At 43.0% G+C, this 72,089-nt stretch overlaps 3 protein-coding genes across 6 annotated transcripts in view; 2 read left to right on the forward strand and 1 right to left on the reverse strand.

The window, feature by feature from the left end:
- The first annotated feature begins 237 nt into the window (after positions 1-237).
- Positions 238-39,174, forward strand: usp54b (ubiquitin specific peptidase 54b). 3 transcript variants are annotated; one of them, XR_009911929.1, is made up of 20 exons: positions 238-826; positions 8,462-8,554; positions 14,913-15,047; positions 17,129-17,242; positions 17,404-17,486; positions 19,443-19,548; positions 22,746-22,892; positions 24,851-25,000; positions 25,298-25,490; positions 25,709-25,891; positions 26,258-26,477; positions 26,918-27,304; positions 27,570-27,697; positions 27,792-27,944; positions 31,142-31,289; positions 33,222-34,054; positions 34,439-34,566; positions 34,668-34,799; positions 35,019-35,158; positions 36,823-39,174. XR_009911929.1 is itself a non-coding variant. In XM_062378819.1 (19 exons), the coding sequence occupies exons 1-19, from the start codon at positions 671-673 to the stop codon at positions 36,907-36,909; spliced, it is 3,576 nt and encodes a 1,191-aa protein (XP_062234803.1). In that variant the 5' UTR covers positions 238-670; the 3' UTR covers positions 36,910-39,174. The 3 variants fall into 3 exon arrangements, 2 of the variants coding, with proteins under 2 accessions (XP_062234803.1, XP_062234804.1); XM_062378819.1 differs by lacking the exon at positions 35,019-35,158; XM_062378820.1 differs by lacking the exons at positions 238-826; positions 35,019-35,158 and adding an exon at positions 1,926-2,052.
- Positions 39,175-58,943: 19,769 nt separating this feature from the next.
- Positions 58,944-62,039, reverse strand: LOC133931483 (GTPase IMAP family member 8-like). 2 transcript variants are annotated; one of them, XM_062378372.1, is made up of 5 exons: positions 61,930-62,039; positions 61,156-61,839; positions 60,050-60,763; positions 59,574-59,774; positions 58,944-59,485 (listed from the first exon to the last, which is right to left on the reverse strand). In XM_062378372.1, the coding sequence occupies exons 1-5, from the start codon at positions 61,952-61,954 to the stop codon at positions 59,280-59,282; spliced, it is 1,830 nt and encodes a 609-aa protein (XP_062234356.1). In that variant the 5' UTR covers positions 61,955-62,039; the 3' UTR covers positions 58,944-59,279. The 2 variants fall into 2 exon arrangements, with proteins under 2 accessions (XP_062234356.1, XP_062234355.1); XM_062378371.1 differs by having other exon boundaries at positions 60,029-60,763.
- A 6,672-nt stretch (positions 62,040-68,711) lies between these two features.
- LOC133975708 (melanopsin-A-like) overlaps positions 68,712-72,089 on the forward strand; it is a 19,782-nt gene continuing 16,404 nt past the window's right edge. Inside the window, exon 1 of the mRNA XM_062413673.1 lies at positions 68,712-68,856. Coding sequence (XP_062269657.1) covers positions 68,734-68,856 — 123 coding nt within the window. The 5' untranslated portion in view covers positions 68,712-68,733. The remainder of the gene's footprint in view (positions 68,857-72,089) is intronic.

Here is a 72,089-nt window from a genome sequence, read left to right on the forward strand (position 1 = left end):
GATGCCATCCAACGTTTGCTTAGCTTGTGTCTCCGATATTTAGTTTCAGTGAGTTTTTACTGGGATCTAATGATGTGCTGAGGTCAGCTCCTATCCAAAACAAATAGACCCAAAGATGGTAAAAACCCTGACTAAAGCTTATTCACGTTAAAATTGATGATGTGTGGTGTTAATCTGTTAAAGGTACAGATGAGTGCTAACAGTTTGGTGTTTGTGTCTTACAGGCAAAGTAAACGAGAAGAAAGTACTGAAGGAGTCTCCACATGGGAGCACCAGCGCTGCCTCATCAACGTCTATCCGACAGCACCGGCCAAAGGACGCCTTGGACACGCTCTCATGTCCTCAGACACGAACCGCTAAATCCAAGGAGCTAAAAAAAGAAAAAAAGAAAAGCCGACTGCTGGCGCCAGCAAGTGGACAGACTTTAAAGTGAAAACACGGCTGGAGAGGGGGAGGGGTGTATGGGTGCCAAATCCCCGGTCAAGACACACCACATCTCCTTGATCTACCGCCGCCACCTCCTTCCTCTTCCTCCCTCCATTTCCTTGTCCTCCGCTTGTCTCTCATTCTCCCTCGTTCTCTCTCATGGGAGTGACATAGAGGCCGGCGCTTGGTCTGCTGCCCCGCCCCTTCCCCGCCTCAGCGTGGAAACGGGGGCGTCCAGGTAGGGATGTCGTGGAAGAGGAACTATTTTGCGTCGGGCGGCGGAGCAGCAGGTGCGGCGCAGGGGCTGGTGACCCCGAGAACCATGACCTCTATTGCACCCAGCAAAGGCCTGAGCAACGAACCGGGACAGAACAGCTGCTTCCTCAACAGCGCTCTGCAGGTCAGTCGGATAAACACTCGCACACAAATTCAGGGCAGTCGGAAAGTATTTGGAGAGTGACATGTTTTTCATGGACACATTTAGAACCATGTAGTGATCTTGACAAGCCAAGTCGGCGACTTGACCTCAATCCACAGGCTGATGATTCGACAAAACCAGTTGAAGAAAAGTGTGACAGTGGTCCAAAGTCTCCAAATCCGTGTGGTATTTATTATAAGTGATTTTTGTTTACTAATAAGCGACAAATCCACTGTATTTGGAAGCTTTGGGGACACATGGGTATCAGTGCACACATGCTGAAGATCAGGCCAATGCCAAAAGTGGTTGATAGATATCAATATAGTTGATTTTACGTCATTATAACATCCAGATACACACTATTCCCCAAAACACACAGTTCCTGGGCTGATGATCTGGTCTTGGTGTAAATATAATTATACAAAAGATTCAACTGATCTTAATTGTTTTCTTTATTAATCCACTGTGCCGGAGTAATGAGCCAATACAATATGGTTTGCACGATTAGCTGAAACAATAGCCACTACTTTCTTATAAGGAATACATTGTGCTATCTTCACTATATGCACAATGCTAACACACATTTTTGCACTCGCAGTTCTCCTCCCCTCCCACTGCAGTATTTGAATGCGACAGGGATGAGATTAGCACCATATTAACGGGTGTTTTTTGTGTTTCGGTGGGTTTTGGCACCGCTGCCGGTTTGACTTCAGTGTAGACATCCAAGTCTGTGTGTGGAGATGCTTACACTGCGCCGCTGCTGCTGCATCTCCTCTCTGCACACACACACACACACACACACACACACACACACGCGCACACACACACACACGCACACACACACACACTCTCTCTCTTCACTCCTCTCAAGACTTCCAGCTGGCACACACACACACACACACACGCACACGCACACACACACACACACACACACACACACACACACACATGCCTCTTGACTACTGGCTTGAAAAAGAGAGAGCGAGAGAGAGGAGAGAAGAGAGAGAGGTTGGAGTAAGCTGGAGAGGGAGGAAGGTGATGGGGCAGAAGCTTAGGGGGTGTTGAAGAGAGCAGATGAGAGGAAGAAAAGTTGCCATAGGAGGAGAAGAGAAGAAAGAGGGATGAGGAGTATACAGTATGAAAAAGCTGATGAGAGGACTGAAAGAGCTACTGCTCGGAGAAAGAGTGGAATTAAAGAGGCAAATAAGGTAAGAAGGGGAAATGTGTATTTGTTGTGAAAGCAGGAGATAGAGAGGAAGACAGGGAGAGAAAGAGGGTGGGGACGGAGAGAAGGAGGGAGAGACATGAAAAGACAAAGTGAAGGACATGAAGTTTATTTGTGAAATGAAGAATGTTTGAGAAAAGGAGAGAAAAGTGGGCCAATTCAAGGACATACACATGTAGGCACACACCAAGAAGACAGGACAAAGAGGAATGAGAAGGAACCGAGAGAATGTTAAAGTACTGAGATGCTTTTGTGGCTGTTTCACAGTGGGTTTCTCTTAGTGCGTGAATTTGCATGTGTTCATGTGTGCTTCTATTATCGAGATAATAAGTTAGAGGTCAAAGTTCATGTTTAGGACAGACTCTTTCTAATAGCAGTAGGGCTGCAACTGAAGATGATTCATTTTCTTGATTAATTTCTTCGTTTGGTCTGAAATTTGGTCTATAAATGTATAATACTAAAAAGTGCAAAATGGAAATTAAGACATTACATTTGCAATGACACAAAAAGGATAAATTCCTCACCTTGGTGGAGCGGAAAACTTTCTGATGAATAATTGATTATCAAAACTGCCTTAAAACTTGTTTCTTCACTGTAACGATTAATGCTCTGAAACTGCATCGCACTAAAATTAAGTGAAATACACTGTCCTGCTTCCTCGCCCCGGAGGGCCCCTCTGAGCAAGGCACTTAACCCCCCGCTGCTGCAGTGGAGCTGCTGGGTGGCGCCAACGTCAGCAGCAGTTGTTGGGTGTAATTTAATGTGAGGAAAGGAAGGTGCAGCGAGCTAAAGTGTTTATACGTGCTCAGCAAGTTTTTTACCGTAAACGCAGGTCAAAATAAAAAGGAGTTACAGAATCCGCTGGCTTCGATGAAACACAAACACATGTACTCAGTCATCAGGCAGCAGCGGCCGCATGTGTCTCTGTGTGTGTGTGTGTGTGTGTGTGGCAAAGAACATAAAGTCAGAGTTTGGTCCCTCTGACTGATACATTACTATATGAAATAAATACTGCCGCATGAGTGTGTAGGCCTGCGCTACTGTTGAGTAACAGACCCCCTGTAACTGAATCTGTTGGTTTAACCTGGGCAAATGTTTATGCTATGCCATGTAGTCAATTATGCAAAGTTACATTTCTAAAACTAGACTATTTTACAAACCTACCTGTAATACATATACAAACCTAAATAAATATTCAGTATGATCCATTCAGTGCGTATGAACTACAACACAAACTGTTAAGTGTTAACTTGGATACTAAGTGCAATAACACCCAAAAATATTCATGATACAGTATTTTCCTGTGTTCAACTGTGGCTCTGCAGCAGAGTGTGGCTGGGGCTGCAGTTTTTTAGTCCGAACCCGACCGAGCTCTAGAGCAAACTAAACTAAGCCTGTGCTTGAAACCATACGAGCCAGATGTTCTCTGCGATTACTGGCACGAGCTTTTAAAAAACGAACAGCAATGTGATCAAACCAACATTTTGCCCAAATATAATTTCCCATTTTTTGTCTTAACCTGGCCACAGCCATACATACACTGAGTCACCCACCAAGATTGACATGTTCTTGCCAAATATCCTTTGTTTGTAATTTTGCCAGTGGGATCCTCTGCATAAACCGCTTCTTCAGACAACCATATATTTGAAAGAATACAGGATCTTTTGCTGGTGGAACCGCGGTGCAGTGGTTAACACTAGTGTTGATTCACAGCGAGTAGGTTTTGGGTGGGAACATGAATGCTGGCCAGGGCCAGTCTATGTGTAGTTTGCATATTCCCCTTGTGTCTGCATGGTGTTTCCTCTGAGTATTCTGGATTCCTCCCACACTCCGAACTCTGAAGATATACTCCTTAGGATAACTGGAGATTCTATCGACGGTAGATATGAATGTCAGTTTAATTGAATGCTTGTTGTATATTGACGCTCTATAGGGACCTGTCCAGGTTGTGTACCCATCCAGTGGCAGCTGGGATTTGCTCCAGTGACCCCTCAAAGGATAAACCGTATAGATAAGCTGCAATGCAGGATTTTGCAGGGAGCAGGCCATGAAACCTGCAGAGCTCCACATCATCCTAGGATGTTTGTTTTACTCAAAAGTAAAACTCAACAATAGATCAAGGAGTTCAAAGTAAACTTGAGTGCGCTTTACAAATACTCAAGGCTTGATGAAAGAATCAGGAGTATGTATGAAGGTCGGTGTGGAGGTCAGGGAACGCTGAGCTTCATCATTTTCAAGGGTGGCAAATATGAAGGCTATTTTTACCAAGGCTATCTGAGATGTCACAGTAGAAAAAGGCGTGCTGGCTCACTGTCACACTCCTGGCTAACGGGGACACTTGAATACAACACAGCCATCATTATTGTAATCATAAACAACGGTGACAAGTGAAATTGTCTGTTATGAAGAGGGTCTGTTGACTGACAGATCACTAAGGCCAGAAGTGCACAAACAGCTTCATCTGATACTCACCACTCACAGGGACAGAGATGCCACAGTGTTGTGTGGTATCAGAGGAGTAGAACAGTAGGAGTTGTGGGCTTCAAGGTTAGAAACCAACCAAAAGTCACATCAGTCATGTAGAGCAGATCATGACTGAGAGTGAGAGCTTGTAGGATTAAATAGATCCGATGCCTTTAACGTCTACATTAATAGAAATGTTGTCTTGTCAGAATGTGACAAGGGTTCATATAAGAGTCGTTGGACGATGATCAGTTGAAACACATACCCTCCGTGATCAGCCACAAAACAACAAGTCATCGTTACTGTCTGTGTCTCTAATTCTCTAATGTTTGTATGATTAAAGCATGAAATATTTTGTCTCCTCAGATTAATCTCTATTTACAATTTTGTTGCTTTAGTGGTGCAGTGATGCATATTTAAGTAGTAAATAACTGCTTTATTCAAGTAGAAAACTTATCTTAGCCTTCAGTGCACTATTAAGTCATAAATTAAAATCTAGTCAATGTTAAGCAAGTATAAGGACCAGCATTTATTTATTGAATTTTTTTACAATTTCAGATCATTAAAAGATTAAACCGAACTTTATATATACGGTAAAAATGTTATAATGTGTGCATTTGGAAAAAACAAAACAAACAAATATGCTTATTATACTGTATTTGAGTTAAACCTTTCCTGCTCAGGAAGTCTTATTAAGATCAAGATCTGAGTTTTTTTCAAGAATTTTTTTTATTATTCTGCAGTTGATGATATGTAAGTTTGGCTCTGTGGGCCTTCATCCACCTCACCTTAGGTCTCTTGATGATATTCAGGAGACCCATGATTATGTTGTTTCCTCTCATACACAGGAAGTAACTGAGAAAGTTAGCCTTATATCGTTATTTCACTTCGTACTGCACCAAATACTCAACAAGGTCTTCTGAGTTCAGCTGTTCTGCAGCACTTATTCGTTTCTGACTCAGGGAAAATCGGTAAAACAGTAAAATCACCCAAAACGACTGTGTCGCTCTTAACTTTCTCTTCAACCTTATCACTAATCATGGGCTGTTTTACCGGATGTAATTCTGATAACTAATGTACGATTTTGACTAACATTTGATCCTCCTCCGAAACTGTGTGGCCTTCCCCTGGGGGAGGAAACCTACTCCTACACAAAACAACTTAAAAACAAGACCACTCAGTCACTCTGATCAGTAACGCTTTTGATGGAAAAATAACACCATCTCTTACAAATTTAAAACTGAATTCATAATCAATATATCCTTACTGCACTTTTATATGGTCTGTGTGAGCAGTGGTTCTTGGTAGCTAAGTCTCAGTGTTTAATGACTTCATGGCTCTTCTCTACTTTTACCTTTTACTATTATTACATTATTGTGACTTGTGGCCGCAGCTGCCGTTAATCAGTGGGTTTAATCAGGACTTTAAAGTCCCTCAGAGGAGGGAGTGATCTTAATTTCACTTTGTGTTGTGGTTCATTCCACTGGCGAGGTGTATATCACCAGAAACCCTTCTAATCCTTGAAATGTCAGGCCGGGGTGTTTTGATGATGCCTGCAGTTTCCATGGAAACAGCAAGAAAGGTGTAATAATACAGGAAACTCTCATTGAGCCGGTACAGATTATACTCAGGGTTTACTGAGGTGTTTCCTGTGGCTGCTTCACAGTAAAAGCCACCTCGTGTTTCACCAGTTAAATGGTTTTGATCTGAGGCAGTAAGAGCACATTTTAACAAGAGTATTAACATTTGATTTAACTCTATTATACATCAAAAAACAAGGAGACAGGACCACCTTATACATGACAACACAACCAATGAATAACCAGCTTCTTTGATTACATTAATCTATTACTGAAGTAATGGAAGATGGTGGCTTCTTAAATACTCAAGATAATGACGTCAGTTTCTGATCTGTGTTTTTTCATCTTTTTTCTTTCTTTTTCTCAATTGATTGTTTTTTTACAATAGTTCCTTCAAGAAGCTCCTGCAGTTGCTCCACAACTTTCATGCCTTCTACAAATGGTAGAAGATGAGAGAAAGACTACTTAGAGGATGAGAAAAAGAGTTGGATAGATAGATAGACGGACAGATACCTGGTAATAAAGAGAGATGGGCATGGGGAGAGTGTGCCCTCCCTGTGGCTGCTGCAGTGCTGTGCAGCGAGCCGATCATCACGACCAAAGAAACTACAGAGAGAGTGGAGGGGGAGAGATAGAACGCATACACTGGCGTCAGCATGTAGTCTGTCATCCTCCACCCCCTCTATCCTCCACCTATCACTCTGTCCTTAACACACACACACACACACACACACACACACACACACACACAGTGCACACAAGTATTGCAAAGGTTGCCATATGTTAGGATTTTGTGTGCAAAAAGTGGTCTGCTTGCAATATGGCTTGTAAACTGCACGTGCATTTTGTGTTTGTGTGTGTGTGTCTGTGTCTGTGTTTGTGTGTGTGTTCCTGTGAATAAGTGCTGCATAGTCCAGCCGAAGCCTAAGGGACAGTATTGTGTCAATATTACCTTACAGCTTGCTGAATGAATTTACTGAAAGCTCTTTCCTCTCATTATGTACAGGAGAGAGAGAAGGACAGAAAGAAGTCTACCTCATGTAGATCACTTCTCCACTAGTTGTTATCTCTTCTTCCTTATGTCTTTGGGGTTGTGATGGTTTTTTTCTAACCAAATATCCACCTCAGCCTGTATTTTGCTGCTGTACTCAAAGTAGAAAGCACATTGGATGTTGGGAAGCACAATTAGCTGAAAATGGCCCAAAGACACACAGAGCTGCAGGCCGGGGGTGTGGATTCTCTGCAACGCTCTCACATTACTGGAAGTCATTTGATTCAGTTTTAAGAACAGCGAGTATCGCTCAATTATTTTTGAAGGGACAGGAAACTCTAACCTAGAAAACAAAAGTTAGAAAAAACAGAAAATTATATAGATCACTATAATGCAGACACAGGGATTGTAGCATTATTCCTCTTATAAACATTTAAAACGGCCAACCTGTACCTGAACGTGGCTGAAGCTAAAGCAAGACCAGAATCCTGGTTCACGGTCATCATGTCAGGACGGGCTCATCGTCACTTTATATACCAGCTGAGTTTGTATATGATTGATACAGAGATTTCATGGAGATACTTTGGTGCACAGTAGATTGACTCCCATGTGATTTTAGTGAGAGAATATTGATTGCTGTTTGATTGGTTGTATACTTCAGGTTCCTGAGTGGAAGGAGACGATGGCTGTATCACCGCATCACTCACTTATGAAAATAGAAAAGAGCTTTAAACTGTGATGAAATGTTTTTTAATTGTAAAGTATGAGACATGTTAAAGAGACCTACATTTACAAATCAAGATGTTGTTCGTCAGCTTGTTGTTTTTTTGACCAATCACTGCAGAGGGTTTATAGGGAGTGGGGCCTTCAAGAGACAGGGTTGCAGACAGAGGCTGAAAAGAGGAGCTGAGGCAATGGACATTATGAGGAGAGTGATGTGTTTTCTGAACTTCGGAGCGTGTACACCTTTTCAAGTAGTTTATGAAAGGTCTCTTCAAACTCGGCTCATAATCATATCATCTCCCTTCTTCCATCACTTGCTCTGTCAGTCGCTGCTGTTCACCTGGGAAACCCCCAAGCTGCCATGCCATCACTCTTTGCTGAGGTTTCATCTGTGGCTTTAAAGGAATTTTTTAATAAGCAGCCACTATAGTGTATTTATGTTTAAAAGGAATACAATTTTATTCTGCAAAACAGTTTTAACCCAAAAATATGATATATTATAACAAGGTCTACAGAAGAGGTATGCTACTCACTCCAGATTTAAATACAAATCACATTTTAATGTAGAAATGGTGAATTTCCGATGTGGAACCTTTGGGTTTATTGTCTTTTTCTGTGGGTGTTTCGTCTCCCAGGTTCTGTGGCATCTCGACATCTTTCGCCGAAGCTTTCGACAGCTGACAACACACAAGTGCATGGAGGACTCGTGCATCTTCTGCGCTTTAAAGGTAAAGACGCTCCCACTTTGTCCTCTTAACTGCCAAAACCTAAAGCTGAGGACATTACTCCGGTGTTACTCTGCCACACTTCTCGAAGATTACTCATCCATCTTACAGCACAGTGACCTGGTTTGTCCTGGATTTACTGCTGAGTGAGTTAAAGTTTTTGAAGGTTGTGCCAAACTCCTCTTTGTTTATTGTACTTTTTATTCCCCCTTTTTATTACACAAACAGATCGGTGTTTGTCGTGTGCTATGAGGAAGTAGTGTTTTGCACTACGCTTTCTTGTTTGATAGAATTTCTACATTAACTCACATTTTTGGAGGAGACACTGTATCCTCTACCCCAATGCACCTGAGTAACTTGAGTAGCATGACACTCAAGGACAACTCACATGTCATCTCCAAAATGTTCATTCTTTTTCCTTCCGTAACGCAAAAGAAAACCTCACAAGACGAAATTGTTTTCATCCTAATAGTACACAGGGAAATGTCAAAACATATACAAATATTTCAGGATGAGAAAGAGGAGCCAACAGATCAGGATTGAGAGCTAATGGTGTTGATGTGCTGTAAACAAAAACATGCGATTTTTGGAGCTGAATTTATACGTAATGTGCTGCTTCCTGCATCCACACATGTTCTAGACATTTTCTTAATGTTGTGAGCGTGTGACTCAGACAAGCTTTTCCTGCGGCCTTCCTACATAATGTCTGAAAACCACATTTAACCAAACTCTAGTCTTCCTTACAATTTCTTCTTTTATTCTATATACTAGTTCATTTTTAAACACTTTTTTGTTGATTCTTCTTCTTCCTCCATGTGTCAAAAAGCATCATATACTATGAATCAAACAGTTTTTTACCAGTAAAGAGCTGCTGGGAAAAACAGTCAGTGTAAAAGCTTCTCTAACACAGTTACAGGTTGAATCACTGTTGTGTTCCAGCAGTTGCTGCTTTTGCCCAACAGAAGATGAAGATGTGTAACATCATGAAACCCTCATAATGAACAAGCCTTATGCAGCTCTGCTTCAGCCATTTGTTGCATTAGTGATGACAAATACTTGTCTGAGTGAAGGGAAGAGTTGTGTGTGTGTGTGTAATGTGCAGTGTGCGCGTACGTGTGTGTAGCAGTGTTGATGTGTGTGTTCTACACGCTGTTCTGTCTCGAGCGCTTCTCTGTAATTAATTGGCTGACTGAAAGTGCTGAGCTAGCAGAGCCCATGCTGAAATGGTGCACACACAAGAATACACACCTATGCATGCACACAAATCTTACTTGCATGCTGCACACGTTACACCACTATACACGCGCACCATGATATTCATCACAAATCTCTCCTGCCATACTGGGATGCTACACACACACACACACCCAGGCACACCTACAATATATTCCGTGGGCGTATTGCATGACTCAGCCATGGATGGACAAATCAAAGATACCCTTGCCATGTTAAGTGTTCAAATTTTTTGCTTTTATTACCCGGCCTCAGTCAGAAATACGAACAGACATAACGTTCTTAAAGTCTGTTCGTAGCTGTCACTACCACAGCAACAGAGATTTATGTATTTCAATAACCCGACGAGCAACGTGCCAGAAAATAAACTTTAATGGCATGTTTCTTTTCCAGACATCCCTTTTCCAGAATCAAACAGAGAAATGATCATTGTAGGTTCTTTTATTTTGAAGGGACTGTGTGTGGATTTCAGTTTATCTGCGGCAGATAAAGAGGCCGCTGTTGTAGTAAACCTAAGTTCAGAGGCTGCCTGTGGCTGTCCCTCAAGAAATCACTGCAACACTTTATCTCTCTCAACAGCAACACACTCACACACGTAGCTGCAGATACCTGAACACACACACACACACACAGACACACACAAAGGCTGTAAAGAGTAGGAAGGGAGAAGAAGAAGACAAATTTGGAGAAGGAAGGAGAAAGATGAATGAATGTGGTAGTTGGTGTAGATTGCTCTTCTCATCAACTTAGACCATAAACGCACATGCACACACACACACACACACACACACACACACACACACACACACACACACACACACACACACACACACACACACACACACACACACACACACACACACACACACACACACCGCACACCTCACTCTTACTCACTCGCCTCATCCCTTCCTATTCTCTTCCCCCCTTCCTCCTCCCCTCCTCCCTCCCTCCCACTCTCTGTAGGGTATATTCCCCCTCCATTCTCCTTGGCGCATTGCTGCAGTCAGCACAGCCACCATAACACGCACGCACAGACACACACAAGCACACAACACGCACGCACACATGCGCACACGTACCCTATTGCTCACACATTGGCTTTCTCGTCTCTCTCTGTTTCCCTTTCTCTCGCTCTTTCTTTCTCCCTCTCTCTCTCTCTCTCTCTCTCTCTCTCTCTCTCTCTCTCTCTCTTTCTCTCTTTCTCACACACACACACACACACTGTGCTCCCCGTCAGCACGACTGCATTATACCTTTCCCATTGCCAACCCTCAGCCTGCACACACTCAGCCTCACTCACAGACTGGAGCCTATTGTTTTATAACACTTTTACTCCATTTGATCACAACAACAAGCTTTAACTTCTAAACGGTGAAAAAATATGACTTCTGACATTTTATTACCAGCAAACACATAACAATGGGAAATATAAACTCTGCAACTGTGACCAGGGAACAACTCCCATCTGAATAGCTCTGATCCTGGATCTGTGTAGTGAATGCCTTGATGGTTGATCTTGTATTAGTTTGTTAACTCAGGTTAAGTTTAGTGTTTGGGAAGTCAAACTTTGTAGAGCTTGTGTGTGAAGTTATAATAAAGAAAAGCTTTAGTTTTTAGTAATCGTGTGAAGAGGTGATGTTGCTGCAGCAGATATATCAAACCTGTCTCCTTCAAAATATGCATGTTCACTTTATATTTGCTTTGCCGAATAGGTTTTGAAGGATCTGGACATGTGGGTTCTGAAAGTGTGACATCATTTTATTGAACAGAAGCCACAGGCTGAAGCTTAGGGTGTACGGCTACTTGATGATGACAATGTCCACTTTCCAAAAAATAGCAACTGTTTTGAAAAACTCAAATATTTAATTACAAATATTGTAATAGCAATGGTACTCAGTGTTGACATTTTCAGTATTTAACTGAGACCATAGTTGACCTGAACCAAATAATTAACTACATGACAGGGACACATTTGAATCTACAAATATGACCAGAAAAGCTGTGATAATGCTTTAGCGGCCAGGACTGTTGGAAAATAACTGAACTACTGTTTGCGAGGATGTTTCGCACATACGATCAATTTCAAGATTTTGCAAGATTGTCCTGCACATTTTACAGTTGCCTCTTTCTGAAGCACTGACTCACCGCAGTACCACTGCTCTACAATAATGAGTGAATCCCAGCAGATACCAGAAGTGAGTGAGCTGTGATTTTCCATCAGTGTTTTTGTCTGACTCACTCTCTGCTTCAGCTCAGTCACATTGCAGCGTCTGACCTGTTTCAGGTTTCTGTGCTTTGTGTTTTAACGTTTTCTATGATTAATTCGCTCTCTAATTTTCACAACTTTGTAACCCTTTTCAAAAATCTGTGGTTTTATATTGTTCTAATGTTAGACAGATAGAAACTGAGTCGATTTAACTTCTGGATACAGGGATGAGAAAAGTCTGCAACTAATGCTTATTACTTTAATTAGCCAATCATCTGTCCTTATTTTCCCAATACTTTTAATTGCTTGGTCAGAAAAATCTGAAAACTAGACTTTTCAAAATCTCTTTAAGCCTCCAATGGTAACGTCACTGTTTTTATTTCTCAAACCTTAAGATATTCATTATCTAAGTAGTTTATTAAATTACTTATTACTTAAAGTGGTACGTCAAACATTTCCTCCCTTAACTGTTAAATGTTAAATCCCTGAAAATTGATGACACCTGATCTATATTCATGCTAAGAATAATTTACTGTAGATACTATTTTTAATTCATTATTAAGCATCGATTTAGTTTTAACCGCTGCATCGGGACCTGCTTTTCCACTGCAGATGTTTGGTCCATAAAAATTAACAAGACAAACATAAAAGTATTTTGTGTCATTATCACTCTAGATTCTGATTCGATTATTGTGACTCTCACTGAAACAGTTTTTAATCTTTAAGTAACCAAGTTTTTCACACATCAAGGTTCCAGATCGATATCAACAGTTTGAAAAATATACCAAACAGGAATCCTGGCTTTGTGTTTGCTACAGTTGTGAGCAGCTAAAATGGAACCAAACAGATGAGTCATGTGGTAGAATATCTTTCTGTCATTGTGTACAGTGAGTGTGTGTGTGTGTGTGTTTCCTCGGGATACAGAGCGCCTGCTGGTTGCAGCCCAGCCATCTAATCAGTGATTGAATTACTGCTGGGACGGAAGACCAGGTGCTGCTCTGACACGTCACACTGACTCGTGTTTATTTGTGTTTTTTTTTCGGGGGGGGCGCGCTGTTTAAGGTTCAGTCAGAAAACAGTTGCTTAGTTTTGCTTCTTGCTTTTTGTTCTCCAGCTGAGAATTCTCACCATCAAAAAAATGAGGTCACTTTTGTCCTTTGGCAATCTGGAGAAAGGCATCCGTGCTTTTATCTCTCCCACTGAAGACGCCGTCAGTTCAGCCCCAGTCAAATGTTGTCGTCTCGCTGCCTCTGTTAGTTTCAGTTCTTATGTTCTGACATAAATCTCTACATTTAGGTACTGATACATCTGGATTTATGCAATTTCCTCCCATATGAGCCACACAGTAACTGGCTGTGTTATCTGCTACTAAAACTGAAGTTACTGCCACTGTTTCTACAACGACTGCCTCCATTTATGACATTAATAATAACTAGAATGAAAGCATCTGCCTAGGGGCTGCATGGTGCATTAAACGTGTCATTTTTATAACAACATTTTTAGTAATTATTGTTGCCGATAGAAGTGCACATAGTGAATGTGCTACAGTTTGATAGCATCCAAGAGAATATCTGAGAAATCTTAAAACTTTTAACAGCGTTGAATTGCCGACCTCATTTATCTGTGATTAAAAGATGCGTTTAACAGTTTGCAAATGTACCCATCAAAGAATTTGAATAAACTAACTGGATATCTCAGGTCATCCAAATATCTTGTGTGGATGAATACAATTTGTTAACTTCAAAAAGTAAAATGTGTATTTTTACTTTTTGAAGTCCTGCAAAGGTGCATTTTTTGCAATCCAGCACCTGCCCACACAGCCACAAGCCATCATCTCCAAATCTAATGTTGACCCGCCTAGACCTTTAACATATGTCTAAACTGGTCAACCGTGATTAAACACATATACAGAGTTACTCACATCAACTGGGCCTTGGCCAACTTGTGCTCCTGTTTTGTTGGTTGACTAACAAATCTAATTTCTAAAGCGTTGAAGGCCCTATTGAGAGAATAAATTCAAAAAAAGTGTTCTGTGCCTCACAGTTGGGGACTGTGTTTCCCACACTAGGGGCAGGACCTCTCCAAAGAAGAATAACAAAGTGTCTTATATTTAATGTAATTATAAAATCTTCTAGTGAATAGTCTATAATCTGAGAAGTCTAATAGTGGATCTTAAGCTGAAACATTACATTTATAGATGTTCAATCTTGGCCAAACTCTCTTTAGCAACCTCCTTGTTTTTGTTTCCAAACAAAAGTCAAAGGCAAACTCATAACCTCCCTGAAAAACTTTGAATGGTGGTGTATGGGCTCATAACTCAGGTCTGGCACTTGTCTGGACCTGCACGTAAACAACTCTTCCTCTCCAAACGAAGAGGTCACTGGATGCTGCCCTCGAAACACACTTTGAGTGGCCCAGCTTTCTCTGCGAGCCCCCCACAACAGTTGGATTCGGTTTCTATTTTACTGCTACAAAGCACTCTGAGGGCTGTTTTTGTCGGGAGAAAAGTGCACTACAAATACCATTTATTATTGATATGGGCTGATATTGAGGCCAGCTGTGCTGCAAGGCGTTTGTTTTAGCCCGGTTTGGGGTTTTGTTGTGCGGCGAAGTTGGTCCTGACAAGCTGACTACTAGTTCCACTTGTTCTCTTTTATGGGTCAGTTGACAGAACACGGCGCCCATTTAAAGAGTAAATGTGTTCGAAGGGGTTTGATTCACTCTGAGAGGAATAAAAATAAAACACACAAATGCACTAAATGTACTATACACCTGTGTGCAAGGACACAGTCCAACAATGCAGGGGTCTTTCAGGAAAAGCATTTATGGTACAGTGTAAATTTGTAGCAGCGAAATAAAGTAGTAATGTATTTCTATATGGGTGTGTGTGTGTGTTTGTGTGTGTGTGTGTTTCTGCAGAGTATCTTTGCTCAGTTCCAGTTCAGCAGTGAGCGTGTGCTGCCATCAGATGCACTGCGGAGCGCTCTGGCCAAGACTTTCCAAGACGAACAACGCTTTCAGCTGGGTATCATGGACGACGCTGCTGAGTGCTTCGTGAGTCTGCGACACCACATGACCAGACACACTCACACACACACACACACACACACACACACACACACACACACACACACACACACACACACACACACACGCATAGACACACATGGGATAGGTGAGCAGTTGCCTAAAGGCTTATTTGAGGAACTCCAGGATCTTTACTGCAGTCAGAAAACATAAGGGGCCAGGGGATATCCAGTACAGCAGCCTCAAGAAATATGTTATTAAAGTTTTGTTTTGACTCTATTTGTGAGTCCGCACTTGGTGTTTGCTGTTATTCTGCACTCACTGCAGTGTGTTGTAGGATATTCCTTGTCATCATATCCAGCCTCTGTTCCTTTAAACTGGTAGAAAGTGCAGACCCTATTTTAACCACAAGGGACTGTAATGAGCAGTGCGACAAACAAACCGGAATATCCAATTTGTTGTTTAAGATGATTTATGTAAAGTTGAATTAAAGCCGTGATGAATACCGATAGTTGAACCACAAGAGTCTGTATAAACCATGTTAGCCCTTGATTTTGACCTCACCAAAAATGTATGGCACATAATCTTAAGAATTGTCTAAAAGAAATTCAAATTTAAATTGGCCAAGTAACAATCAAATTCACATGAATCAATTCCCCAGCCCTACTGTTCTGAATATACATATTTGCAATCTACTTCCTAACACATCTCCACAATTTAGGATGAAGTGTGTTGTGTTTTTCAAATGTTCTGTGTTTAATTTTGAAATAAACCTTTTCAGCAAGGTGGTGCAGAGGTTTGCCTGGTGGTTTGAACTGGTTCTCTGTGTAGTGTTTGCATATTCGTCACATAGACTGTGAATAAAAATGGACGTGAACTCTGAGTTTGGACAGTGAAGCCAATGTAGAAGTTCCTGACACCTGTATTCTATCAATTGACCAGCAGGGGGGCGACTCCATTGGTTACAAAAATAGGTATGTTACTATAGAAGTCAATGAGAAAATGACTTGAATTTCACATGAATTCTTTATTTCAATTGCTAGTTTCAGGTCTTCGATACAGCATTTTGTAAATGTGTAAATTAAGGTCCCATTTAGAGAGAGACGATAAAGCACCATATGCATTGGGGCATCGATACCATGTGATTGACAGCCAGTACCAATGGGTGCATGTTGCAGGTGTAGGTGAGCATGCATTGTTGTTAAGCTCTCAGTCAGACTCACCCCATGCTCCTTCAAATATGATGACGTTTAGTTTCATTAAAACAAAATGGCCCTGGATAAAATTCCAAACTCGAGGTCTCAAAACGTCAGTTCCCAAACCGATGGGAGACGTCACAGTGGGTTGCCACATCTTTCTCCAACATGAATCACTTCCATTCACTCCAGCTTCCTTCCACGGTACAAAGGCAGATTAGGTTAAATGGAAACTCTAAATTGCCCGTTGCCACATGAATGGTGGTTCGTCTCGGTATGTTGGCTCTCTGATAGGCTGGCTGCCTGTCTGGGGTGAGCCCCACCTCTCGCCCGATGTCAGACGAGATTGGCTTCAGCCCCACATGTGACCCGCAAAGGATGAGTGGTATAGCTAATGAATGATTGAATGAATGAACGAATGATTAAATGAATGAATGAATTGACGAGGAAAATAAAGGAGATAAAATGTCATTAGTCACAGATTCTACTCTTGAAATCTCTCTATGCTCTCTTGTGTTCCTTCCTCAAAGCGCTTCCTTTAGCTTTCTCTCTCTTTCAGTCTCTTCCTCTGCCTCTTTCTTTCTTTCTGCCTTACAGACCTCCACATTGTGTGTGTGTGTGTGTCTGCGTGTGTTTTATGTGTGTACCTGAGAGCCGCTGTCTGATCGATTGGTAGTAAATGTGTTCAGTCAGGGAATCCGTCGGCCTCTTATGAAATATAGATGCTGCTCCCACGGTCAGATTAACAAGAGCACCAACAGAGAGGAACGATCAAACACACACATCGAGCGCACAAACGCACACTGTCCATGAGTATACACTATAAACAAACACATATGCCACACAGTCTCAAGCTCCACAGTGACGCACATTCAAACAATACCAACACATCGGTGCTCATGTGTTTTTCAGGAGAATCTCCTGATGCGTATCCACTTCCACATCAGCGCGGAGAGTCGAGAGGACATCTGCACCGCCAAACACTGCATACCACACCAGAAGTTTGCCATGACTCTGTTCGAACAGGTAGGAGATGGATCAGTCCCGCTGTCGCCATGATGATACTAACGCATGGTTCACTGTAAAAGGGAACTTTCATCAAAACCCCCAAAAAATCTTCCGCTTGAAAAGATTTTTTGAAAACACAATGTCCTGTGATGATTCTGAAGTTGTCTCTGTGTTGGCAGTGTGTGTGTAACAGCTGTGGAGCCACATCAGACCCCCTGCCCTTCATTCAGATGGTTCATTACATCTCCACTACATCCCTCTGGTAAGACCAGACACACACCTACATTCACACTCACACTCGAGCATTCACAGGCACACACACAATGCAGTAAATCTGGCAGCAAGCTGAGGCTGGGTGGCAGTAAAGGAAGGTACAGCGTGTTCTCTTCTCTCCGGCACGGATCCCTACTGAACACTGAACTGTGAGCACAATAACACATAGACACATGCGCTTACACACACACATTATGCACACGCACGTGTATGCTCTAGAGCAGGTGAGTTTGGGCATAATGTCGCTCCCGTGTTCTGGAAGTCTGCAGACACACATCCTGGCTAAAACCACACACAGCAGAGGCATGTGCGCATCCTCGGAGCCGTTACATAAAAAATTCTCACATGCTCCGAGTCAATGAAATAAGGAACGGGGGAAGTAATCAATCAGCTGTTTGATTCAGTGGACCCAGGGGGGCGACATAAATCTATAAGTGGAACAGTGGGCTGGAAAGACTGAACGGGAGGGAAATAAGAGGATATATCACTCCATATCCCTTTTGGAAAACGGAACTAAGTGGAGGAGGAAATAGAGGGATGAATGGGCAGGGAGGGGACTAAGGTACAAATAAACACACTGTGTCAGGGTAGTTGTGGGGCACAGCGGTGCCGCCGCTTCGTGTTTGTGCCTGTTAGCCGTGCCAGGCTATTTTTACCCCTAAGTGGAGCCTGTTGTTTACAGTCGTGATATGCCAAATCTGCTTAAGTCAACATGAGTAAGATAATCAAAGGGCAACAACAAAAAACAAAACAAATGCCTGGTTCAAGTCTTTTCATACATAAGTAAACAGAGGCACAAACAGCTTTCTGCTTGTGTTGTTGCTGCTCTCTTTCTGCTCTCTGAGTCTTTCTTCTGCCCGGGCATCTGAAGATGAGAGGGTGAGGAAATTGGGGAAGAGGAGGTCGGTGAAGAGGTTCAGTTCATTTGAGGCTAATGGAGGAGGAGAGGAGAGGAAAGTAATAAGAAGAGGGTAAGGAAAGGACAGGATTGGAAAGGAGGCCAAGGGGAAGGCAAGGAGAGGAGATTAAAAAGGAGAAGGAGAGGAAGAGAGGAGATGGGAGAAAAAGAAAGGAAAGCAAATGTGATGGAAAATAAAAAAAAGAGGAAAAGGAAAGGATGGAGGGATGAGAGCTTTGGATATAAAAAAAACAACTAGGAAAAACAATGCTGATTCATTGCACACATAATCCCATGCATGGTAACCAACTGCAGACTAGCTCATTCTGTATTCACAGATAATAATAACACACATTTGATTTTTGTCCTTCAAAGGACAATCTTACTGAAAAAGGGATAAACGCAGCTCAGGATCAGAGCGTTACTGCTTTAAACTTCACTGGAAGAGATTGTCTCAAAAACATTTTGGTTCCAATATGAACCACTCTTTAACCGTTAACAACAATAATGTTCCTCTACTGTCACGGCTTGTCTTGTGGCCTAACCACTTCAGAGATGTCAAAGCTTATGATCAGAGAGGATTTAGACATTTCTTAGAAGGACTGTAATCTAGATTTGTTCTTACATTTTATTTCGCTGCCTTCATTTTTCTTCATTTCCTTTTCCTTAATAAAAGCAGATGAGCCTGTGGGCCTGGCTCAGAGTCAGCACCAATGTGTGTGTGGATGGCTGCCTAAGCAATTCTCAGGGCCAGACAGAATTTGCAAGACAATTGTGTTAATTCTTGTCGTATTTCTGGCTGAACATCTGCTGAAGAAATCGTTGAATTCTACTTAGTGGTGTTCATCAGAAGCGTCTAAAGATCCCCCCCCCAAAAAATCAAACGAGTTTAAAGAATGGAAACAATCCAGTTGCTTTTAAAATAAATGTTCTCTTCCATTTACAGAAGCTTTTGCATTGTTGGTGGCAGAATTTTAATGTGTATGTGTGTGTTTGTGTGTGTGTGTGTGCGTGTGTGTGTGTGTGTGTGTGTCTCTAATGCTGCAGTAACCAGGCGGTGAGGATGCTGGAATGCAGAGAGAAGGCCACACCGGACATGTTTGGAGAACTGCTCCGCAATGCCAGCAACATGGGAGACCTGCGCAATTGCCCTGTGAGAATACACACACACACAATCACAGACACACACACGTTACAATCGACCATCACACAGCACATGCACACACTTTTCAATTTTCCGAGGACATTCAGCAACTTGTGACCCTACATTTTGCACAATCCAATATGCTTTAGTTCCTTTGTTTCTCCCCAATATTAAGATGCTGAAAATCAGATTTTATAAAAATAATTTGCAGCATAACCAGTTTGGTAGTTTCATCTTCTTCTGTTTGTTTCTACCCATCTTTTTCACCGTTACATAATCATCAGCTTATTTGCATTTTCTTTCTATTTTTCCTTTTTTCACTTTCTGTTGCCAAAAATAAATAAATTCAGAGTTGTCCTCATTGACCTCCCGTGCTGTAAAGCATGCTGATCGTTGTCCCCTTGCATCAGGAAAACAAAGTGCAAAGGTGTAGAGGACACATTTTTTCCAAACTAAAATACTCCTTAATATCTTTGGATGTAAATTGGCAAAAAGAAGAAAATTCATGTTAAGAGAAAAACAGATGGAAGTGATGGAGAAAGAGACAGAGGGAGGTGTAGGTGGTGGATAGAGGAACATGTGTGAGTCCTTTGTTCAGGAGGTTTGTGTTGTTGTTGTTGTTGTTGCTGCCACATGGGAAAGTGCTGCCGCTGAATAGATCCCTCTCCCCCGGGCCCTCTCTGCCAAAGTGTCCGCACAAAGACCCTCCTCATGTGGGAACAGTCGGGCAGCTGCCCCTCTCTCCACACAGCAGCAGCCGCACCACAGCAAACACACTAATGAACACCGTTAGTTTATTCACGGTCCGAACGCTGACATTGTGTCACAGTCCTGCGGGAGTCACATAACCTGCCTCTGTTTATCTTCCATCACTCGCGGCGCTGATCTTTTGTTATTACCGACTTGGGCTTTGCTCAGACAAAGTGATGGTGTTTGGACGAGAGTGAAGCTGCTGGAAGATACGGGAGGTGCCAGATTGGAGATAGGAGAGAGAGGCAAAGAGGGAACTGTGAAGTAATGGATGTTTGGGTACTTATGTATGCTCAGGTTAGAGTGAAAATGAATTTAATAAGTTGAATATATTACACAATGCTACGGTCGATGGAGTTTTCCGATCTTCGAGCACTTATAAAGAAGCAATACAGAAATGTACAAGTAAATCCAATCTAAACATTTAGGCCATGAAGATTTTTCCAGGCAGCATCTTGCTCCAAGTAATAGGATCCGTGACACAAGAAGGTTTTCTGCCAAAAAAAGATACGGGTTGTATTTCCATCTATCCTGTTGTGATTTAACAAGATATCTCAAGACCACCTTAAGGCACTTTCTACTAATTTGGTGCAAACGTTAACTTGGACTCAAGAATGAACTGCTTAGAGTTAGGTGGTCAGAGGTCAAAGGTCAAGGTCACTCTGGCCTCACAAAACATGTGGTGTCAGGTGTTTTTTCTGGTGGTGAACACAAGAGACAAGTCAGGAGAGTCTGAATGAATCTCTCGCAGCGGCGCTGTGAAGAAGGATTTAATCAATTTAGGCAAAGAATTATCATTATGTGGTGATCAATGATATTGTGGTGATGGTCACAAAAATATGTTTAATAGTGAAACTGCAGCAGGTCAGAGGAAGAAAAATGTATAGAGACTAAATCTGCACTGCTTGTAACAGCAGCCAGGTGTACTTGTAGTGTCACACATGTTGGATGAGGCTACATTCAAGATTCATTCAACATAAACAAACAAGTATTGACCCTGGTAATTTAAACACTGCTCTGTACAAGTAACACAAAATTGCACTCGAAAATTAATTTGATTTATTTCATAACCTGGGGCCTGTTCACGAAATCGGAGTCGTGCAATCTGTGAGGCAATGCGCTTCAGCTCATTTCCACACAGCTGCCAGACATGAACGTGTAAGAGCTCACAGGGTTCCCAAAATAAAGGAGACTGATAAGATTATCAATAAAACTGCATCTACTTTGGTTTCACTTGTGTCTTTTTGCCCAATCTGTCTTTGTTATAGTGAGTTGGCAGCAATATCTTGAGAAGAATTGACGTCCAAAACCACAAGTTTAAATATATCTGAACAATGACTGCTTTTACTGTTCATCGGTCCTGAATGATCACTCTGCCTCCTCTGCTGTGTTTAAACTGTCAGATTGCCTCTTTATTTCGCCTCTGCATGAGTCGTGAAGACGCATAAGCGCAAACATTTTCCTAAAGTTGTTTCATTTTGCTGTGAAGAATGCCCCTATCAGCATTCCTTTGACCAGCAGCACTGTTATGTAACTCGCACTCTCTTGGAAAGGTCTGCATCGCCACAGCAGAAAATAAAGGGGGAAAAAAAATCTTTGCATTTATAACCCAGAGATTAGACCGCACCGATCAATGCTGTATTATGAAGCCGAGTGAATCTGTTTGTAAACTCATCGGACGAATGATGTTGTCTGCGGCTGTTCTCAGCAGTGAGACAGCACAGTGAGACAATGTGTCCCATCAGTGCGTCCTGAGCGAACAGATAGCCTGTGTCTCGGTGCGTTTGGCTGCCGCTCGCTGGCTCGTGTTCTCGTCCCTTTCTGAGATCTGAGAAGCAGACCCTGGCAGAATACCTTCCTGTCCACGTCTGGTGCCAGCGAGAGGCAGCCCGCCGCCCACAAAGTGTCAGCTCTGTGTATGTGTTTGTGCATATGTGTGTGCTGTTGTGTTGGGTTTGGCAAAGTGTCTGGTTGCCAGGGTGTTCTCAGGCTGTTTCCGAGCCCGCTTCGCCAGCACTGCGTTCATGTTGTGTGTGTGTGTGCTTGTGTGTTAACTTTAGTGTGTGTGTGTGTGTGTGTGTGTGTGTGCACCAGCTCTGCGGTGGGTCATGACTCAAAGGAAGGATTCAGAACACACGGTTCTGAACTCAGCAGAAGGCCCAAGGGACAAATACGACTCAGCACAGTGCTTCCTCCTCTGTCGTTCTCTCTTATGCTCCCTCATCTCTCTTCTCCTGCGTTTTATCTCTGCCCGTCATCGTCCCACTGTTCTCTCATCCGTTAACATATCTTCATGCATGTGTGTGTTCATCCCTGACAAATAAAGGGATGGTTTGCGCCACTGTCACACTCTGTGTTCCCCAACACAGGATGAATCAACCTGTTTGATCACATGCTCGCCTTTTATACTAAAGCTCATCTGTCTCTCTCTCTCTCTCTCCCTCCCTCCATCTCAGAGTAACTGTGGGGAGGTGCTGCGTATCCGTCGGGTGCTGATGAACTCACCGGAGATTGTGTCCATCGGGTTGGTGTGGGATTCAGACCACTCTGACCTGGCCGAGGACGTCATACACAGCCTGGGGACTTGCCTTCGTTTGGGAGATGTAAGGGGATCTCACACACACACACACACACACACACACATTGAACACACTCATTATCACACCAGCCAAGCAGGTACGATTACAAAAACACAATGTTATATATTTGTTATGTAGTGTTTTTATATTTAAATCTGTACAAGGTTAAAAAAGAGGCATGTAAAAACATACAGATAAAAGGATGCACTTTATACATTAATACAAATTCAGAATATGCCATACAGGTGCATGATGTAGCGCACAATAAACTCAACATCTCTTACTCCAACACAAAATTATAACTCACATGATCGACCTGACTTCCACTACTCTCATATCGTGTCTCATGCTGCAGCTTTCACACCTCACATGTGCACGTGCACACACACACACACACACACACACACACACACCGTCGACCCCCGATCCTCCGTGTCATGACTGAGTAATATTGATGCATTTTAATGCAGCTGTAACATCTCCAGCCGGCTTCTGAATTGATATCTATGAATAATGGATCAGTGAATATGAATATGTGTTGTAGTGAGTCAAGTTCTCCCCTATATCTTCTGTCTTGTGTCTCCGCCTGCCGACGTTTCTCTTGATTTTTATCCCGCTGTCGTGAGGGGAAGCCAGTTGTAAGATAAAAATCGGAGGAATGGGAAACAGAATTTTCTGATTCCATTTGGTTTCTTAGATGAGAAAAAGTGAACCATCTGCGGTTTGTCCTCTTGTCGCTTTCTCTTTTGTCTTCTGCACCTGCTGTTTCTCTTTTTCTGCTTCCATGCTTCTCATTTATGTCTTTTCTCTCCTTAGATTAGTTCGTTGTTTCGCTAAAACAATTAGTCGACCACAATAAATAACCATTTTAATGCATAAATCTTTTTATGTGTCAGACAAAATGCTGAATACGCACTTGTACCAGCACCTTAAATGTGAGGATTTGCTGTTTGAGTTCCTTGTTTATTATTATTGATAATGGCTTATCTTTATGTTTCTATCTTTGCATTTAGAAAGATAGAAACTTAACAGTGTGTGTTTTACTGTTGGTTGGAGAAAATTAGCAAATTTAAAACGTCAACCAGTAGGTTAAGATGATCGTTTGGATACAAAGAGAGATAGATCATACAGGTCAAGTTAATGCAGGGGTTCCCAAAACTGTTCAGACCCTGACCCCCAAAATAACGGTGCCAGAGACACCACAAGGGGTCAGAAACACACTTCAGTATAGGGATGAAAATGTTTGAACTTTTTGATCCGAAATATCATGGTTATCAGTGTTATCACATTATTGTATAAAATGTGCTTGAAAGTACTGATACACAACCTGGATATACCTGGACCAATATATTTGCTATTAATATTATCTAGAAAAATAATCATAAAGCACCATGCATAATGCACAACATTATCATTGCAGAAGGATGGTTTAAGCTTGATAAAGATGTTTTCCTATAAGAATCAAACATACTTTATAGCAGTTGCAAGCAATGGCCAGAGCACTAGCAGCTCTCCTGCTGTCACAGAATGAAGTGGTACAACTCACACGGTTTACTGTCAAACTGATTTCATCCCTAATTCCGCACCAATATCACAGTGGCAGTTGCATAAAAATGTGCAAAAAGCATCAGCGCTGTCTGCAGCAGCTGACCTGAGAGATCAGTGTGAGTTGTGTGGATTAGTTCTGCATGAGAAGCTGCAGCACATACGCAGCAGTGTTCAGTGTGAGCAGTGTACAGGCAGGGGAAGGTGAAGAGTTTGTGAGAAGGAAGGATGTGGAGGATTACTGCATACAGCATATACACTAGGTGAGCAGAAATGTGCCTGTATTCACATTAACTCCTCTGTCTCCATCTCCTCGCCTGACGCACACCTCTCCCTCTCTTCCCTGCATCTATCCCTCCCTCCCTTCCTCCCTCCCTCCCGGTCTCCTCCCCCTCCCCTCCTCTCTCCTCTCTCTCTCTCTCTCTCTCTCTCTGTAGTTGTTCTACCGTGTGACAGAGGAGAGGGCTCGCCAGGCGGAGCTCTATTTGGTGGGCATGGTGTGCTACTACGGCAAGCACTACTCCACCTTCTTCTTCCAGACCAAGATACGCAAGTGGATGTACTTCGACGACGCCCACGTCAAAGAGGTGAGACACAGTTTGGAGTCTGCATGCTGCAGCATCGGGGAGGGTGCACTGTACAGTGCTGTTTCTGCTGCATCTCCAGCTGGGCCGGTAAAGCAGGGACAACTGGAACTACGCTGTCTGTTAGTCTGAGTGCTGCACGGTCTGTTCTGTGTTCAAGGTTTAATCTCCAGCACTGTTTAAATCTTTGTGCAGGTTTCAGAGCTAAATCTGTTGTGTGTTACTATATTTTAGCATGTTCCATAAAGCTGCAAAGCGTGTGTGTCTATGTGAGTGTGTGTTCCCCTGCTGCACCTCCAGATTGGCCCGAAGTGGAAGGACGTTGTGTCTCGCTGTATCAAAGGCCACTATCAGCCCCTGCTGCTGCTCTACGCTGACCCCCGTGGGACGCCTGTGATACTGCAGGAGAGCCCCAACCCCTGTACCAGCTCCAACCCGCAGCTGGAGCTCCAGCACTGCAGCAGCAAGGCCGGTTACGACAGCGAAGACTCCGGTACAGTAAAGATCACACACTCTGCCACAGATCAGATCAGATTTACTTTGTGTCTATCATCCGGGGGCCACGCAAGGTTACGGCTTTAGAGCTCCGACCTTCAACCCTATAATCCAGCCTCTGTGCCTCTATATGCTGCAAAGACTGTACTTTAATAAACATACTGAGATGTAGGATTAACTAAAAGGTCGTCTCTCTTTTCACTTGTTCTCTCTTAGGTCGGGAGCCGTCCATATCCAGCGACACTCGCACTGACTCCTCGACGGAGAGCTCCAGCCACCGCGCCTCCCGCAGCCGGCCTCTCCACCAGTCCACAGGCAGTCACCTCTCCAGTGAATCCCAGACCACAGTGGTCTGCAATTACGACATTGGCACACCACCACACAGTGCTGACGCCAGAGGTAATGCTGAAGTCCAGATGCAAAGTTATCTAGACTCACAAAGTGCAGCAAAACATCACACTTCTGAAGCTCCAACACAACTGCAAATACACAAGTGACCACAGTGTTTCCAGAGCCAGGGAAAGTGCAGAGCTGCAGTATTTGTTGTAGGAACAGCTAAGAGCAAACAAAGGTCAGTTTTGAATTACAGCGGAAACGTTGTGTTTTGTCCCCGTGCTTCATCACTGCAGACTCGCTTATGCTCCGCGTTAGGGGCTATTCTCATATTTACTTGGAATGCTGCCTTCATAATTATTCCCTCTGGGATAAATAAAAATATTATTGGATTTACTTTCTTTTCTCCTCCTGCTCTTCTCCCATATGTAGAGTCAGCGGTGGAGGGTCCTCCCTGCCCCCCCTCTCCTCCCCTGCCGGAGTACAAGGAGACGGCTGTCTTCCTCCTCTCCTCCCGCCGGCCCCTGACCTCCTCCTCCTCCTCCTCTCGTCCCCTGTCCTCCTCCTCCTCGTCAGGAGTAGGGGGCTGTGAGAGTGGGGCAGGTGGCCCCCACTGGGAGGATGAAAGCACCAGCAGCGAGAGCAAGTCCAGGTACTACAGCACTAACACTTTGACTTCAAACATCCTGCCTTTGAATTGTAAACATGCACATTATTAGATTAATATATTGCTGCACCATCACTGTTAGAGCTATTCTTAGATATGTATAATGCACGTAAATTAGTCTATTGAACCCCGGAAGTCAGGCGCCCGCCAAAGGGTCACAAGGTAAAAAGAGTGAAATATTCTGTGACTCTGTAACAGAGTGACCAAGTAATTTTGCAGGTGTATGTGTTATTAGCTTTTTCAGTATCTTATAAAAGGAGTGATTGTACTTTATTTTAACATGAATTTACATACAGATATATTTTCATCCTTTAAAGAAGTTTTTAAAGTAATGTCACTTTTATTTTAATGGCATGTCACAGTATTCTTACCTCTCCTGAAATCATGTTACATCCTGTGTAACAACTTTGTCCCTTGCTCTCTAGTTCTTCTGGAGGCCGCTACAGGCCAACCTGGAGGCCCAGGAGAGAGGCCCTGAACATCGACAGCATCTTCACCCGCCAGCGAGGCTCCTCTCTGGGCTACAACACGCTGCCTGGTCCCTCTCTCCGTCCAGAGCCCCACGACTCCCTCCCTTTGGCGGGACCCGCTCCACCCATCCAGCCAGGGCTGCAAGACGTAGAAGAGAGGGACATCAGGGAGTTGGAGGTGGGGTTTGGGTTGGTCGGGCAGCCCAGGTCTCTTGGCAGCGGGCGGACCATGGGTCCCCCTGCTCCTCCACCTCTGAGAGGGGTGGAGCACCAGCCGCGTCTGATCCAGAGGATGGAGAGTGGCTACGAGAGCAGCGAGAGGAACAGCAGCAGTCCAGACAGGTATGAAAGGAACAAATAACGATTTCTGTCTCTACCTTTGTCTCTCTGTCGTTTATCATCTTTCCCTCTCTTGGTTTATTTGTCACGCTCGTTTTTCCGTTCAATTGCACTCTATCAGCATCAGATACAAGCGTGACACTAACACAAATGGTCCAACAAGAGTGGGTCGGAAAACAACAAATCAATCAATGAACACATTGGTCTGTCTGCTCAACCTGTTTGTCTCTTTCTCTCTGTGTGTTTTTCTTTTTTTTTCTCTCCACAGGGAGGTGGGGCAACAGAAACGGGCGCTAATGTCGGGACCTTCATGGCGTTCGGTGCCCAAGTCAAAGAGCAGCGGTGCCATCCTGCAGGAGCTGCCCTCGCCCAGCTGGGGTAGGGTCACCAGCACAGGTATGTATCTGCGCATGGATGTAATTTGCCTTTAATTTCCTCCTTTTCTGTTGAGCTCCTGTACTATACGTCTGCTTTGTCTGTTACGGCTCAGGGCGCAGCGAGCTGGACGAGCTGCAGGAGGAGGTGGCGAGGAGAGCCCGACAGCAGGAGCAGCAGAAGCGGAGGGAGGCCGAGCGGGAGGCCGCCATGGGATTCAACCCCAAACCCAGCAAATTCATGGACCTGGACCAGCTCCAACACCAGGGTACGGATGAAAGAAGGATGAAAAGAGAAACAGAGGGTAGGAGTGGTCGGTGGAGGAGAAGGAAGAAGTTCATGAAAGTGTAGATGTTTTCGGAAGAGGAAGAGTCGTAGAGTTCGTTCACCAAAATTATGAAAAACATATTCCTTATCGCCTGTGAACTGCTATCGGCAGTTTGTAGGAACCTTTTCTTACATCGCTCCAAACCTCGCTATCTGCACAGCTGGATGCTTACAAGTGAGAAGCGAGAGCATATGTTTTCTTTTGTAAATTTGTGTGAACTGGAGGAATGTCAACAACATACCTGCATTTGAAGCTGTGCAAGGCGACATCGTAAAAAAACAAAAAAAGATAAAAAAATAATCGCTGCTGACAATTTGTCAAAAGTGTTTCTCTGTTAAAATCTCACCAGGTGCAAATTTAAGGTCACATTATCACCTGTTGTGTTGTTTAGCGGTGACAGTGTGTCTGTGTCTCTGTCTGACCTCCTCTTTGTCCTTTCTCCCATCTGTTCATCTGTCTCTCCATCTGTCTCCCTCGGTCTGTATTGTTTTAATAGTTCAGCGTGTGCTACTTAAACTTAAGCTGTGAATATTGGGTTTCTGTGTGGGTCATCGACGAGCGTTTTATGTTAGAATAATGTGTGTGTGTGTGGGTGTGTGTCTGACAGTCTCATCTGAGTTTTTTTTAAAGTTATGAGCTCTGATGTCCTGGCAACACTCTAGGGAGTTTACAATTTAATTCACTCAAAGGTTATGTGTGTGTGTGTGTGTGTGTGTGTACTCTTGTGTGCCTTCTTCTTCTTCATCCACAGTATGTTTGTTTGCTTGATGTTTTATTCATTTTCATTCATATAAATGCCATGTTCTTTGTGTGTGTATGTGTGTGTGTCTGTGTGTATGAGGGAGATGTGGTTTTTCATAGCTACAGATGTGCAACTTTGGCGTTCTTAGACAACTCAAAGCACTCTGCCAATTTTACATGTTAAAGTCAACTAACTAGTAACAGTTTTTTTAATTTCAGCATAATATTTCCGAGAGAGGGAGAGGGAGAGAGAGAGAGAGAGGGAGAGAGAGAGGATATAGAGAGTGTATAGTGTGTATTTTTAGAAAAACTTCTCCCACTTTAAAACTGGGCAAAGCTTTCCACTTAAAAGCTGCAATGTTCTTGGATCTATGTGAAGCTGGGGAATTATAAGACTCAAAACAACACATTCAGATATGGACTTTGTGTCAGGCGATCCGTGCATACACACTTTAAATGCTTACGATGTTTCTTCACAGGAAGCACACATATCCTAGACCTCTTTCTCTCCATAGAGACTCTGACATTGAAACTGAGCTTGAAAGACTTTGTGTTCCCAATGTGTTTGCCCATATTGTGTGTGTGTGTTGTGTGTATTTTCATGCATTGGTCCTCAAATGTTGTGCGTGTTTCTATAGTTGTGTGTGTGTGAGAGAGAGAGAGCGAGAGAGAGAGAGAGAGAGAGAGAGAAAGAGAGAGAGAGAGGGAAAAAGAGAGAGAGAGCCATATATGAATTGCAGGTGTGCAGGTTTTCCCCTCCAGCTCAGCGCTAACTAAATCTCTATCAGGGATTATTAGGCTGTGTCCTGTCTGTCCTACTGTGTGTGCCTCAGTGTTTTCTGCCTCATGTACCTGACACACACATGGACACAACTCACACACACACACACACACACACATCCCTGCGAGTACACTCACAACCTTGATGAAGTGAAAGGACACCTCGCGAACGAGCAGATGGCATCACTATCGGCACATTACATAACCGAACTTTGGTTTCCACGACCGTATCAATGGTTTCAGGCGCACTCCAGACAATCTGCCTCGGTGTGTTAGAGGTCGTGACAGCTAACAACAACAGAGCAGCCGTCAGCCCACCGTTATTCTGGCTCTCGCAACCAAAAGTATGCAAAAATCCAGCCAAGGCGGGTGACGGCTGATCCTTTGTTGTCCTTCTCTGCATCTTTTTAACAGCAAACTAACATCATCCAGGGTGCGTTCACAAGGCTAAGCACTAAAGAGAGCTTCCTCCGAAAACCAATTTTCTGATCTCTCCCTTCTTCTCCCCCCCTGTCTGGTGTCTGTAGCTCAATGAACGTAGCCTCAACTTTGCTCCTCACTTTTCTAATGTTGACTCAGTGCAAATTTACATGTTGATGCATTAACACGAGTTGTGAAGTGGGAAGGGATGAAACTACAGGATGGAGTTTAACACACTGCGACCGTGCAGCGACAGAGATTACCAACTAATATCTTTTAGCCTCTATATAGAAATGTGAAGTTATATATACAGAGATGGAAGACATGACTGCTCCCTTCAAGTGATGCCAAAGCGCCTTGATCCCCTCCTGGTGGCTGGCTGCAGTATAGGTCATAAACCTTGCGTCCTCCATATTAGCGGATGGGACATGGATCAAACTAAAACGTCAACGTACATGTTAAAACGATTTTTCTCAAAGATGGCTTCTGTTGCTTTAGGTAGGTCTTTGTTTCATTTTAATTGGATCAACGTCATTGGAGCATGAAGGCAGTGTTTCAGGATATTTTGGCTTTGTTTCTTGATATAGTGGCAGGAAGTGGAGACGGGTCATGTATGGTTTTGCTAAAATAACACAAGTCATCGTATCAAACAAATATAGGCTTCAGTGAGGATAGCTACATTTGATTTCTTATGACTTCGACCATTATTTGTAAGAGAATAAATGTGCAATTTCTTCTTTCGAGTTATGTACTTCCCAATCATTGCAGCATTAACTCAAAAAACAATCTAAACATGAAGGGAATTCAAGTGTCAATTTTAGCCGTAGCTCACTGTTAGCCGTGCTCGCAGTTAATTTGTAAACGTATCCAACATTTTTATGAACAATTTAACTATTCCTCTAACTGTCGTACAGTTGTGATGAAAGAGGATTCTTTTAAAACAAATCCTCCCACTTCTCAACTCTGTGCCTGTATAAAAAACCCATGTTAACTTACAGTAGAGGAGCGTAATGCATGCCGGCCCCCTCATAACCACTCCTTCTGCTCTGCTTCTCTTTTCTCTGTCACCTGTTTACATCTTCTTCTTCTCTCTTCCCTTGTTCCATTCTCCTTTCTTTTCTTTCTCTCCCTGTCGATGTGTATCTCTGTCTTTTTCTCCTTTCTCTTATCTCCCACTCTGTCGTTAACATCTTCAGCTGTGCTCAGACCCCTGCATGAGGCTAACGCTCATAGCGGATTGGCTGTAGCTGCGTGCATGAGGAGCACTGGGGGCCCAATCAAACGCAGGCAGGAACAGGAAATGGAACTGGAGGCAGGAAGGGCCCGTCCACAGGGGCCTCACAGGTACCACCACTGTCCCCCACCTTATATGTCCGCAACGGTGCCTGTGTCAGTCTCGTCTCCGACCCCCTTCCTCCGTCTCCCCCCTCCCTCAGTTTGTGTGTGTCCTCAAACCCACCTCAGGACCCCATGCGTGTGTGTCCTCTGGGTGTTGGCCGTCTAAGAACACACCTCAACACCCTCATGTGTGTGCCTTCAGTTCTGGCTGCCCAAAAATCCCAGAAACCCCTTTTTTTTTGTCACCCAAAGCACTGCACTCTCACATCCTGCTGTATGTCTGTGTATGTGTGTTTGTGTGTGTTTGTGTGTGTGTGTGTTCTAAAGCTATCACATTTGACTATACGCAGAAAGGTCTTCCCCTCCTGTGTTTGTGTGTTTGTTGCAGTGCCACTGATAAGAATACGAGAGTCGCTGTGCTGCTCTCTGCTTTTTGCGTGCTTCACTGCTTCCCCGTCATTGTTGTCGTGCCGCTCTTTGTAGTTGTGTCGCCGCCAAGGCTTCCCTCTGCACGTTGTGTGCTGCTGCTCTATTGGTCCGTGCACCGTGAAGCTGTCGTCCGTCACTGTGCTTTTTGCTGCTGTGTTTGTGTGTCACGGAGTGTTGTGTATGTGTGAGTTAAGGGGAAAGTGCAAGGGACTTAATGTACAGGAAGGGACAAGTACATTCTATATTTGAATAGAGTGACATTGCAAGTTAATGCAAGTTAATTGAACACATTCATTTTAGATTAAATAAGAATGATAACTAGATAAGATTCAAAACTTTGTTTTTCAATAATGCATGCATTAATGTCAACTTGGATATTAGGGGACTACTTCCTGGTATTTGGAACTGTTGTTGTGTAGTCTAGTCCTCTGGCTTTGAGGTTTTTAGCTGCAAATTCTCAATAAAGGTGTCCCTACGCATCTCAGTTTATCCCATATGTGCCTTAAAGTTGGTCTTGTAATCTTAAAATCTTATCTAAAACATATTCTCCTGTTAGAAGCTGTATGGTTGCTGCACTTGGAGCCAGTAGATGATCGAAAGATTAGATTGGAAGTTTCGTATAGACTCAGTTTCCAAACAGTTTCAACTGAAAATTTATAAACTACAAATCCAAACTGCGAACATCAGGACAGAAAGGGAAGGAAGAGGAGGTAGAGCCCAGAGTCCTTTTTATTACCTTCCTCCTCTCCTCTATTGATCAACACAAGCCTCTGATTTATGGCTCGCTGCTGCAAAGCCTGCTGGGTAATTACTAAGGCTGAAAAGAGACGGGAGAGTTAATGTGGGGGATGGGGGCTGGCTCGCTCGTAGACACACACAGGTCTGCGCGCACTCCCATCAAAACAGACACACACAAATTTACAGACTCGCTGTTCACACATACCAACACGCACACACAATAGTTTACCACAAACTGATTGACTCCGCAGAGAGGATCCGCTAATGTTCAACATATATCATACCCTCCACAAATCAATGTATGTAAATCAATAAAGCAATATCGTGGCCCGGTGAGGCTGACTGACTTTGTAGTGTCGGAGCCACATTTATTTTCCGTGTTGATATACTGCACCAGTGCTCCGTGCAGCAGAGGGCACATTGCTGTTTTGGAAAATCAGATTACGGTGGGATCTTTTGTCATTTGAGCCGGATATGTTCAGATCAGGGAAGTTAAGCTTTTGACTGATTCATAAACAGCATGTCTGTGAGATCCCACGCACAGAGCAATGCATGCACAGGGCTGCATCATTGTGTGTTTGTGGCTGTTTCTGTTGTGTAGGTGAATGCGTGTGTGTTTCTGCTTGTTTATGCTGGTATGCTGTTGTGACCTTCCCTCGATGCAGTAACTCACCTGACGTCAGAGCAGTGTCTTTTTTTAATTATTTTTTCTTCTTCTTTATTTTGTGCCACCGGCTGACTGACACCCTCCCTGTCCTCTGTGCTCTCCAGTGAACAGCCTGGCCCGGTCCAAGTACTGCTGACGCCCAATCAGGAGGAGGAAGAGGACCCGGCAGTGCCCAACCAGGATGCTGCTCAGGGCCCGGACCCACCCCCTCCACCCTATCGGCTACCTGCTGCCCCTCGACCCCCGTTCACCCTCCACATCGCTCACCCTTGCGCCCCTTCCGGCCAAGGGGGGGAGGAGGAGGAGGGCGGCAGATGCGTGGGCAGGAGAAGGGAGGAAGAGGAGGATGGGATGGAGGGCACAGGGGTGAGGCTGTGTGAGTTGCTGCAGGCAGGGGGGGTGAGTGTCAGACCTCTGGGGAAGCACCTAGCCATCTCTTTGCCCTCGCTTCCTCTGCGTCTCTGGGATACACACGCCACACACACCGCACACTCCACACACCTTGAACCCACACACACACCCCCTACCCCTCTGCCCTCCACTCCTCCCCCGTCCTCCCCTCTGGAAGCCTCTGGGCAAAGGAGACCTCCCGCGCCGCTGTGGCAGCCCCCCCGGCCCCAGTCCCCCACTGTCGTCTCTCAGCACTGGCCGAGGCACGGAGCCGCCTCCGACAGCGGCATGCGCCATTGGTCCTCCTGGAGCTTGGACCGCCCTGACGCCGTGGTAACGCCATACAGCACGCCCCCAGACTGCTGCGTACCATTCAGGCCACAGGCGTCCAGCCAGAACTGCAGCTACAGTTGCCAGTCCTCTCCAGGGCACTACAGCTCCCAGCATGCTCCAGGGCAACACGGTGACCCGCGCTGTGACCGCGAAGAGGCTGAGCTGTCTGAGCTTGACTCCCTTTACCAAGCCAGTCTGCAGGCCAGAAAGACAGGTACACACCAAGACGCACGTTCACACACACACACACACTCTCTCACACACACACACACACACACAAACACACTTACCCACACATAAAAAACGACACCATTCACATTGTATAAAATCCAAGGATAATTTACTTTAACATCTTTACCAGACAGAGAGAATTTTTAATTTACTTAATGGTACAACCATAAAAATCATGTACTCAATAAGTGTGATATGTGAAGGGTTGAAACTTAAAATTCATATTGAATATATAAATCATCCTCTCAAATTGGCTGCGACAAGATGTTTCATCTCTTAAGCTACTAAATGGTAACTTTAAGGACACTGGGAATAAAAGGAAAAGTTTTCAATAAGCTTCATTCAAACAGCACATGTCATTTGTCAGGCTGCAGCCCATCAGAGAGGCTCATATCCAGGGTGGGAGGACAGGCTCGCTCAAAGACCCCCAACGCGGACATGGAGAGGAGTGTGTACGGGGCAGACTCTACCAGCACCCCCACCTACCTCAACAAGGTAACACCTTGTTGCCTCACATGTTTACCTACCACCATTTGGATCAGTTTCAAAACATCTGTCAGAAATACTGCTTTTCTCTCCCCCCCCCCCCCCCGCAGCCGATGATGTTGCAGGATCTGCGTTTAGGGGCGGAGCCGGATGACGGGGAAAATCTGAGGCAAATGGGACGCAGCCTGAGCGGCACTGTAGTGACCTCTCGCCGCAGCCGCCTGACTGCAACCCGCAGCTTTGTGAGTGTCATCTCCTCTGCTCTGCCGCCTCCCTATGGCAGCGCTGTTGAACTACATCTGCCTGATAACACCCTCGCTGCACTTTACACATTGCTTTCCCCAGTGCTCTTGTTCCCACGCCGTTTGTCCTGTTTCTTCCTGTTGTCCTGCTTTTCGATTTCCAATCTGTCCTCTTGCTCTTTGCGTCTCCTCTGTCTTTTTCCCCTTTCTCTCTCGAAGGTGAAGCAGAGTGATGTCAGTGCCTCTCCTTGCTTACTTCCTCTCTTCTGAGTCCCTGTTGCTATTTCACCACTGTCATCTCCTCCATCATCCTCATCACCAACACCTTCTCATGACCACCTCCCTCCACTGCTTTACAGGTAAACACCGCGCTAAGCTCATGTGACGATATACTTCACACACTACAGTCATCTGCTAAAGTCTGGAGAAACTTACTTTGGTTGAGATCCTTTGTGACCCAGATGGGTTTGTTCCAATCGGGTCAGAATAGCAAACTAAAAGTCTTGTCCTGATATTTCATGTTACTGGTGAGCATTTTATTTTCTGGCGTATTAGACTCATCTGGCTCCGAAGTAGGCTAAGCCCCCATTCGGACATAGCAGACGTGAACTGATTTGTGAAAACTGTCCACATTTTCATCCTTGTGCATGTCTGTCATGTGTCAAATGTTTTTTTAATTTCCAGAGGTAATCATTTTTACCCAACTGCAGCCACAGTTGACATAGAGATCATACTCAGATAAGGATTATTTTTGGGGGAATTTAGGGTAATTTAAACCAGAGCAACCAACAGAATCCTAGCAAGTGCACTTGAATTGACATGGAGGATTTGTGCCCATATGACAGAGAAACTGTCGAACTGCCTGTTTGGTCGGTTTCTTTTTAACGTCTCTCTTTTGTTAACCTTAAAAGGTAACAAATAGTCTGACAGGCAGAGGTGTCAGCTCAGGTTTTACACCTCTTCACTTCCAGAAGGCACAAATCACACGTCGCTGTGTCAACCGTGGCTAATGTGCATCGATCTGAAGCGACTCTACAAGATGTTGTTACACTGTGTTATGTGCCAGTCATCTCTGTAGCAGAGATTCACTGTTAAATACATACTGAGCCACTGCTTCTCCCCACTAAAAAAAACAACAAGAAAAGCACTGAACATGACAGCTCTCTTTAGCTTCAGGATACACTGAAAATATATCAAACTGACACTCACTGTGCTTGGGAGCTACGCCTTCATTTAAAAAAAGAAAATCACATTTGTGGGGCTAAGTGCCTGAGATGTTGGCACCTCAAAGTTAATATGATATAATATTTTATTGGTACAATGCAAAGAGAATTGAACTAATGTCATTGTTGCAACTTCCAATTTCGAATACCCATCTTTAGAATAAACAAATTGGAAACAAATATTATTACCAAACACTGACCTTTTAAAGGAGATATATTACAATTTTATGAAATAATAATTTAATTTGAGTTATTATTTGAAAGGGTTTATATGTTCATAGCTCTAATGTTTAGAAAACACATAACTTTCCATTAATTTCCCTCACGCTGTCCATTACTGCAGCTCCTCTTTTCAGCCTCTGTCTGAAAGTCCTGTTTTTAGCTCCTGTCTCTATAAGGCCCCCCTCCTGATACAGCCCAGTCTGATTGGACAGCTAACCCTCTCTGTTACGACTGGTCAGCGCATGTTGGAAATGTCAGCCTCCTTCACCTGCCGTTGTCGTTATAATATAAACACCACATACAAAACAACATCCCATTAATTAGGTTGAATCTTTTTTTTAAATAAACAACTTTAAACCTCTTTAAACCTAAATTTGTGGTTATCTGAAGCAAATCAACCGTTTACTGCAACACATCTCTCCGTAAATGAAATCAGTATTTGGAGTCCACTTCAGATCCATGTGTTTTTCATATGTAGTTGTTCAACCTTTCAATTAAATTGATGAATATTTATCGTGTGCCCTCTTGTTGATCTGACCTTTCCTTCATTCTCTCCTCTCCCGTCCCGTCTCGTCCAGGAGCTGTCGAGCAATGCAGGGAGTTTCTGGCTGTGTCTGACGGGGGTCAAGCTGTCGTCTGACCAGAGTCCCGCTCTGCTTCACTAACGTCTCGCCGTGTCCACTTCCACACGTGGGGGGGGGGAAGCTTCGGGTCACGGACCTGGCTCAGGAGGATTGACCTCAGCTGCGATCCCGTTCTTTCCCCCATCTCCCTCTCACGACATGCACACGCAGACACATGCACGCTCACATGCACATCTGCACTGACGTACAGCCTCCCTCAGCGCCTGCAGCACCCTGCTTAGCCCCCTCCCTCCCCTACTTTTACCTACTAATCTGTCTATGCAGTCACTCTGACCCCAACTACAACCTCAAGCTTCCCCCTTTCTTCCCTGGACTGTTCTTTCTTGACTCCCCCTGGGTTTTTCGAGGGATCCCCTAGTGCAGTCAACCTGGCGAGCCTCGCCACTTTAAGTAGCCTTGTCAGTTTGATGTCGGCGGGGCACTGGCTGAGTCTGACTAGGACCTGAGCTCTCAGCGGACTTGCCCTCCATCCCAACCGGAGCCCTCAGCTCAGGGGGAGGCTCTTACCAAGTAGCCACGCCTCTTCCTCTTTCTTCACGGGCATTTCATGTTGGACGCACACGTAGCCGAAACTGGGTCTGTTTCAAATGAGCAGCCATATTTTTTCTCTCTTTTGTTTTTAGGGTTTGTCTTATTATTATTTTTCTTCCTGTGTGCTCGCACAGTTAACCCGCCCGAGACCGAACTCTCGACTAAGAGTCATGTACAGAAAAACTCATGTATGAAACCTGTATGTTAATTAATAAGACCTTATGGAATGTTGATAATGATAATTAACGAATATTGATAAACTTAAAGTGGTACTTCCTCATGTCTGCATTTCATATACAAGTGGAGTGCACTTCACAAGTGTCTAGCTGGAGTTTCCGCCCCCCCTTAAACCTCTCGCCGATCTTAATGACAGCTCTCCCGTTTCTACCGGGAGATTAAGCGAGAAAAGCGCTTCCTTTTTCTCTCTGCTTCTTACCTCTACTCCTTTCCTCTCTCGCACTCTTTTATTCTTCGCGCGCTTTCTTCCTTACGAAGAGGCAATGGTAGCACCAGAGATAGGCCAGCAGGGGAGGAAAGTCGAGAAGGAGCGAGAGGATGTATGTTAGGAAAGCCTTCCTCTTCGGCTTTATCGATGAAAAGAGTAGAATACTCAAGTGCGCTTTGTGAGATGATGACTTGGCAGAAGAAGTGCACTTTGCGAGGGCTGTTTGAGCGAGAGCGATTGATGTGGTTTGTTTTACTTAAAGGCCTCAGGTGACCTTCAGTGGCACTTATGAATTCACACTTTATTATTTTTCTCACCCGCTGAAAACACTGAACGTTTTTTGAGATCTCAGAAAAAAAACTCATCTTCAAAAAATAATCTTCAGCCTGAGACAGTGACATGTCGAATATGAATATACTTTATATGATATGTATGTATTAGAGGTATATTTTCAGCCAGTGAGCTATCTTCTTTAGAGATGTCAACCATTCCTCAGTTGTATGAACACTTATTATACGGTAATGAACAGGTATGATATCATTCACTACCCCCTTTACTAAGTAGCATTCTGACATGTGTAGATTTATTATTATGTTTATTCTATTAAATATCATATGAAATAACAAAGTCCTTACTCAAGAACTTGCCAATGTGAAGTTCTTCAAGAATTTACTGATGTTGATTGATCGTTGTAACTAAACCAAAGGTTGGCACTTAACTCAGAGAGCGTATTTAACATCAGTTTTTCATTTCCCTTTCTGATTTTGTCAATGTTTTTTATTGTTTGTTTTTTTGGGGGGGGGAACTGGATGTGGGAGAATGTAGCCAATTGTAGCGCATGAGTCCGCTATGCAAATCAACCTTCCCTCACAATCCTGTATCAGAGACAGTCAGGAGGCAGACACACCCGCCCCACCCACGGGGGGCGCTCTCACGGACTCTGGTAGAGGCCTGGAGAGGAGGAGGATGAGATACTTCATGTTCAATGCTGCTGGTGAACTTTGTTGCTCTGCATCTACGTCTACGTTTCATCCAATGGAATGCAAAAAGAGAGCAGCAAGCGTGGCGAGAGCGCCGTACGGAGCACGAGAGCGAATGAATGTAAACTAAAGGATGAAAGTGTGTTTTGTTTGCGAATGACATGATGGTCAGAGACAGAGAAGGGTGGAGAGTAACGCTGATGATGGTTTCTTGTTTGTGGGTGTGTGTAGACTATGTGTGTCAGTTCTGGGGTGTTGTTGCTCGGGGAAAGAGGGAACCTGTATTTTTGCAATAAAGTTATTACCAATGCACTCCCACAGGGGGCGTAACCACCGTAACATGTCTGTGTCATCATTCACTTGTGGGAAGAACAGGAGAAGAGAGGCATGTAGTGCTGGTCGATAAAACAATATGAATAATAGTATATATATATAGAAATGCATTTTGCAATGTGGGGCGCTGTAGCACATAATTGTTCTACCTCAGATTTGTTTCATGTTTTGTTCTCTGCTCGTAAAGAAGCGTTTAAAACCACAACCTGCATTCAGGAGCAAAAATCTCAGTCTTTAGACTTGAAAGAAATAACTTTTATCGTGATAATTATCGATATCAACCAGCCAGGAAGCATAATTCACTGGCTGTTCCTTTTTGGTCTTGAAACAACAGCAAAACTAAATCCATTCAGAGTTTCTCATATATTCACCCAGAATGAAAACATATTCTACTACCTCTTTCTGGAAATGGTAGCATAGGTTGAATTGGTTTATTTGAAATCCTGATCTGTCTTCGCCTTCTTTTCTGCTGCCATGATCGGGAAAAGTCTCAATAGTCTCAATTTAAAATGTCTATATTTCGCATATTGAAGAGCTGTACACACAGGGGGAAAGTGCAAACGCTACAGTTTGACTTTCCTCAGTGCAGAAAAGGAATCATTCAGAAAATACAATTGAAATTTGTTGAGAGGAGCAAAGTATCGGGTCTGAAAATGTTATTTCATTGGACTTTTACCATGAGTTGGGATATTTTAAGATTAGATAGAGTATGATGCCAGAAAAACGTAGTACTGTCTCTAAACCCCATTTTACCGGCAAACAAAAATCAGAAGTCAAACAGATGTCTGCTAATATGTTGATAGCTTTTCTGATGTGATGCGTTGATCAACTCAACATATCAATAAAAAATACTTTGAATTAAATACTGGACCATGGAAAACAGTTGAATCATACCTTCAAATACAACACAATTCACTAGAGCTTTACAATTTTTATTTCAAATATTAACATTACCTTAATGACTACCGGACAGCCAATAGAGAAAATAAAAAAATGTGCACCATTCTTGTAAAGTCCCTGTCAACTATAAACAAACTGACAGATTAAGAAATTGATGCCACTTAGGCTACTTTTAAACAATAAACAAAAGGTAAATTAAATAGAATGAATTAAAGTTCACCTAAAATATAAACTTTGAAATAAACAAAAGAAGTGACAATAAAGAGGGGCAGAAGTGACAATAAAAAAATCGTCCTACACAAGAATCGCGATTCGTAACTGAATCGATTCCCCCCCCCCCCCCTTCCCTCTGAGAGATCTGCTAAATTATACTGCTAGAAACTCAAGCAAGAACTGCTAAAAGGTTCTTTTTCATCCTCCCCTCTATGATGATTACTTTGGGACGATCTATGTTTGTGTGTGTGTGTGTGTGTGTTACAATTGTATTGATTAATCAATAATCAGTGGATTGATTTACAGTGAACTTAATCCATATTTTCAGCCTTAGTTTTAGTTCGGTAATTATTTATATGAATGATAATATGAAGATGTTAATTTAGCAACTAACCGTTCCTTTTTCTCAAATATTTGTATTTTCATGGTTTTATATAATTGAAAACTGATTTTTAGACTGATCGACAAAAAAACCTCAACGTGTTTCTTTAGTTTTCTGAATCTTGGTATTCTATTCACTATTTCACAGTTTATTAACAAAATGAAAGGTAAATCACAGGAAAGGAGCTACTGATAGTATCTCTCTGTTGGATTCATTTGTGTTTTTCAGGTATCGGCGCATTCACCATAGTCAATGGACACACGGTGTCTGGGGAAGATGTTGGAAACAAGTAAGACAGCGATGTTCCTGTGAAAGTGAGAATGATATATGTTGGTTTTACTTGTGTGCTCATGAACCTTGTCATCTTGTCCTGCAGCTTTTTCCTGAGCAACAACAGCATTGGGAAGGTATTCTTTGCCAAAATAAATTAATGTATGGCTTTTAATCTTGTACTTTTTTGTTTTACACACAATTTCCTATTGTCTTCCCACCTGCTCTCTGCATTTCTTCTAAGAGAATTTGTGTAAGGGTCCTGATTTTAGCTTTCATGTTGCAGAACAGAGCACAGGCCACCACTGAGCTGCTTCAAGAACTGAACAGTAATGAATCTATATATGAATCTAAATTTCCATCTTCTCCTCCTGAAGATCGCTGTTGAACTCCTCCTGGGTGGTTGTTTGTCTTTGGCAGACCACGTGGTAGGAAGCTTTGAGCTTTTTGGATTCAATTTTATTGTCATTACACAGAGTACAGGTACAGAGGCATCGAAACGGTTGTTTTGAGCCTCTCCAGCTCGTCTTGGAGAACGTTCTTCTTCCTCTTCTCCTCATGGAGCTCGGTGTTGAACTTTTCCTGGTTTGTTGCGCGACCGCGCAACAAACCAGTGCATAAATCAGTACATTTTTCATAATGCACTGAGAGACTTTTTTGTGCATCTGGACATGATTCACAACTGTCCTCATTTTCGTGAGGATCACTAAATGCTAAATCAGGGGCTTTTCCGTAGGTGGCTCTGTTGAGCTATTTAAAACCCATTTCGAAATACTCCAGAATACGCACCTTTTCACCAATTTCTAGTTCAATGCAAACTTTAGAAACTTTTTGAGCATGTTGAAGCCCTCATAAAGCCAATTCACTACGCGCAGAATAATCCTTACAATATCAATAGGGCCTCCCACCGGAGGTGATCGGGCCCTAATTAGAATAGCTCATGTTTACAGGTCATGAAGTGATGAGACAATAAACTATTGAAATTCTAGGATTTAAGATTTAAAATTATTTGACTTTAGATTTTTTAATTAATTTAACGAGAGAAGAGTGGTGTGATTGATATCCTTAACAGTGTAATCCCTGCAGCATATATGCCATAATATGATGAGTAACGTGATATTAACACATATACACATATCTCATTCAAGAAAAATATGATTTTTCATTTAGTTCTAGGGCATAATAGTTGTACAATTGAAGTTGATTGTTAATATGTTGTTGTCTATACTCATCCTGCTCCTAACTCCTGTCACACCAGGCTGCAGTGTGTCCCCCTGCCACTAGGTGTGAGCAGTGATCCTGATAATGACACAGCGCATTCATTCACTCCCACTCATTCACAAAAACACTGACCTTTTATATTTCTGTGTTAAACACATTAACAAACACACAAAAAAAAACGCTTGCTATCTTTTTGCCACAACCCAGACAGACTTTGTCAAAGGTGACAATTAAAAGTTTGACTGAGTTGTTGGAAATCTAGGAAAAGAAACGAAGGAACCTCTGCAGAGCCGAGCAGAGAAAAGCTGGTGATTAGCAAACTGCCAAAGTCGAGAAGTTGGCTGATGTTGGGTAATGGTATTCTTAAAATACAAGTTTATCATCCGGATATTAATACAAGTTGGACAGAAACTGCAACTGATTCCAACAGAGAGCGGCAGATCCCGTGGAAACTGAAAATGATGCCAACAGCGTGCATGGAGCAAAAATGCCAAGCGTGCAGTGTAGGCCGTTGTTGCACATGTGTACATGGGAAGAGGCTTTTCATGTGTGTCCACAGAGACATTGTGTAAAGGTGATGCTACAGCAGCATCCATCATTAGAGACAGGATAGTGATAATTCCTCAGAGAATGAGACGCTTTTAAGAGCAGACATCTCTCTTAACAACACCGTCTTCGTCTGTCACCGCAACACAACTGAAACAACTCAAGGATTAAAGGAAAAACGCTAACAGACACACAGGAGCAAACATGTGACTGTAGGAAAACACAAACACCAAAGACAAACAAGAATGGTTTAAAAGCAAAAAAAAAACATGAACTGAGGCCCTGTCTAATAAAGCAGTACCAAAGTTTGCTATAGTTTCACACTGATTGAATTTTCACCCAGAATAGAAGCTACACAACGACCATTTACTAAGCAATGGGTGAAGTCACGCCGGGTTGCCATGTGGTTTGAGATATTTCAACAGACAGACAGACATTTTGCCGCTGCAGGTGTGACAGCAAAACAGACAGAAAATGTCAGAAGTCAGAAAAGAATTAACTCCAGATATAACATGTTTCGGTGGGTAAATGTCACATCCTTTAGCCTGCTGAGTTTAAAAGTCACAGTCATCACAAGGATGATTTTGGCCTCTAGTTTGTCCTCCATGTAAAATGTTGTTATTGGGCATTTGCCTGAACTATATTTCACCCGGACTGTTAGCGTAGGTGTAAGTGGCAGTAAGCTTCAGCGTGTAACAGACATTTAATTCAATAGAAGACGACAAAGGACAGCAGAAGCAAAGTTTAAATCGATGAAGCCCACAGCAGAAAAATACTGTCAACACTTTTAAAGAGATGTTTGTCATTATTTTTGAATGAGCTCAAATAGTGAAACAGAGTCTTCTGGACTCCTGGAGTTACAAAGCAGAGATATCGAGTTGTTTCTCTTCAAAGAGGACAGAGTCATTGTACCACAACAAATAAGACCGGAAGTGCCTGATTGCTTTCATCAGTCACTATGGGCCCTGAAAACTGTAGAAGAAAACTGTCGCTTTCGGTTAGTGTTCCGAAGAAATCGGAGAAATAGTGAACAGATCTTTTACAGAACGACATGATTCTGGAGATAAAGCACTTAAGTGGACCAGCGAGGCTGTAGGACATCATTGGAGTGGACATTTCTAAGCTGGGTGCAATGATCAGTGCGAAATGCAAGTGTTGCTCAGGGAAATGTTACCTGTGTTCATGTGTAACTTGTTCTACCGTGACATACAAGCACCAGGCAACACCTTCTCCTTTAAAACACAGCTAAATAGTGTGTCTGTTGCTATCAGTATGTCAATGACTGGTTTTATGTGTTGCCTTCAATGTTTTCCCCTTCCCTTATTGGAATATTCAAAAACAATCAATGGCATAGCAAGCATTCCAATAAACTATATATACCAACCAAGCAGCTTTATCTCTAGTTATACTCGTCCTTATCTCCCTCTTCCCCTCCCTCCTCTTCTCTCCTCTGGTGTTGGTCGGGCAGGTCGTGTCTGACACCCGGGGTGCCTGTCGCGGCGCACGATGGAGGCACACGTGCAGAGTCCTCACGTGCGGCGCCATGGCAGACAGGCGCTCATGCTCCCTGCCGGAGAGTCATCATGGGCTAAAAATAGTGCACCGGCGGAGGAGGGAGATGAGCCCAGAGAAGTCTGTAACGGAGAGGAATAGAAACATGTGGGTTATTTTTAACCCCCCATGAATTCCCTCTGCTGCATCCCAAGCAGGGAAGACGTCGTCCCCTTTTTTTATTTATTATTCTATTTTTGTCTCGAAACGTGCTCTCCCCCGCACTTCACAACTCTTGGTTGAGTTGTTCCAGCAAAGTTAGGACTCGGGGCTGGAGAGTGAATCTGTGGCGTGCAGGGCTCCTCGCCAAGACGCCCCACACGTCACCGCTCCCCAGACACGTTCGGAATGGGGAGTTCAACTCCCATGCGCAAGTCGATACACTTAACCTGGGAACATGCAGAGCTGGTGCCTCTGAATGACTGTTGGCAGGGAAGCAAAAAATGTGGCTACGTCATGAACAACCCAGACACCCCCGGCACTTCCTGTTACCATAGCAGCTCACCCATCAGTCTATCACACGTGCAGAGAGCGGGGCATTCAGTCTCACGCTTTCCTTCAGCTATTCATTGATAACTTCATTCATTCAGTTCCCCCCCCCCCCCCGTGTATGTTATTTTTCATTTGTCCGTCTCCCTCTCTCATTGAGGTTATGGTGCACTTATGTTTTGCGAAGGCGTTGCAGTGTCCCACAATGCAGCATTTATAAGTACTATATCAAATATATGATATCCTTCATTATAATTGGTGTATCACATGCAGTTTAATTACTTATTTGATGTTACAGAAAATGGGGTGAAACACCGTGCTTGATAGCTGAGATTTTAATCACAATTGTTGGACTGTGTGTATCCTAAGACCTAATTGCTAGTGCGCAAACTCTGACTACAAATGCACAAGATGAAAGTGTTTGTATCCAGTTTATATTGGCTTCATTTCTGGATAGTAAGACGAAGTGAAGATGTGTTGTCCATTTTTAAATCAAATGCAAAACCATAAATAGATGGTCGCGAGCTTGATACTGTGATTTTTGTTTGACTGTGATGATGGCGCCCGCACAAAATATCCGGCACAGGCACTGTAGAGCGAGTCAACGCATTAAAGTTAAAGGTCCCCCTGAAACCTGCTCAGTTGGCAAATGCGTTTTGACTATATATTGTAAAATGAAGCAACAACAAGTAACTTCCCTGCTCAAAAGTAAAGTTTAGCAGCAGTAGCATTAACGAAAACTGAATATTTTATGAAAGGGTGTGTTTATTGCACACAGATTGTGTGGAAGCTTAAGCTGCCTGCAGTTACTGGTGAAACCAGTGCATCTCATAGAGAGAGCAGTATCTGCATGAATTGAAATGAGTTTAAAAGTATGATTGAATGTATATTGTGAAATGTAAGAAGCTCCCATGATAAATCATTTGATGAGAATCAGCCAAAATATCTTCCCGACACTGTTCTGCCAATCCCAGCAATGTAGTTAAACAAGGATTCACGCAAGTCCATCAACCCGGCATAAAAAAGTCAAAACTGTTTCAGATTTTTTCTGCAGCAGTCCAACTGTGATTCCACTGTGTGTGTGTGTGTGTGTTTGTGTGTGTGTGAGAGGACCAGTACACGCCATAGGTACCAATTCAGTCCTAATCAGACTAAACATGCTTTCTTCTAAGGTCAAGGTTAGGGATAAGGTTTGGGATAGGCCGTCCACAGTGAATTGAATTCGACGCGTTGTCATATTAAGTGCATGCTTGTTCATGTGTGTGTATTATTGTAACAAACCAAGGTTCTGTACTGTAGAGGAAACTACCAGAGGCAGTCTTTTCTGTTTATGCATCTGGGAACTTATTTTTTCAGTGCGATATTGTCACATTCGTGAGTTCGACAATGACCAACCCATGGCTAATAAATATCACTGTAATAAGGTTGTAATGTTAATTAAGTATAATTACAGGATTCACCGGAGGGAAAATCAACATGATGGCAGGCATTGTTACTGCTGTATTAAACCTGTTTAACTGTATTTTATTACACTGAGGAGTTTGAGTTTTCTGCTCATTACATCCACTGATACAAATGAGGTGAGTATTAATAAATGAAATACCACTCAGCTGCAGCACAAATTATAAAACTATTTTAAAGGTGACTCAGCCGCTCACTGAGACAGTTTAATCAACAACTATAACCTTCACAAAGGTTGGGTTTGATGCAGGACTGTTGGATTAGCCTGCATCAGTTTGAGCTAGGTGTACCTAATAAACTGGCCACAAAGTGTGTGCGCTGTGTATTTCAGTGCTGCAGCTCTCATCCTATGAAGAGAGAAAAAGACTTGTTCAGCAGACTTCCCAGACTGACTGAAAATCTGTTTTATCAGATTTTAGCAAAAGATAATTTTATCTGAAGCCTTATTGCATTATTGATACAATGATTGTTAATAAAGTTTTGAAAAAAAACAGAACGAAAAAAATGTATACATCACAGAAGGAATGTCACTTCAAAGGCAATAAAGGCAATAAAGTCACACATGAATCTTTGATGTAAAGGAGAGATCATAGTCTACATGTTTTTTACATCATCATAGGCATAAGTTCACATGACATTATAAATACCTTCTGATTCTGATTCTGATTACTCCTGTCGGTCTAGTCGGTCTTGATGCTGCATCAAATTGACTAACCCTTAACTTTGTAGACAAACATTTATCTCTGCGAGACATTGTTTTGTGTCTAAACCATGTTCGACATGAGTTCTGAAATTAGCAGGAGACAAAGCGTCTCCTCCCCCACGACATCTTACAAGATACAGAGGTACCTGGGGAAAGGCAACGTTGGCTACGTTTCTGAATGTAAGAGGGAGGACACCAACGAAACGGTTGCTCTGAAAATCTCCTCAGGCTCGAGGCAAATTCGGGGAGCGAAGTACGAGGTACAGTCCGACTTCTGTTCATCCACGTGTGACTTGTGTAACAACTCAACAGCTCATTTCAATCGCATGAAACCTCTAACATATACAAACTCATTCAGGAGTTCTACCTGCGGAAACTTAAAGAGCTCAACGCAGACCAGTTCAACATCGTGAAGTGGATCGGGTCCTTCACCTTTGAGCAATTTTACTGTCTCGAGTTCGAGAAGCTGGACATCAACCTTTCGCAATTCATCAAGCGGAGCCCGGCTGAATTTCTGAATTTGAAGCAAATTCGCCCAATTCTGCATCAGGTTTGTGGTCATTTCTCTTTTTGTTTTTCCGCTGCCATCGATGTTTTCGTCTTTTCATTACGACGTGAACTCTGCGGTAGAGTTGAATTAACTTGTTTTTCATGATTTCAGCTTGCCACATCCTTGAACTTTCTCAAGAGCAAAGGCTTCACTCACGCAGATATAAAGCCCCACAATATCGTGATGGTAGATCAGGTCAAAGAGCCGCTGAGGGTGAAGGTCATCGACTTTGGCCTAACCCTGAACGATCCAGCAAGATATCTTGGTGCTACCATCCAGTCCCTAGCGTACAGGTAACCGACAACACATCTGTATATCTCTGACAGCTGTTGTCTGCTGTATTAAATCAAACAAGCCCTGTACACTGGAAGGTCAGGTGTTTACTGGTTTACGTCTCAGAAACTGGCAGTAAAATGTTGCTAGTAATGAGGAGTTTGGTTCTAAGCTTGTATTTATAACCTCAGTAATATGTTTGTGTCTCTCGTCTTCTTCTAAGATGTCCTGAGGTCTTGCTTGGAGCCCCATTCAACGAGGCCGTAGATGTGTGGTCCCTCGGCTGCACTGCTGCAGAAATGTTTAGGGGCACAAAACTGTTCGACGTCTGGAACACGTCCGATCTGGTGGGTACATGTTTTCTACTTAAAACACAACAAACGTGTCAATTTCTGCCATGATGTTTTTGTATTTTTCAATCCACATCTGGACAGAACAGTCACAGATATTCCAGTACAAGGTCGCGTATTTTACGCCTAGCATTTTATCAAGATCTTTCAATGTAACAAACAATGACTCTCTTTTCGATATAGAGACAATTCTTCCACATGTTTGTGTAACATGTTCACCAATGACCGCTTTGCCAACTTGGAGGTAACCCGTTCTTACCTTGTGTTCTGTTCAAAGATGGATCGATGTTTGCACCTGATCGGAGAGCCTAAACAAGAGTTACTGTCAGCTGGAAAGTACACAAACAACTATTTTGATCGCTCAATCGCGGAGGGAACCCAACTTTGGAAATCTAAAGTAAGACTTTCCTATTTGGCCATCACTCAGCTGTGTTATTATATTATGTTAGCTTGGGCGATATATCATCTATACCTCAAGTTTAAAGCTGTCTAACTATTTGTGTATTTACTTTAAACTGTCTTTCTTTCATTTCAGCCATTGAAATACATCTCTAAGATAAGCAGCCTGGAGGAGTGGATAATGGTACCCCATATCTTTTGAATCTTTCAACATTTGTTTTTAAAATTCTAACATCAGGACATGTTCAGATTTTTTTATTTTCTTATTTCTTATTATCTATTTTCTGATCTTGTCCAAGATGCATGAAACCTCAGGGAAAGATGGCGATGCTGGTGAATGCGACTTGGCAAACTTCATCAACCTGTTGACACAGATGCTCAAGATGGATCCCTCTGAGAGAATCACCCCCCAAGGAATCCTAGAGCATCCATTCCTTACAATGAGCCACCTTCAGGGCGAGTTCACAAACAGCTCCTAGTAAGTTTGTATTTAGATGCACTGTGTTCTTCTGTTCTAACAGAGTGATACAAATATGAGATAATTGTAGACGAAGTTTGGCTGATTAAATGGTTGTTCATCTAGTGTGGAGTCCTCCAAGGAGATGATGAAAGTTTGCCAGGAACAGAGCTCTCCCAGTGGGGAGGATGCAGCAAAGACCACCTTGGAAACATCCCTAAATGAGGGGACCTCCACCAAGGCCATCAACCCACCCCAGAAGCACCGCCCCGCTGGTGGGAGTGCTGAGGAGCCGTCTGCCTCACAGACCTCCACCGACAAAAAGGCAATAAAGAGGAAAAGGAACAAGAGTGGCGACAGGTTGGTGTTTAAAATATCTCCCTGCAAAGGTTATTTGATATTGTAGGAGAACAGTTCAACATTCATATTTTGCTGACAGTTAAAAGAGAAGTGACTAACGAGCTGCAGCCAGGTGCATTTTTTAAAATGTCAATCACTGCTTTAAGATCCTTGTGATTTCAACATTATTTTTCTGATTGTCATCACAGCCCAGATGTGAAGTCCTGCAAGGACAAGATGAACGTTGGCCAGGAACAGAGCTCTCCCAGTGGGGAAGATGCAGCAAAGACCACCCCGGAAACATCCCTAAATGAGGGGACCTCCACCAGGCCCATCAACCCACCCAAGAAGCACCGCCCTGCTGGTGGGAGTGCTGAGGAGCCGTCTGCCTCACAAACCTCCACCCACACTAAGGCTAAAAAGAGGAAAAGGAACGAGAGTGGCGACAGGTTGGTGTTTAAAATATCTCCCTTCAAAGGTTATTTGATATTGTAGAAGAACAGTTCAACATACATTTTTTTAGCTGAGAGTTTAAATGTCAAATCACTGCTTTAAGATCCTTGTGATTTCAACATTATTTTTCTGATCGTCATCACAGCCCAGATGTGAAGTCCTGCAAGGACAAGATGAACGATGGCCAGGAACAGAGCTCTCCCAGTGGGGAAGATGCAGCAAAGAGGGCTACCAACCCAGCCAAGAGGCACCGCCCTGTGTGAGTGCTGAGGAGCCGTCTCCCTCATAGACTTCCACCACCAGTGCGGCAAAGGAACACTTCAACATTCATTTTTTGCTGGGAGTTGAATGAGAAGTGCCTTACGAGATGCAGCCAACTGTATTTTTCAAAATGTCAAATCACTTCTTTAAGAATTCTGATTGACATCATCACTAACCCTAATCCCAACCCTAACCTACGGTGGCCCTGAGAGCTCAACGAACAGCAACTTAAGACACAAGCAAAGTAAGAAAACATCTTCATCAATTTCACAACATAACATGACACATTACAGAAATTGGCAGCAAATAGTCATACGTGCTGCAAAGAGACACAATCGCAGCAAATAGACACACGCGCTGCAAATAGACGAACGAGCAGCAAATAGAGGTGAAAACACAATGGAAGTGTTTCCAGTGGACAGCTAAAAGGGATGGACACCTCTGCCACAGGAGACACTAAAACGTCCAATACACCATACAACTTCGGTTCCGCACAGGAGTCGGCAACCCGCGGCTCTGGAGCACACACAAACGCCCTCTCCTGGTCTTCAGCCCCTCTGCAGTGGCTGTACTGTACAGTGTTGTGCATATGTTTCGCGAACGCTAAACTTAACGAATCAGTTTTCATGTTATTAGCGTGAACGTAACGATGAACGTGATTAAACGTCACGTTACTTTTTTTAATCATCATCGTATCAGGCCCTCATGAAATACCAGGAGCGGGCGTTTGTGTGTTGTGTGTGCGTGTGCGACTGCGTGTGTTTGTGTGTGTGTGTGTGTGTGAGACCCGGTCTCGGGTCTCGGGGCACTGACCCCGCCCACTCGCTCAGAAGAGGGGGCAAAATGTCTCTTCTGATAGGAAAGGTTTCAAACCCCTGCACACTATGGACAATACATGGCCTCACAAGCAGGGGCTTGCGTGTTAGCGCTGTTTAACAGGAGAAGACGGGATGTCTCCAGATCGGACCATCTTCAGAGCTCAGAGCTCACTGTGGCTCTCTCCGAGCGAGTGGGCGGGGTCGGAGCCCCGAGACCAGGTCTCACACACACACACACACACACACACACACACACGCACACGCACACACAAACGCCCGCTCCTGGTATTTCATGAGGGCCTGATACGATGATGATTAAAAAAAGTAACGTGACGTTTAATCACGTTCATCGTTACGTTCACGCTAATAACATGAAAACTGATTCGTTAAGTTCAGCGTCGCGAAACATATGCACAACACTGTACAGTACAGCCACTGCAGAGGGGCTGAAGAGCCGCGTTTGGCTCCAGAGCCGCGGGTTGCCGACCCCTGTGCGGAACCAAAATTGAACGGTGTATTGGACGTTTTAGTGTCTCCTGTGGCAGCGGTGTCCATCCCTTTTAGCTGTCCTCTGGAAACACTTCCGTTGTGTTGTGGCCTCTATTTGCTGCGCATTCGTCTATTTGCAGCGGGTGTGTCTATTGGCAGTGCGTGTCCGGTAATGTGTTGTGTTGTGAAATTGATGAAGATGTTTTCTTACTTTGCTTGTGTTTTGTCAACTTGCATGTGTTTTCTTAAGTTGCTGTTCGTTGTGCTCTCAGGGCCACCGTACTAACCCCTTACCCTAACCCCTTACCCTAACCCCTTACCCTAACCCCTTACCCTAACTCCAACCGTAACCCCTTACCCTAACCCGAGCACGAATCCTAACCCTTCCCCCCCCCCCCCTCCTTCTTACAAATCACTCCAAACCCACCTCTGCCTCTGCCCCTTGGTCCTTGCAGGACGTGCTCTGCCTGGGGAGCAAACCCTGGTCCCCAGGATGAGAGAGCTGAGCCTTTCCAACTTGGCCACCGACCCTAACCTCAATAAAACCAACTTCCCAACCGGATGAAACCTAACAAGTCAGTAAGCCAGCGCAATTCTACTCAAAACCCTGAACCCTGAACCCCAACCCCAACCCCAACCCAAACCTAACCCCTACCCTTACCCTAACCCTATCCCGAGGGAAGAATTTGCTGCTTCTCAGAGAAAATGTATCTATGCTTTTTTACGCCCCACACAAAAAAAACAAGTGTATTTTTAAAATGCCAACTTACTGCTTTAAGAATTCTGATTGACCTCACAACCCAGATGAGTCGACACCACAGTGGAAGATGACAACTCTTCAATACAGACCATATTGACTTGTTAATGCAGAAATAAATCTTGCTTTATAAAATAACGTTTTTGTCATGGCTCATTTTTTGACCTGCTTTCAAATCAAGAGTTGATAAATGAAATGTGGAAGTCAGGTAAGTCAGTGGTGTAGTCCCCCAGTACCAACTGGAGCCGCAGCGCTGAGGTCCTGTGGATACAGGGGCCCGACCAATCAGGAGTCAGTCTCCCTGGTTCTAATGAGGCAACACATCATTTCTGAGGCCCTGGTTATGATGGGATGGGGTAAGATGTGTGTTATGGTTAGGTTAAGGTCAAGGTTAGGCTTGATTGATCATTGGTTTTGCTGCCCACAATAAATGGTAAGTCGTAATAAGGATTCGTGCACAGAACCGTGTATGTCTGTGTGTGTGTTTTCGTGTGTGTGTGTGTGGTGTGTGTGTGTGTGTGTGTGTGTGTGTTTGTGTGTGTGTGCATGATGGAAGAATCCCACTCTTCTATTGAGGTCCCCCAGTTGGACATTAACCCTTAATCTGTCACAGTATTGCTTGTGGGCAAGGTCGTTCACTCTCCACAACCATAAAAGATCATTCTTTTCGCCTATCTTTGTATCTCCGACTTTTTCTTCCACCTTATTTCCCACTCACCTTTCTTGTTCCATCCTGTCCAGCTCTCATATCTGCTCCCCCGTTGTCATCTGCCTGCATCCTGGCTTTCTATGGACATCGATTAATTGAAAACCCCGCGTCAGAGGTGACAGTAGTGATTGTGCAGCTATTAATCAATATTTCACCTTTGCATGCTTTTTGCTTTATTCCAGGAATCCCTCTCCACATTTATTCCTCACTTGTTTGTGCGACACCGGTTCACCTCTAAAATCATTATTTCTCTCATTCCCTCAGACTCTTCCTATTTGTCTCCATCTCTCTCTCTGTTCACGCTCCCCTACAATCATCCTCCCTGTCTCTTTCCTGCACCGTCTCATATCTCCCGGCTTCATCCCTCTGGATCTGGTGGCTTAACCCGTTCCCTGTCACCCATGTGTGGTCGATCCAGCCAGAGGACACATTATTAATAATAAAACAAGAAACAAGCGATTGAAATGTTACCCGAGGTGGACGTTTTTGCTTCTCAATGGATGTATATTTACACTCGACACAAAAAAAGCCCACTACTTAATACATTTAAAAGGAATGCTAATGGTGCTCATTGCAAATCGTGTCTAAAAGAGTCATCCAAAATGACGCTGCATTCTGCTTAGTGCTCCTGAAAAAACGCTGTCTCTATATTTAGCGGCTGACACTCTTTCACACCTCATAACTTGGTTTGCACTTCCTATTCCTCGAGAGAGATTTATCTCTCCTCCTTAGTGCTATCATTCATCACTGCTGACCAGTTGAATCGTCCTCATCCCTATCCCCTGTGGCACAGACATAACGTGGATGAGCAGCAGAACGCCATCCAGATTGAGTGTGTGTTTGTGTGTGTCTGAATGTGTTTGGATTCATTTCCTAAAAGCTTAATAAGGCGTCTGTTTACATTAGAAAATCCGTGCAGCATCCTTTGATCCAGATTGTGAAGGAGCAGCATAAAAACGAGGACAGCTGAGAGTTTCATTTAATTCATCCAAAGTATTTTACAAACAAATGTGATAGAAAAAAACAACTAAACAGAACTTAACATGCTTACTAATCCTCTGACTGATCAGGATGAACCACTCTACTATCTCACCAAATTGTCTCCTCTCCCTTTTTCACCTGTTGGCTAAACCCAGTCTTATCTTTGGCATTTTTAACTGATTCCACTGTTATACGCAGTAAACTAAGCCATCAGATTGGCTAACAGGGAGATCCTGGAGCAGCACAAAAGGGGCTTTTCCAAGCAGAGCTTTGGCGATTACACGATTCAAGAAATGATGCAACTTTGACACTTAGATGAGAGCGTAGCTACCAGCCCATTTCAGCGAACTAAAATCTTACGTATGAACATATTATATATCTTCTCATCTCACTCTTGGAAAAATGGAGAATAAAAGTCCTTCCCCAGTGCTAACAAAGACGCTGATAGGCAATTAAGCAATTAAGCAAATGTGAGGATTAGCTGCTTTCATGTACATTTTAAATCAATTGAATTTCTTGGTGTTTCTGACATCTTATACTGAAAGGCAATTAATTGATTAATCGAGAAGATAATCCACAGATTACTCACAAGAGAGAATAGTTGCAAGTGTCATTGCTATAGATTGAGTTCACTTAAAGGTGTGTGAGTGTATGTGTTCTTTCTGAGCAGGTGGTGATATCCTCATTAGATCTGCTTTACATAATTCGTCTTGTTTTTAGACGTTTTAGTGAACATCACTTTTTTTTTCTTCGTCTAAAAATAATCTCTGAATGTGACCGCCTTCCCATCGTTCTATACCTTAACAGTCTTCACTTCAAGGGTCAGTTGGGAGCAGGAGGACTTACACAGCACAGCCTCTTTTTCTGGAATAGATGTACCAGTTGACATTTTGTCATTATATTCAGTAATTTTTATCAGGGCTGCTTTCACTCTTGTCCCTCATTTAAAATCTGCCGTCCTCCCTCCCACACAGCCTTTACCCCTTACCCTTTACAAACCCTGATTAATTTGTGTTTCTCTCTCTCTGTCATTCAGTCCATCTCACCTAATCTCCTCTTTTTATAAGCGCACACATGCAGGGAAATAGTCCCAAATCGCAGTTGGTCAGTTTTGACATGCTCAGCTGCAGAAAATCGCTCCCCCCACTGTGCTGTTTTAATCTGCTGGATGCCATTTTTGATCTAATCTGTTTGCCTTTTATGTGAAGAGTGCACAGGGCAGGCAGATGTTTTTTTTTTTCATGGTGACTGCATCAAATGAAGACTCACCAGCCGTCCTGTTGTGATTAAGAGGCATCTGCCGTTTCATTCACCGCCGTCAGTACCTCGTGCCACTTGCTTGGCGTCTCCACGAAAGACATGAGCATGGAGACGGCCGTGCAGCAGCCCGGGCAGTCTCTCCCTGCATGTGTCGAAAATGACTTGACACGCAGGTCATCACCTCTTGCATCAGCATTGCAAATTTCACTCAATATTCTACACAATCTTTCCTGCACACTGCACATTCTTTAAACCTTAAACTTCCTACAGATATTCCGTGGTCTGCCCATTCTGACACGTTGAATCAGGTTCCCCCCTCCAGAGCTCAAATTCTAAGGTTTGAATCTTTCCCCTTGGATGTGAATCCATGTTTCTCACGGAGCAAATGAAAAGTCTGTATTTTTTTGCTGTGTAAATCTAGATTTGACAGCAGCAAAGCCTTGGTTCACATCTCATTCTTCACCTGTGCAGGGCTGCTGTTGGTGCCATCTTTCTACATTCACTATAGTATTATAGGTATTTTATTTCTCTAATGTTTGGCCAATCAGAAGAAAGTAGGTGCAGGAAGTCTGACCTTATATTACCTTTTTTCGATCAGATACTGACCTGAACAGCTGCGTAATGGTTTTTTTTTCCAACTGTTAATCAAGCAAACCCATTCCAGTGGAGTCCCAGAGCAGAAACACAAAGCTAATTGGTCCCCTTTCATTTGTGGTATTTGGGTTTAAATAATAAATCTGACTTGCCCTGACCTGTGCCTCACATGTTTTAGTTTACGACCAGGAGAATGACATGGGCGGACTCACCACTGAGAGGAAACACTGTGATCTGACCTGTTGTCATCTGACTGAACAGAAAAAAGAGGCCTTTCTTCTTCGTCTTTGCCTCCTCCCTGTATCGTGTACAAACCTTCCAGCGCCGTCTTGCAGGGAACTGAAAACTTTAGATAAAAAAAATTGAGGGAAATTGTTGAAAAATCAGTTTGTGTAATGTTTGCACCAGGAATTTGGTTGATGTAATGATGGAAACAGGTTATATTAAAAAACCTCAGGCGGTCTTTGTTGTGCCTTCATTGTTATATCAGTTAGTGAATGGCTGTCTGCTGTTTAACCACAGACTAATAGTAAAAATCCTCTTCATATGGATGTTTCTTTTACAATAGTCTATAATGGCCCAAAGCAAGTTGAGAATGAACAATCTTCTTTGAGTTGTTAGGGTTAGGGTTAGGTTGTTTAGATTCTCAAAGCTCTTAGGGCAGGAAACGTTCATGGGCTGGTTTAAGCAGTCAGCAGTGACCTGAGGCATGACCCAGCATCCATCCATGCGTTATCTATACTGTTATCCACACAGAGTCTGGAGACAAATTCTAGTCAGGTGCCAGGGTATGGCAGGGTCAACATAAGTCATTTTTTCAGAGTTGAACTCCGGGATATGTCTGGACAACTGGGTCAGGACTTTCCTGCCTTTTACAAATGAGAAATGCAGCAGTTCTGCATCTGGAAGAAATGTCATCGACACACACACAATCCCTTACTGTGAATTCTCTGGACATTGTCCTGCTGTTTCCTCACATGGCCTCACATGGACATTCAAAGTTCATTTAGTTTTTACCAGGGCGCTGGCAGGAAAAACTCATGAGAGAGACAGGAGCAATTGATTTCGGGCATTTGCCTTCTCAAATACGAGGCTGGAGTATCGGAGATTATCTGTGGCTTATTGCACGTCTGCGTGCAACGACACTCACTATGATTCATTTAAAGTCTCTGATTAACCTTACCCATTCTGCATGTGTTTGGACTGTAGGAGGAAGCGGGAGAAAACCCACAAAGACCAGGGGACAACATTCAAAGTCCACACAGGTAAAAAACAGCAAAAGTGTGTCTTTCTTCAAAATGTAGGAGATTGATTTGGCCTCAAAATTAGAAAAATCCACTGCAATAATTTACTTTTAACTATTTTGGAGTGTAGACATTCCAGAGGAGACTTGGTGGCAGTACTGAAAACCTCTCCTTTCTGCCTGTCTCTTTAAAAACACACCTGTTGTTTTTTTAAAGTGTCTTGGAGACAGATGTTTAAGGACACAATTGTACTGTATATACTAGTAAGGGTATAAACATAACCAATAATAAGTGGTGTTAAACTGATGCCACTGTGTCATCTGACACTACATCACTACTTACAAGTGTTTGCGTATTCATGTCATTGTCCTGGTCTCTGTGAATACAAAGATGTGGAGGGTTTAGTTCAGGATTAACGTTCGTTCTGATAAAACGGAAAGATCCTCTCGCCTCGGCGCTGGTAATCCACATTCCCCTTAATCCCTTCTGCTGGGCCTGGCGATGCATTCAGGGACCTCAGGAGGATTCAAGTCCACATTTTCAGATCTTCATCAGTCTGCTTCTGATGCTCCTCTCCACACGTCTGACATCTGCTGTCGACTGGGACGTTTACAAAATTTTCGGTGGTACTTCTATATTAATGGTTTTATTAAACCAAACTTTGAGGTGGATAAAACACAATCTCCATCATGTAAAATAGTTCAGTTAGCTGTTTTAAGTAGTTAGGGATTGTATCGACATCTTTGTAGTGCTAACCTGAGGATATATTAATAATATTATTTTCATTTCAGTTCAAATTAGTGATATAAAAGCTTGAGTCATTAAAGACTTGTTAACTGTAATTTTAGCAGTTACACTACTGCACACCCACGACAGTTTACTGGGCTGCGTGTGCCAGTATTGGTTATGTGCAGGTCATTTATTATTCATGCTCAACTGTCACATGGTTAGTCCTGGTTGTTTCTTTTTTTTTTAAATATATAATAATAATAAAAAATAAAAAATAAACTAATGGGAAACAGAGCAGAGTTTGTTTGAACCAAAGCAGTCAGCTGTAGAAAGTAGTTCTACCACACAGCCCAACTGTAGCTTCCAGTTTAAGTGAGAAAATGGGAAACACGGCATCAGAAAATTGGATTCAGCTTTATTCGTCCTATCACAGCATTTCAACATTGGACTTCAACATCCGGCTATACTGTTTGTGCGGTTTTATATGGTTTTAGAAAAAATATCTTAATTTCAGTTAAGACAATAATGCATCAAGTTGCAGGAAAAATGGTCACAAAATCCCCTTCTGTTTCTAAGGTACTGTGCTGAATAACGTCCAGAATAGTGTTTTTGCAGCACATCAAGATGTCACAGTGAAGTTGGACTTTGACTTTTTGTATATAAAATGTCAACCTCATTAAATTGGACATTTGTCTGAAATAAATTAGCATATTCATTATTGCATTGCGATGAAATACACGTGTTTATGTCATCAGAGTAGCCTTGACCTTTGACCAAAGTATCTTGATCACCCTTTGGCTGCAGCATGATAATGATAATAGTAAATTTAATCACATATATCTTCACAAAACAAGTAAATTGAAAATATTTACATTTAACTTCAACAACATGAAACTAGGAATATGATGATTTAAATATGTTTTAAGCTTTAAACCTCACCCCCTCCATGTAAGCAAATATGCGACTTTCCAACAAACATTGTACCTGTATTTACTTAATTTTTTTACCCCCCAAAGATGGTTTCATTTCATTTCAGGTAGTTCAGACAATTGCGTGGGTGGTGTCTCCACTCTTTTGCCAAATTACATCACTTGTTCAAAATGGCAGTTCCTATATACAGTTGATATACAGGAACGTATATGTAAATATAAAAATAAATATATTATAAATCACAAAATCCCTCTTGTGTCACTAAATCATTCAAAGTAAATCTTGACACTTCCATTTGCGACGTAATACAACTTTTGGTATATTATACCTGCTCTCATATGTAACCTTTGGTCATTCTAATTTTTTAACATGGACTCTTGATATGGGGACTTATTTTGTGTGTAAAAGTGTTTTTTAATCTATTTTGTATACTGGTATGTTGTTTTTATGTTCTTGACTTGCCTTAGGACAACGGATGAAAATTAGCAATTAAGCTAACTCCGGCATATTTATATTGATGCTCTGGCTGACATATTGATTAATGTGCACTGTCCTAATCAAGTAAATTAATAATAATAATAACATTTATGTATTATAAAACATAATAAAAATATAGTTATATGATCTACTACATTGCAGTACTATTGAAACACATTTATGAATCAATATATTCTATGCTGGTCAGCTAACAACAATCAGACGTACAGTCATCGCATCTTGTATTACCCAGTGTGACCACAGTAACCTTGAGTGTGGGGTGATATCATTTAATCTCATTGATACTTTTTAAATGATTTCTTCTTCCACTTAGTCGTCCCTCCAGTTTGTTTCTTAGGCTGAAGAACAAACCTCTTTTTCCCATGTTTATTCTCTTTCTCTGCCTTACACTCTGATGTTGTATAGCGGATTTCCAGCCATTCCAGCACTTTATCTCTGGATTTCTGCAGCTGATCAATATCTGCTTCATCGTCTTTTTTGTCTACGGCAGGAAATAAAAGGTTAACGTCTTACAAAACGGATCAAGAGAGAACATATATGTGCCTTGGGTAGTTTTTTCCATCATTCACCTGCACAGAGCTCGTGGTGTAACTCCATCGAAGCCTCCTGTCTGCTCCACTCCCTCTCCAGCAATCCCTTCATGTTCTTCAGAGAGCCAGAACATGTATCATCTTCACTCTCAACTTCTAGACCAGCGTCATCTTCATGTTGGTGCCCTGTCGCTGCATTGTCTCTCGCTGGATCCTCAGACATCTGCGTGTCTTTTTTAACTGGTTAGAAAAATGCAACAGTCTGGTTAAGGGATAGAAGTCATTTAAGATTCTGTCTGAATATGCTGAATAACATTAGTGTTTGACGCAGTCACTCCCGGGTAAAGGGCTGCATAGTAAATTTACACTTCAAAGTTGAATTGAAAAAGTTAACATCCATTTTGGTATCCTATGCAAGCTCAATTTATAATTCAAAATTCTGCCATTATATCTTATTTAATTTGGATAGAAAATAATGTTCTGTTAATGCTTACAGGTTAATGGTATATCCATACTTTCGTATTCCCAGTTTGTGCGATTCCAGGCGATGTTGAGGTGCTCTCTGATCTCTTTGGCTGTGTTCTCATCATTTTTCTCACTAAAGCTGTCGCCTCCGTCTCTCTCAGCTTGTGGATCATCATGTGTCTCACTCAGGTAGAAAGTGCTGTTTCCCGCCACCATCTCCTCCATCCTCTTCAGCAGCTCTGTCACCTGATCATCGGCTCTGCTCCTGTTGTCCAGCACGTGATACCTGTTTCCACATTTCTCAATGAGCCGGCGGAGCGGCTTTCCTTCCCCTTCAATGTGCTGCTCGATTGTTGTCTTCCCCTGAACGTCCCCGAAAGTAAACAGCACGATCACGTGTCTCCACACTCTGGGTCCGAGCAGCCTCATGTTCTCCTCGGTGACTAGCCTTTGTTCCTCGGTGAACGACGTGTCGAGTGGCACTGCCAGCAAAATGACATTCGGTGCAGGCGAGCACAGCGACACAGCGCTTAAGATCTCAGACTTCATGTCAGCGGCGTTGAATACAGCTGCGAAGAATTTCCACCATCCAGGAGTGTCCACGATGGTGACCTCTCTTCCAGCCACCTCGCCAATTTGCTTTGAGACTCTCATGGTCCGGTCACCAGACTGAAACACTTGAGCTCCCAGAATCCTGTTCCCAGTGGCACTCTTCCCGGAAAACACCCAGCCAACCATCAGTATCCTCAGGTTGGGCTTTGGCTCTGTGTGAGAAGACAACTATTAGAAATTGAATCAATTGAAAGTGCAATCCTTACCTCTGCCAAGGAGGCCATTGGACTGTTGGATCTTGGTGAAGGAATGTGCTCTACTGAGTGCCAATCTTCTTTGGTTCTAATTTTTTTAAAGAAAAGCTCGAAATATTTTCTTAATAGTTGTGAATAGACTGACAATGTGTTTGAAAGACTTGGTTTATAAACTTTAAAATTTTCAACAGGTTGTCTGACCTGATGGTTTGTTAACGTGTAAGCTCATCTGCCTGTAAAGGTTTGTTGCCATTCACAAAGCTGCTACGATGTTATCAGTAACAGAGAGATGTGGCCAAACTAGTAAAACAAGAAGCATGGATTTTGAGAGCGAAACAAATCAAACTTACCTAACAGGAGACCTCTGAGTGTTTGCCTGCGTTGTTGTGACTGCTGACATAACTTCTCTGCTTTTTCGTCCACCTTTTTCCTGCGCTCCTTCACACTTTGCACCAGCGTGCTCTGAACTTCATAATGGTTTCCTGCCACCACGGCGTCAATCTTCTCAAACAGCTCTTTGACTTTCGCGCTGTTGTCTGCGCCTTCGTCGCAAAGAACATGATATCTGTTACCACAGGTCTCCAGGAGCGACTTCAGCGGCGCCCCTGCCTCTCTGATGAAATCCTCAATGTTCTTGTGGCCTTGTTCGCCTCTGTGGGTGAACACCACGAAAGTGTGATCCCACACCTTCTCACCGAAGAAATGCTCCAAGTGCTCCTTGGTTGCCTTCTTGTGTACCCTTCTGAATGGCTGCTCGGTATTAATCACCAGGATAAATCCATGCAGTGCAGGTGGACAGAGGGTGACGCTGAGAATCGCCTCCGTCCTGACAAGTTCTGGCGTATCACAGAGTGTATATCCTCGCAGCCACCCGGGGGCATTTACCAGGGTCACGCTTCTCCCGCATACCTCTCCCACTCGCCTCTCAGCATCAAATGTTGCATCCGCTGCGTCAAACGCACTTGTTCCCAGGATGATGTTCCCAACGAGATATTTGTGGGAGCTTTTTGATCCCAACATAATGACGTTCAGCTCTGACACAAAAACAAGGAGACAGGAATGGTGTCAAAGATAGAAGTGTGATAAATGATCTCGCATTCATTGACTTTTTTTCTTTGACTCACCTTTGGCTGGCGTCATTTTTTCCATGTTTTCTGAAGAAGGTAATTAATAGGACTACCGAGGGGTTTGATTTCCTTTGTGCGAGCCGAGCAGGGACTGCACCTCACTCTAGTTCCCTTCAGTGGTTGAAAGCAAAAGCATTTCGATGCAGAGGATATCTGATACACTGTAAACACGCCCTGCATACTTTCACCTGTGAGCTCATTACTTCCTCCTTCTGGTTGTTAGAATGAGTATCAGCAGTTTGTGGCATGTTTGCGGCATATATAAATCATATTTATACATAATTATATAATTGTTTGCAAAATCTACTACTGGTATCAATTAGTTGATTGTTTGGGTTTCATTGTCAAACTGCTGCATTTTGTGTTGCAACAACGGCCATGAATAACACACTTTTCCATGTGATGTTGAAATCGAGATGTCCTGTGCATGTGTTTAGGAGATGAGATAATCATTTGAATGTCAGCTGTTGTTTTCCAGCAGCTCCGACATTCACGCTTGTATGTTGCTTAACTGGTTGGTTCTGGTGCCATTCCAGGATCCAAAGCAGCTTTTGAGTGTCAGGCTCTATCTGCTCCCCCTGCCAAGTCGCTTGCATAATCAAATTAATAGCAACACACAACCACACACACACAAACACACACCAACAACTGCAGTTTGATTTCACTATTAACACTCTGCTGTTTTGCCTTGATCAACAGTGTGTGAGCAGAAGGAGATCTGCTTTCAATAGACGTTACATCTTATACCAGTGTGCCAGTGAAAAGGGGGGCACATACAGTAGATCCTCCCAACATGACCAGTAGGCCTTCTAAGTCCATTCCATCTGTCCTAACAATTTTTCACGTTAATCCAGCACCGTGGAGTCAAACACCGCCGTGTGGTATTAGAAATCTAATCCTTCTCAATGATGGTTGGAATCGAGCCGTCACAAATGGGTATACAGCACTTTACGTGTATTTAGATGGCTGTTGTCGTCACTTCACCTCTCAGAAGGAAAGGTGATACTTAAAAAGGTAACACATCTCATTTAACTCAGGGCCTCCATGATGTATATTTATTACACACACACACAAACAAGTGTACGTGTAGGATGACTTTGCAAATTTGGACCTGCTGGACTGGTTTCTGCTTCAGCACATGCCTGTTTGTGTCTTGCAGCCTGTTGCTGCTGCTAATAAAATGTAACATATAATGTATATATATATATAAATATATATATATATAAATATATACATATACACCACACATCTCCACTTCCCCCCGCTATCAGAAATGAGTAAGTCTTCGCAGTAGTGGTTGAGGGATGGAGCTGTGGGTGCAAGGTCCAATCAGTACAAGTGCTCAACAACTCACGAGTCAGTGGAGATTTACAATTCATAGGAAAGTTTCTATTACTTTAGTATAAACTTGTTTACTTTAGTGCATCAAATGAGTAATTAAAGACCAGACTCATCAGAAATGTACTTGAACATACACTGCACATCAATGTAATAAGAAATGCATACCTGGAAGAAAAAAACTGTGTTTGAGAAATATTTATTTGATGTGTTCTTCAACTTTTTGGTTTGGATACCTTAAATATGGAGGAGGTGGGATTTATGACCTTTACTGCAACCAGCCTCCAGGTGGCGATCAGTACACTTTGGCCTCACTTTTTGTCTCTACAGGGCTTTAATGTTGTGAAATGTTACACCATTTATAATTGCTTGTACGCTGCTTATTGATGCTAAATGGGGGTACAGGGAAAGATAAAGAATATTTTAAATATGCTTTAACTCTTTCTAGATATTTATTATTGATTCAATTTGAGCGGCAAAAAATACATCTGTATTCAACCACTCGGGGCTCATCCTGGTGGGACTCGATTACATATTAAATTAACTTTTGTCTATTTGCTCCAAGTTAATAAATGAGGACATTTCAGTTCTTTATGTCGTCTTTTGTCCTTGTCTGACAGCTGTGTGTCACTGTTGAGACATGCAAATGAGAGTGTGTTTTCTTTGCCTTTATTTTCAGGAAAGAGTATCTCACCATCAGAAAAGGTTAATGAACAAGCGGAGAGTCCAGTGCCGAATATAAACAACAAATTGTAGGTCACAGGAGGGTATTACAAGATGCCTAATGAGTCCCTGGCATCTTGATAGGTGTTTTGTTGACTTGTATGGAAGAGACTAAACGTCCACAGCTGAGAACAAATTGCGTTCGGCTGCTGAAAACCAACAAGAAAACTTCCTATGGGAATTTCCTTTGTACTTCCTGAAGCCTTACAGGGGAAGTTCCCATTGTTTTCACTTTGTTTGACTATTGTGGAAACTTTCTGCAGACTGATGTTTGTGTGCCTTCACATTTTCATCATCCCTCATCTTGAAGTTGTTTTTCCAGGACTACAGGTGGAGCAGAGACACTGGGAAGGTTCTCCACCTGCTTGACTCTCTAAATGAACGTGTCTCCAAACCTGTAACTGCACATGTACTCATCCGCAGACACCTTTCTGGATTTAACACATATTTTTGCCATGAGCTGTACAGTCGGTATATGTCAATCACAGCTTGACTCAGCCCATTTTTAATAGCATCCAATAACTCAATATCAGAAACATAATCACACCAGATCAGTGTGACTGTCTGAAATTACAGGAACCAACTTTTGAAAAACTGTTTCTTGTACTTTTGATGCAGTCCATGTTCCCTCCTCTGACATGGAGGACGCAACTTTATACACAGTCTGTGTTAGTAACACATGTACACAAATACAAGCATTAATTCACATGCGGACTAAGGTTAAAATGGTCAACCTTATAACCGTAACCCTTCTAAACATGAGCATTCCAGTATAATCATTGTTACATTATATTAGCATGCTAATATGGCTATACATGTTTGTTTCTTGGTAAAGAAAAACATCTGAAACAAATTGAGTTACATTGTCTTTCACTTGTTTGATTTACCTCGCTCCCTCCAGCCTTTCAGCCTGGTTGCCGTGTCTTATTCCATTAATTGCGGTGACTTGTGACCTAACTGACCCCACATATGTTTTCTGGAAAATCTGTGACACTGTCATAGTCCGTACTGACCTCAACCCGAACCCAGACGGATTTTCAAAATGTCAGTTACGTCTCCTGCCTGAAAACAGTCACCTCAGCCGTTCACTTGTGTTGGCGTATGTCTTTTTCATCATAGAAAAAGATTAAGACATCTCAAAACTGTCCTATTCAGAATAAAAGAGCATTCTGTCCTCTTCATCAGAAAGCCTTGCTCAAGGGATCATTTCAAGGAGAAGGGCGTGTTCTTGTTATTTCTTGGAAAATGAACAAATAAACATTTATTGCTGATGAATGAATTGCCTGTAGGTCCCATGGGACGCACACACTGAGAGAGCTAGCATTACAGCAAGGCAGCTGGTTTACCATAACATGATTAAACAATACCTACTTTGGCCTCTTCAGTTTGCTGTTAGTATTTTAGTTCAAATATTTATAATGCCTGTTTATGTACAATTCACTGTGTTACAACTTTCCTTCCCCGAATGTTGCTTAATAGACAGATTTGGCTGTGTAGGTAGGCACATTGTTTGTTGATGTGGGCAACAAACAAACATGTCTGCAATAATCTGGACACATCGGCTCACCTGACCTGAAATTGGGTCATTTGAGGCTAATGATCACAACTCTCAACTCTGAGCTGCAGCGCAGACGCAGCCAGACCCTGGGATGAAGAACAACCTTGTTTAATCTGAACAGGAATCAGTAAAATGGAGGGAGGAAGTTTGAACGGGATCATTCAACACAGAGTTGTATTGTTTTGGCTTTTCTATTAGTTATGCAGTTTTGTATAATGCTGCTGTTGTGTAAGTCCAGACCCAGATTCTGATCCTCTTAATATCACCCAGAATTCCCCATCATGGGACTGGCTATTTGGTGGGTCTTGCAGCTGCCAGACGGACGTTTTGCCTTGCAACTGCGCACACACACACACACACACACACACACACACACACACACACACACACACAAACACAGACACACACACACACACACGGTTTACACTTAAAAACTAAATACACAACATCCATGCAGGAAGGATGTGTTTGTTTGTTGGAGCGTTCACTGAAAAGGGAAGAGGATGGGAAGAGGATGGAAGTTAAACGTTGATACATCTTGCAACCCTAAACTCAGAAATGTGTGTGTGACTGTCTTTGTGTGAGTGAGTGCATGCGTTTGTTGTTTTTTTTTGTTATCTCTTTAGGACGTTTTCCAGCATAAACATTGACCTTTCCCACAACCAATCACATCCTTTCTCCAGGAAAAAAAACACCAAATTCCCACCAGGAATTTCCTCATATAATGACTTGGAATTCCACAAGTGGTTAAACCTGTTTGGGTTTAAGGCACTTATGCTGCAATGTGTAGCATTAAAGAGCATTAGGACCATATTATTGTTGAAAACTGAGGACTATAGAATAGGGAGTTATATAAACGTAGAATGGGGCCATGAGTTCGTTGTCATTGGTGTGAAAAAATAAAGGAGAGAAGTCTCGAGTAAAGAGAAAGAAAGAAGATGTTATAAACAAGAGAGGCATCATAAGACCTTGCACCAAACATAATGGAAGAAGGTCACGCTTAAATTCTTCAGCCTCCCTCTTCTTCTTTTGGTGACAGTCAACTATTATTCCTGATCCATCAGCCTTTCACGCCGTTCTGTCTGTCCTTGGAGACAAGCGCTCTTGGGTAAATGCCATCTTGGATCAGTGGAGATTAAAGGCCAGTTTTATTGTTCACCAAGGAGCAGTTAGCATCGCATGTACACATGTTCCTGAGATGGCTCCTGGTGCTCTCCCTCTTCCTCTGTAGAACTCAGCTACCTCAGTGTACCCTCTCTAGAAATAATGAGATGGAGAAAGAAGTTATGCACAAATGAGATCACCTTTGATCGGTGCTGTCTGAGTCTCTGTCTCACTGTAATAAATGAAACCTTACTTTGATGGAAAGAAGTGAAACATTTTCAGTTTTTATAGAAGCAATAAAACATCTTAAAATTCAATCTGTTTCTGTTTCTATCCATCTATCCTTCAGGATGATTACTCAAACTCACCTAATTGATTTCCATGAAATTGTGTGCAGGGGTGGGGCCAGACTCAATGAAGAAACCATTACATTTTGGAGTGGATCCAGATAAACAGGTTGCTCCAGGATTTTCTTTTTTCACTTTCTTTAATCTGGCGAGAAAGGACATTAGTCTTGGCAGAGGTATGAAACTCCCTGAGCATCCTTCTATCTGCAGCAGACAGCTGTTTTCAGTGAAACATCTCTACTTGCCCACCAGCAAGATACTTTACTCAAGAGAGAGATAGACACTAAACAAAGAGGTGAAAGGAGTGGGTGTAAGCTGCACATACATTAATCTGGTGCACACAAACTAGTAGAGTGTAAGTGGAGCAGCTACCTCTGCCAAGGCCAAACAGTCCCCTGATGAAACAATTCAAAATCACTAGATCTAGATTTGGATTTGGATCTGGACCAAATTTCACACATTCCTAAGTATCAGCTTTGCTCCAAAGTCTGATACAGAATCCTGTTAAAGATGCACAATGTGTCTAACCCTGAAATGAGGCCAAAATATCCAGTATATGAAAGCGGACATTTTCTTTTACATCAAATAGCTAACCAAAAATATAGCATTTGAACACAAGTGTGATAAGAGCTACCTCAAATGACAAGAAAATTCTTTCAGAAGCCCAGCCCCGTTGGCTAACTTGGACAATAACAAAGTTACCATCACCCACAGATACCATGGACATGACTACGAGAAGACGACTGGTTGAAAAAAGCCAGAACTTCCCTTCGCGCCTTCCTGTTTCTATTAATACCTCCCTCCATTCTTTCGTCTATATTCTTACCTTCTCACTGACCCTTTGCCCCCCTGTAGGATTCAAAAACTGCATACACACATACTCGCACTGCACAATCTGTTGACCAAATCAACCCCCAAAAAATAAAAACCTTTTAGTCCTTCCATTATCTATCCATTCCTCCCATCTTTCTTGAGTCTTTGCAGAGCCGAATATTTGACTGGGACCTCGACCCACTCAAACCGAAAGCTTCTCTATGCACTGATAACACACTCCAGTTGTCCTAGTCAGCTCTATACAACACAATAGATTTAGATTTTACCTTTCATTGTGTAAATACAGAGGAAGTGGAATCTGAAAATGGGGTTTTCCACTAATTCAAAGAAGACAGTGAATGATACGTTGTCGTGTAGCTTCATGGATGATAGAGGCTACCTTACTCATAGGTGAACCCGTCTTATGAGGACTCTTCTTTTTTATGCAGTCCTAGTAATGTTTGACCTATCTGCAGAGAAGACAACTTTAGGAAAGGAACCTAGAAGAAGTCAATGTCGAAATTGGCACTGACATGGGATAAAGCACTGGTCCATTGGTTTCCTAAAAGAAAAATGGGTCCTTTTTTCCCATTTATTTCAGAAAGACATACCTACTGACACACTCAGAGGCATCCCCAGAGCAGGGATTGGACGAGACAGGAGAGAGAGAGAGAGAGAGAGAGAGAGAGAGAGAGAGAGAGAGAGAGAGAGAGAGAGAGAGAGAGAGAGAGAGAGAGAGAGAGAAGCCCTTCCTTCCCTGCCATTCATAGCTGCTATTGAACCAGTTGATCCCTTACAGAGTGGGGTTTGAGCGCGGGGAGGCGGTAGCAACTGGGCCACTTGGACTCCTCCTGCACCTCTCACGTTCACCTCTCGCGCACCGGACCCCCTTTTTTCAACAACCACCGTGGACTGGTGATGGATTCTAGGCCCCTGATTGGACCGGGGATCCCCACACCGGACCCGACCACCCGGGCACCCTGGAACATCACCTCCATCAGTCCGGAGCGGCTCGTGGAGCTGTCCCCAGTCGCCACAACTGTGAGTATATTGATATAGTTCTTCGTCCTCCTCTTTTGCATTGTTGATGTTGTTTGGTTTATTGTGGTGGCTGGGGGGAATGCCCCTTACCGGAGCGGGTCTGTGCACAGCCGCGATGCGTAAACACGGGAGGACTCGATCCAGTGGTGCCAACATCTGGCAAAAAAAGGAGAATCAACTACGGCACTTTGCTTCTGTTTTTCATACCCTCGCCACATCGTTTAATAAAACCTGAACAGTTCAGTACGAGGGAGGTGTGGAGGAGATGTTAACTCCATGAATGAATGAGTCGCGGCAGCATCTCCTGCGCTCCGTTCATTCAGAACCGAATCGATCCTCTGGTTTCCTCAGCGCGTATTCATGGAGAAAATGCTCCTAAAACACAGATGTTTAGGGTGATAATCCGCAACTGTGTCAGTCATGTATTTCCGTCGCTTTTTTGCTCATAATTATCTTTTTTGATGATATCCCCTGTAAATCTTCCTGCAACATTTCAGACTTTCGAGGGTTGCACCAAACGGCGTTGATTCCAATGTTATCCCACTTTCTGGCTCCTGGAGAGTCTAAAACGTGTGTTCACCTGCAAAATGCTTACACCAAGGGTAAAGGATGAATCAGACTCCATCTCTCTCCCTCTTTGTCTGAGAGTGGGATAAAATTACGCACAGCCTCCGGGGAAATTGTTTTGTACAGATGTGTGGCGATGTATCCACCTCTGCACTGCCCGTAAAAGAAAAAGTGTAAAATATACACAGGTTGCTTTAACTTCGCCCCAGGAGTCCAGGGAGACACCGTGTGCATGCTACGAGAGAGTAACAGCCGTGTTAAAGGCACACTCTGAACACATGGGTTAACCGCTAAATGGCAAATGTAGTTCAACAAGTGTGAATGGTTGAGTTTGGATGCTTACTTTGAAGTGCGGACCTCCAGGCTTCAGTCTCCCAAGCTTTTGTGATCTGGACCTTATGGTGCGAGTGCAGGGAAAGCTGAAGCGGTCCCGAGGGCAGCTTCTACTGAGACAGATGGGATCTTCTACTGCAGAATGAGTGTGGTTTTCCTACCAAACTTTCCAGGTATTCTGTATTTCACTCCCAGGCTCTTGTTTCCCTCCACTGTCTCACTTAATCCTCGATCTCATCTACAATCCTGCAGGTAAATTATAAAAAATGTGGGTCCAATTTGTGAATATATTAGTGTAGGTGTGTACGTGTGAACACACATCTATGCAGGAGAGCATCTGTGGAATACAAATCATGTGTCTGTGATTGCTTGTGTAATTTTGAGTGTATTTAAGGACATGTCAATAAGTAATACAATGCAAGGCAGAGACTGAGTATTTGTCTGTCTGTGTGTGTGTCTGTGTGGCGGTGTGTGTGTGTGTGTGTTTCTGTATGTGTGTTTGTGTGTGTGGCCCTGTTCTTTGACTGCTCAGCAGGTGATTAGAGTGTGTTAGCGGATAAAGAAATGAGATGGCTTCTGAAATCGCAGATAGTCTTTTGCTTGCCGGCTCAGCCTGTTAACTAATTGCCAGTGTTGCAGACTCAGCGGGCAGATGTTCAGTTCAGTTGTGCCTCATGGAGTCTGTGTACTGTTACTCCTGTGGCAGGTGATTAACTCTCTGTTTGGGACACATTTTTTCACCACAGGATCGGGTCGAAATAGACTTTAGAGGTGGAGGATCTGTCTCCCCCACTGACTTTGGGGTGACAGGCCCAGGATGCTCCAGTTGACATTAGCCTAAAATGTAGTCCTAAACCAGAACAGTTGTGGACACTGTGGGGCAAGGCAATATGGCTGATAACCTGATAATATTTTATATTCAAAACAACATTGAGTGATACAAATGTTATTTGGCTCAATACATGTTAAAGCCACTGTTGTATTACATTTGACATAACTCTTAATTAGTAATAAAACCAAATCAAATGTTAATAATCAATTCTCATATAATTTTCATATGATTCTGTTTTTGTTATTGTTATTTGGCTCTTGAAATTATTAATTATGACTCATTTACCAACTGTTTTTGACAACATAATCTGAATAAGCAAGAACTCACTAACACTTTATCATTATGAGAGGCTTCAACTGAGACACAATATATTTTAAGAACAGAATTCATATTTCATGACTCTATTAAAGAGCAAAGAGCCATGAAATAAGATATAGAACAGAAATTCCTTTGTCAGAGGTGTCCGGTCAAACTGCCTGAGTGGTTTTTAGACATTCGTGGACATCTGCAAACCTGCCAACTAGAATAGATCTCCTGGTTCTGTCATACCATCTCCAGCCCTTTACTGCAACTGCCCAGCCACTGAGTCACAATGAGTCTCATGAAGCAACACAATATTTGAGTGGCTACTGATTCTGATAACAGACCTGTTTATAAGGAAAATACACTTCTTTACTGTAAATAAACTTTTGCATTGATATTTAATGATGCTGTCACTACATGTACTTTCCAAGGCAGACTCGTATAATATGTTGCCTATAAACAAAGGCTCTTACAACTCAGTGGAGCACGTAGCTCCGCCGAGGCCCAACTTTGTCCCAGTCCCCTTTCAATCAAGCTGCACATTTATATCAATTCGTTAATAATGTCCGATGTTTTTCATCGAATCCATGAATTACTCACAGGGAAATAGGTGGAGATGACTCAAATGCATTACATTCCACTGCACTAAACATTGAGGAGACTTCCATGCTGCTGTCAATGTGTCTCCTTCCACCTTGCCGTGGGATCGCCAGTAATCTGTCTCAGGGCTGCTCAAGCCGGGAGACAGACGAGATGAGAGGAAGCAGGAGGCGGGAAAGGAGTCATTGAGAGATTTGAGGAACAGACGTGAAGGAGGGAATAAACAGGGATCAGGGTTGAGTTATTGTAAGAAAGAGATCCAGCAAGGAGAGAAAAGAGAAACAGGACTGGAGGAGAAATGAATCAAAGGAGCGAGGAAGACCCCGAGTTTGATCAACCACCATCACCGATGACAGCGACCGCCTGGACCTACGTGGGTTTAAATTCCACACGACATTCCCCTCTTTCAGCAAATCATCCCCATGACCTTTTCACTCATTAGCTTACATAACCACTCCATCACTTCTCACTGTACTATTGAGATAACCTCCTTTCACTGACGGGAGCTTGTGACTCCGCGGGAATAATGTAGGACTGCTGCGACAGATGTCAGACATGTACGCAGGGAAAAGCCGACGCAGAGAGACACACATGCACG

Source organism: Platichthys flesus, chromosome 20 (assembly GCF_949316205.1).
Source record: "Platichthys flesus chromosome 20, fPlaFle2.1, whole genome shotgun sequence".
NCBI lineage: Eukaryota > Metazoa > Chordata > Actinopteri > Pleuronectiformes > Pleuronectidae > Platichthys > Platichthys flesus.

Bases quoted from the DNA above. Each gene is read 5' to 3' on its own strand.
- usp54b (XM_062378819.1), top strand. From the start codon at position 671: ATGTCGTGGAAGAGGAACTATTTTGCGTCGGGCGGCGGAGCAGCAGGT. The intron at 827-8,461 runs GTCAGTCGGATA...TTCGTCTCCCAG, and splicing joins TCCTCAACAGCGCTCTGCAG to GTTCTGTGGCATCTCGACAT. The intron at 34,055-34,438 runs GTACACACCAAG...GTCATTTGTCAG, and splicing joins TCTGCAGGCCAGAAAGACAG to GCTGCAGCCCATCAGAGAGG.
- LOC133931483 (XM_062378371.1), bottom strand. From the start codon at position 61,954: ATGGAAAAAATGACGCCAGCCAAAG. The intron at 59,775-60,028 runs GTAAGCATTAAC...TTTTCTAACCAG, and splicing joins TATGGATATACCATTAACCT to TTAAAAAAGACACGCAGATG. The intron at 59,486-59,573 runs GTGAATGATGGA...TTCCTGCCGTAG, and splicing joins ACACCACGAGCTCTGTGCAG to ACAAAAAAGACGATGAAGCA.